Source organism: Oryza glaberrima, chromosome 4, assembly GCF_000147395.1.
Source record: "Oryza glaberrima chromosome 4, OglaRS2, whole genome shotgun sequence".
NCBI classification, from domain to species: Eukaryota; Viridiplantae; Streptophyta; class Magnoliopsida; order Poales; family Poaceae; genus Oryza; species Oryza glaberrima.
This window is the reverse complement of record NC_068329.1, coordinates 15,014,548-15,086,136: the sequence shown is the minus strand read 5'-3', so window position 1 is coordinate 15,086,136 and position 71,589 is coordinate 15,014,548. Positions and strand designations below refer to the sequence as shown.

The 71,589-nt window shown below is 44.9% G+C and overlaps 3 protein-coding genes and 4 pseudogenes across 3 annotated transcripts; 6 read left to right on the top strand and 1 right to left on the bottom strand.

The window, feature by feature from the left end:
• Positions 1-6,593: 6,593 nt before the first annotated feature.
• LOC127769993 (wall-associated receptor kinase 2-like) lies at positions 6,594-10,457 on the top strand. The gene is made up of 3 exons (XM_052295659.1): positions 6,594-7,634; positions 8,781-8,945; positions 9,054-10,457. Exons 1-3 carry the CDS (start codon positions 6,680-6,682, stop codon positions 10,229-10,231), a joined length of 2,298 nt encoding a protein of 765 aa, XP_052151619.1. The 5' UTR covers positions 6,594-6,679; the 3' UTR covers positions 10,232-10,457.
• Positions 10,458-15,947: 5,490 nt separating this feature from the next.
• On the top strand, positions 15,948-19,113 carry LOC127771714 (wall-associated receptor kinase 2-like; annotated as a pseudogene).
• An 8,323-nt stretch (positions 19,114-27,436) lies between these two features.
• Positions 27,437-30,333, top strand: LOC127769765 (wall-associated receptor kinase 2-like; annotated as a pseudogene).
• Positions 30,334-33,882: 3,549 nt separating this feature from the next.
• Positions 33,883-37,505, top strand: LOC127769762 (wall-associated receptor kinase 2-like). The gene is made up of 3 exons (XM_052295392.1): positions 33,883-34,864; positions 35,858-36,022; positions 36,151-37,505. The coding sequence occupies exons 1-3, from the start codon at positions 33,979-33,981 to the stop codon at positions 37,326-37,328; spliced, it is 2,229 nt and encodes a 742-aa protein (XP_052151352.1). The 5' UTR covers positions 33,883-33,978; the 3' UTR covers positions 37,329-37,505.
• A 3,108-nt stretch (positions 37,506-40,613) lies between these two features.
• Positions 40,614-43,252, top strand: LOC127769763 (wall-associated receptor kinase 2-like; annotated as a pseudogene).
• Positions 43,253-48,952: 5,700 nt separating this feature from the next.
• Positions 48,953-52,390, top strand: LOC127771635 (wall-associated receptor kinase 2-like; annotated as a pseudogene).
• Positions 52,391-58,630: 6,240 nt separating this feature from the next.
• LOC127771637 (reticulon-like protein B12) lies at positions 58,631-60,442 on the bottom strand. The gene is made up of 4 exons (XM_052297563.1): positions 60,205-60,442; positions 59,944-60,124; positions 59,201-59,412; positions 58,631-59,076 (listed from the first exon to the last, which is right to left on the bottom strand). The coding sequence occupies exons 1-4, from the start codon at positions 60,275-60,277 to the stop codon at positions 58,898-58,900; spliced, it is 645 nt and encodes a 214-aa protein (XP_052153523.1). The 5' UTR covers positions 60,278-60,442; the 3' UTR covers positions 58,631-58,897.
• Between the last annotated feature and the right edge of the window lie 11,147 nt (positions 60,443-71,589).

Genomic DNA, 71,589 nt, shown 5'->3' with positions numbered 1-71,589 from the left:
CAGCAGCTGGGCAACTACTCTGTTTCATCCTTGTGGATCTGATGCAGAGAGAAAGACGGCAACTGGCGTCGGCGTCAACTGGGCCAACTCCGGCACGGGCGAGGATCCGTGGGGGAGCTAGATCCGGTGCGCCCTTGGCCGGATCTGGATGCCTCCGGCTAAGGCGGAGGAGGAGGAGGCGAGGTTGGGCTGCGCAGCTTGGGGCGGCGAATCCGGCCGACGCGGCAACCAGGAGCGGCAGGCGACATGGGGGAAGTCGGAGGCAAGGTCAGGCTGCGCGGCTTGGGCGGCGGATCTAGCCGGCACGGCGAGCGGTGTGTACAAGCGTGGCCAGGGCGGCGGGCGGGAGGATGCAGACCATGGCCAGCGAGGCGGCCTAGCGCAGTGGGCAGCGCGGGGTTCGGGCATGCTGACACCGTCCGCTCATGCCCGCGATGGTGCCGGTGTTTGCTCCGCCTCGTGCCCCGGCCTTGCGGCGGCTGGAGCGGCATGCTTGCTAGACGGGCGCGAAGGAGGAGGGCGAGGCCGCGGGCTAGGACACATTATTGTCGGCGCGGGCTGACAGCTTGCGAGGCAGCGGCGCGTGGTCCACTCCGCGACGCATGAGGCTCTGGCCGTAGAAACGCATGGCCATGGCCGGCGGCGTGAGGCTGTGGCTGGAGGTGGTCTGCACGTTAGTGTGGGTCGTACTTGGTCACCCGGAGCAGCGGCACAGTGACTAGGCTTGGGTGCTGAAGGGATGGCGTGGTGGTCCAGCGACGGTCGTTGAGCACGACGGTTGTGTGGGCTTTGATTGGGAATCGCTGGCGAAAACCTAGCCAGGCCTTGGGCCAGCATGACGATGACTACGCCATTAAGCGTCTAATGTGACCATGGCTACTATGGATACAACCATTGCTCACATCATGGATGAACAAGAAGATATCGAGATCACGTCCTCCAAGTGCTAGAATCCGATTTGGCCACCTGCTACACTGCTGACTTCAAACGGTCGCCGAATCTGCATACGACCTCCGTATTCGGCCCGTGAGTACTTGATGGAAAGCTCTCGGAGCCCTCTTTCCAATGGATCCAGCCTAATCACGAAATTCCATGTCGTTTGGCCGCAATCACATAAACAAGGTGCTGCATCACCTGTCTTGGGCCTATGGGCTTGTAACTTCATTTGGGACCCTGGCCCAGGTGGGGCCCATGTGGGGTGCGCCCCAACCAGGTGGAGCACGACCCTAGGCACCCCTAGGTCATCCTCCCACCCCCATATATAGCTAGGTACCCCTTCAGGATTTCTTGGGTTATGTTTAGATAAAAGTTTAGCTTCGCTCCTTTGTCGGGTAATCCCGTGATCGGTTAGATCGCCGGTTTACTCGTTACGGAACCCCAACCTATCATTTGTATTCAATTCCTATCTGCAATTCAGATTACTTTTATCTTGTTCTTGCTTGTTTCTTCGATTTGCTTGTAGGAATAAGGTTGATCTGCACCGGCAATATCAACAACCCACGGAGAGGTGTATCGATCGCTAAGGCGCAACACAACAACGTCTCGTACGGTTGTAGTCGGGTCGTCAAGTTTCTCCCAAATCGTAGTTATCATCAACTCACCAAAAAATCGGGCCAACAACAGCCTTGAGTGTCTCGAGTGGAGCTCAGGGTTCATCAGGTGGTATCAGAGCTTTCGTTGCTCGGTGAGTTTTATCTACCCATTACCAGAAAATTGCCATACAAAAAAAATTGTATCCTGTACCTAGCCATATTGTGCCATTGCATTGTTCTTCTCAGTTTTTGCTTTGTTGAATTTTGTGTTGCATTGTCGAGTCGTGTTGTTGGTCTTAGCGTGTAGTCCATTTAGAGTTTCGAGTTCTGGTCACGTTTTTTACCACAGTCGTCACCGCCACCGTGTCTCTGTTGTCATCGGGACCTACAAAAACGGAATCAGCTCGCTGCCACGGTTCTATTTTTGTAGTTTTCAGAAGTTTCTGTCGGTCGGATTTGGAGTTGATGTGTTGCATCTAGGTTTCTGTCGTGTGATTCTGCCCTGTCCCGAGGTCGTGTTGTTGCCGTGTGTTCCTTTTGCTGTGCATGTGTGCGACGAAGAAGGAAGGAGGAGAGATCTGTCTAGATTAGATTGGATAGGTTTCTGTTTGGTGGCCAACGTAGAAAAGAGAAAAAGGAAGGGAGGGATTTGTCTCTGTTTTCCATGGGGCCTTTCCATATACCGGGAATCAATCTCCACCCGTGACCGAGAGATCTCCCAGCCACGGTTTCCTCTCGGCATTGGTGAGTCCGAGTCCCTCCCCTCTCCTCATGGTATAGACAGCTTGGTGAAAAATTTTCGTGTATCGGATTGGAGATCCGTTTGCAAAAACAGAACCTACCGGACGAGAGCATTCCATTTTTGTATAATTTTAATTTTGGTTTTGACTTTTACAGTGGATTCCCTGTAAATTTTTGTATTTACATTTGAGTCTCTATGACCTTATATTGAGGTCCTTGAGTTAGTTTTTGTTATATAAAAAGGAAAAAAAAAGGCAGAAATGTGCTTAAAAAAAGAGAAAACAAAAGCCGCACCAAAAAAAAAGAGAAAGGAAAAAAAAGAAAAGAAAGAAAAATAAAGAAGAAAAAGAAAAGAAAGAAAGGAAAGAGAAAATCAGTTGTATAATTGAGATTTCTTTTATATGTCAGAGCATGCTTGAGTTGATTCTAGTGCTATCTTATGATATCGTTTGTGTCTAGGCTCGCGTCTCTAGTACGTTCTAGCCTAGGACCAGCATGGTACTTGACTTTGAACAATTATTCAACTTTGCGTTGTCTGATTTGAGCATTTGCTATTCCTTTGCTACATATTTAAGCCTATCCAGAGCTCCACAGATTTGATTGCAGTCGTACAACAAGTGTTTGCCAAGGCATCGATATATCCAACCTCCATTGGGGTGCTTGGTTGAGTCGGTGTACATCACCATTCCGCTTGCTTTGGTAAGAACTTGTAAGAGCTTGGTTAAAAGCTTGAATGTGTGTGATATTTGAGCTGCCACTACCTAGTAGTTGATAGGAGCGTGCATATTCTTGTGTGTGTTTCTTGTTTGCTACTAACCATGGCAGGATTGCACAAAGGAATACGAGAACATCGACTTCTACACCTTCGACGAGATATGACGACTTCTCCACGTGATGCATATGAGGTACATGACTATAATTTTGCACAAGTTACATCTAAGTTACCATTCTATGATGGGAAGTATGATTCTGTTGCATATATTGATTGGGAGCTAGCAGTAGACAATGAATTTGATATATATGATTTTTCTGATGCTCAAAAGATTAAGGCTGCTAGTAATAAGTTTACCTCTTGTGCTCTCTTTTGGTGGAGTTACGTTAGTAATAAACCTGAAACTTGGGATGAATTCAAAACTATGATGAGAAAACGCTTTGTGACTTCATATTACAAATGTACTCTTCAGGAGAAATTAGAACATCTGAAACAAGGTGATAGAACTGTTAGGGAGTACATTCATGAATTTAAGGTCTGTATCATCAACAGTGGTCTCAATGAGTGTAATGAAAATACAATGCGTAGATTTTTTAAAGGGCTTAATTCTGAAATTCAGGTTTTGCTTGATAATGTGACATATAATCATATTGGGCACCTATTCATGCTTGCTCGTAGCATTGAGACTCAGATCATATCAAATGCGAGGAAGCATGAACAATGTGATTTATCTCCTATTTTTGAATCTCCTATATCCTTATGCAATGATGATGTGCAAATATTGGAGGAGCAATCTTTTGTCTCTCCTGTTACAAACGTTTTGTAGGGAGTTCAGTTCATTCAACGAAAGGAGGAGAATGGTGTACTTGAGAAGGAGGAGGATGAAGCACCTGCGATGTCTGAAGAAAGTTTGCAAGGTAAATTAAATGGTGCTGAGATAAATGAATGTGAGTATTCTCAAGCTGAGCTACACATGTCCACTTTTCATGCTATAGTAGAGCAACCATTAGTGGAACCAATTGCTGAGATGCCTTTGTCACAAGTTGATTTACTTGCTGTTCCTTGTGATAAAGAAGAGTTGTGTGATAATGCTTCACTTATATCCATGCCACAACTAGTGAATAAACATGCTATTTCTAGTGTTTATTTGTGTGCTGATTTTAAGCATGTTGTTCACATTGCAAATGAAGTAGAGGAATATGAATTTCTATCTTCTTTAAATACTTTGGGCTATGTTTGGTTTGATGATTTTGTGAGCTCGAAAATTTGAAGGAGAAATTATTTGCTAAATCTGATTTGCCATGTCCAACTAATACTATTTCTCATATCTTTGGTGAATATAATGATAGAGGAATATATTTGGTGCATAGAGTTTACATATGTTCGGATTTAGAACATTCTGTACATGTGGATAAAACAAGCAAACTAGAGAGAAATGTTACTGCTAACAAAATTATCTCGAGTTTGGCTTGTTTTGATTGGAAGAAACATGTTGTTTTAAATGGACTACGTGAAGAGCACCATATGGAAAAACCGGGAAAACGGTTTTCCGTGAAGAAGGGGAGGATGATGTGACCATGGTTACTACGGATACAACCATTGCTCACATCATGGATGAACAAGAAGATATCGAGATCACGTCCTCCAAGTGCTGGAATCCAATTCGGCCACCTGCTATACTGCTGACTTCAAACGGCCGCCGAATCTGCATACGACCTCCGTATTCGGCTCGTGAGTACTTGATGGAAAGCTCTCGGAGCCCTCTTTCCAATGGATCCAGCCTCATCACGAAATTCCATGTCGTTTGGCCGCAATCACATAAACAAGGTGCTGCGACACCTGTCTTGGGCCTATGGGCTTGTAACCTCATTTGGGACCCCGCCCCAGGTGGGGCCCATGTGGGGTGCACCCCAACCAGGTGGAGCACGACCCTAGGCACCCCTAGGTCGTCCTCCCACCCCAATATATAGCTAGGTACCCCTTCAGGGTTTCTTGGGTTTTGTTTAGATAAAAGTTTAGCTTCGCTACTTTGCCGGGTAATCCCGTGATCGGTTAGATTGCCGGTTTACTCGTTACGGAACCCCAACCTATTATTTGTATTCAATTCGTATCTGCAATTCAGATTGCTTTTGTCTTGTTCTTGCTTGTTTCTTCGATTTGCTTGCAGGAATAAGGTTGATCTGCACCGGCAAGATCAACAACCCACGGAGAGGTGTATCGATCGCTAAGGCGCAACACAACAATGTCTCGTACGGTTGTAGTCGGGTCGTCAACGTTTCTCCCAAATCGTAGTTATTATCAACTCACCGAAAGATCGGGCCAACAACAGCCTTGAGTGTCTCGAGTGGAGCTCAGGGTTCATCAGCGTCGTTCCCCTCCTTAGAGGCGTCGTTTTGGGCGTTGACCCTTCTACCACTAAGAACCTTTCGTGTGCGACAGCAGCCATTGGTGGATTCCTGCAATTCTTCCGAAACTCTATAGGCCTAGGGTGTTTGACGAGGCCTTCGCCGCCTTGGTCTCGTTTCTTGCTCTGCTACGGGTGTTCATCATCCTTATTTGGTTACTGTTGGGTAGAGTCGGAGCTGCTTCGCTGTAGGGGTGCGACGAAGCTCGGCAATGATGACCCACAACAATCTCCTTATAGGGTTGTTGATGCTAGCTGTGTGTAGGAAGTGGCTCCTTGGTAGTTTGGGCTGATGTCCTTCGTGGGTATCGATTTGGTTTGTTTATTCTGGCTTTGAGGTAGCATCGCAGTGAAGCCGAAGCTGATGTGTCGCTTGGGTGGCAAGCTCGGCAATGATAACATGTGCGGGTTGCTATGTCGCCTCGATGGCAAGCTTGGTCGATGCCTTATGTTGGGCTCCGTAGAGGTAACCTAGGTTAGGTTAGCTATTGGTGTGGTATTATAGTTATGGTTTTCGCTCAGTTTTCCCTAATTAACTTGTCAGTGTAAGGTTTGGTCTTGTTTTCTCCTTAAAATGGGACACCTTCTTCTTAATATAAAACTTTGGCAACGGCCTGACCATTGGAAAAAAAAACTTACGTCTCCGGGCCTCTTTGCATGTCATCTAAATTACATATTTAATTATAACTGTTATTCAAAATAATATGTTTTTATGATAGTAATGCCACTTTTACCTATCAAGACTTAATATTTATATTAGTATAAATCAGTTAGGATTTTTAGACCTGGTTATGCATATATTCCTCTAAAATATACTTCATCCGTTTCATATTATAAGACATTCTATCATTACTCACATTCATATATATATATATTAATGAATCTAGATATATGAATGTGGGCAATGCTAGAAAGTCTTATAACTTAAAACGGAGGTAGTATATGCCTATTTGAAAACAGTATGTGTACTCCGGAACAGTGTTCAGTTCTGAAAGAGAACAGTGTAAAACGACGTTGGAACCGACAGTCCTTAGCGAAGACTTGCTATGTCAAAGTCGTCGGGCGCGTACATTTATATATTACTCTTTATCTGCTTTAGTAGTTTTCGTGGTTTTAATTAGCACCCAAGTTTTTTTTTTTGAGAGAACAAGCACCCAAGTAGGTGTCGGACATGATAGTGCTACACCCTGCTCGTCTTTATATACGATTCCTCCATTCCTTGTGGAACTGAGGTTGCAAAAGTAGTGTGCTCCTGCTCCATCAGAAACACAGTTCATTATTAGCTCATCCATGTCTCACCACCGAGGAGCAGCTGTGGCTGCGATTTGCGCTGCATTTTATCAAAATATTTGGATATGGATGCTACTGCTCGGCGCGGCGCTGGCTGCCGACCCCCTCGCCGGTGCGGCAACGTCGTCGCAATGCCAGAACGCCACCAAGTGCGGTGGTGTAGACATCGTCTACCCGTTCGGCGTCAGTTCAAGCGGCTGCGCTTTGTCGCCTGATTTCGAAGTAGACTGCAACCACACCGGGAATGGCGTCCACAAGCCATTCATTTTTAAAAATGTTGAGCTCCTCAGCATCGATGTCCAGCTTGGTCAGGCCCGTGTGAGGAATCACATATCTTATGCCTGCTACAACATCTCGTCCGACGAAATGAACTTCTACAGGTGGTGGCTGAACTTTTCGGGCACGCCGTACAGGTTCTCCGACTCTGCTAACAAGTTCACAGTCATCGGGTGCCGGACACTAGCATACATCGCCGACGAGGATTACGTGGGAAGGTACATGAGCGGCTGCGTGTCCGTCTGCCGGCGAGGTGAGCTGATCGGAGTGACCGACGGTGTCTGCTCTGGAAAAGGCTGCTGCCAGACAGCCATCCCAAAGGGACTTGATTACTACCAGGTGCTGTTCGAGGAAAGTATGAACACGTCTGGGATCTATAATCGAACCCCTTGCAGCTATGCTGTGCTCATGGAAGCGTCCAACTTTTCCTTCTCAACCACCTACTTGACTTCACCGTTAGAGTTCAACAACACCTATGGCGGCCAGGCGCCGGTGGTGCTTGATTGGACTATCCAGACAGCCAACACTTGCAAGGAAGCTGAGGTAAATCTCGAGTCGTACGCTTGCAAAAGTGACAAAGTTAAGTGTATCGACTCCTTCGATAGAACAGGCTACATCTGTAGCTGCCAAGATGGGTACCAAGGCAATCCTTACCTTCAAGGTCCCAACGGCTGTCAAGGTAAATTTTCCTCTATTCTCCAATTATATAGCCAAAATTTTGAAATTGCGATTATTCTCGAGTATTCTAATTAACTAGTATGAAATAGCTGTAGCATGCAGTGAGGTGCGTACAAACAGCTTTCTTAATTAAGTATGCTTCATTAAACTTTTTGTTTATATATATATATATATATATATATATATAAAAGGGCGTTCGACCTTTAATTTGGTTATATAATTAAGCAGTTTCCCTCTACTCTACCGTACCATGAGAACTACCTCTAACCTCCCCCCGCCCCTCCACCCCAACAAAATCTTGATGGCACCAGCGTACCCAGGGTTTTCAATTTTGTAAAAGACTGGAATTTAGAGAGTCACCGCAATTTTTGCTATTTCTGAACCTTTTGAGCACGAAATTATTTAAATTTTAACTGAATTTAAATAAATTATAACCAAATTCATTAAACTTTAAAAAATCAAAAACATCAGGCGAGATAGTTGGGTAACTGGGTTCCAAAATTCCCGAAATTTCAAAGCAAAATTTCAATCCCTGATCCTACCCCTAACAGATACCCCAAAATCTAATCCGTCGCCGTCGCTTTTAAGGTCCATAGCAGTGGAAGACGTATATACATTTGTTGTCACCATTGCTGGTTTGGAACTACCATTTGGCTGTGTATTTTGCATGAGAGAGAAGCGTGGTGATGATTTTGGAATTCAAGTTTTGGCTGTATTTTGTTATTAGTCGACTGATGGGTTTTGGAATTTTCAGCTAACGGATGAATAGCAAGGCTGTTTTTTTTTTTCTAAAAATATTTCTAGTCTTTGTTTCATATTCTCATTTTTTCCATTTTAGATTTTATTTTTTTTCCCACTGTTTCCTGCCTCAAGATTGCCGGATTCATTTTTTATTTTACAAAATTATTAATCCCTTTTTTAAAAAATACCTATACAAATTCAACTTTGTTAGATAATTGCTTTTTTTTTTTTTTTTGCATGGGTACTTGGGCAAGGGGATCATGGTGAGTGACCGTGAGAAAAATGAGTACAAGGGCTAAAAGCTAATCAGCTTATTATTGATTAGCTTTTGTACTGTAAAAGGACCCTGTTTTTATAGATGCATGTAACGCTATATTTTTCTAAAAAACTTTTCATTTGATTGTAGATATTAATGAATGTCAACATGGAGAGAGTTACCCTTGCTATGGAGATTGCTACAATAAACCTGGCAGTTTCGATTGTCTGTGTCATGCTGGTAGTAGTGGAAATGCGACAATTCAAGGAGGATGCCGGAAAGACCTCTTATCACCGAAAACAAGGCTGGCAATTGGTACACATTTATTCCAACTCTATGTTACCTCATCTTGATCTGCTTGATCTCTGTTTAAGCATATCAGTTTCAAAACACTTTGCTTATCATGAATCTCTGTTTCCATAGGTGTTGTTGCCAGTGTATTGGCTGTCCTCTTTGGATTCCTAGGATGGGAAGTGATTCGACACAAACAAAAAATTAAACGACAGGCTCTATTAAGACAGACTGATGAGTTTTTTCAACAACATGGAGGCCAGATATTGCTAGAAATGATGAAAGCAGATGGAAATGATGGGTTCACCCTCTACAAGAGAGGGGAGATAGAGACTGCCACAAATAACTTCAGCAAGGCACATGTCATTGGGGAAGGAGGGCAGGGAACAGTTTATAAGGCTGTTATAGATGGAGTTGCCGTTGCAATAAAGAAGTGCAAGGAGATTGACGAGAGTAGGAAGATGGAGTTTGTGCAAGAGCTGGTCATACTTTGTCGTGTTAGCCATCCCAACATTGTCAAGTTGCTAGGCTGTTGCCTCCAATTTGAGGCACCGATGCTTGTGTACGAGTTTGTACAGAACAAAACACTACAAGAGCTGCTAGATCTTCAGAGGAGTAGGCGGTTCCATGTCACACTGGGAACCCGCCTAAGGATTGCTGCTGAATCTGCAGACGCACTTTCACATCTCCACTCTTTGCCACACCCAATACTCCATGGTGATGTGAAGACAGCCAACATCCTTCTCGCAAATGGCTTGGTTGCAAAGGTGTCTGATTTTGGATGTTCGACGATTGATGAGAGAACTCAGGCTGTACCCAAAGGCACACCAGGGTATATTGACCCGGACTATCTAGTTGAGTACCAACTCACAACCAGAAATGATGTGTATAGCTTCGGAGTCATTCTTCTTGAGCTTCTAACCGGTAGGAGGCCACTGTCAAAAGAAAGAAAAAGCTTAACACTGATGTTTCAGGAGGCTAGGTCCAATGGCACAATCATTGAGCTCCTTGACAGTGACATTGTTGATGAAATGAGCATGAGAGTGATCAAGCGGGCTGCAGATCTAGTGAGTCAATGCTTGGTTGTTCCGGGTACGACAAGGCCATCAATGACACTAGTGGCAGCGGAGCTCCGCCGATTAGCGGAAGCAGATGAAGTGAAGCGAAGCCCACAGCCACCATTGGTGCTCGAGGATCTGAGATTTATGGATATGGGCAGTACAACGAACACTTTGTATGGAGAGAGCAGGACGAGTGGGGCTTATAGCTTGGAGAAGAAAGCTGTGTTGAGTATAGAGTTTGCGAGATGATTGATGTATTACTTGTTATATTGATTCCCTTGTGTCGTTTTCTAGTGCGTGTTGGATTTAGTGTTCTTCCTCACTTTGGGGGTGGAGGATCTGGTTTAGTTCTTTTTTTTTTTTTGACTTGAGGATCTGGTTTAGTTGTGTGTGATAGTGAAACATTTGTTGTGTGGATGTGGAGTAACAGTACAAGAACCTGTAAAACATTATAGCATTAAGTGTATTCTATAACTAATGATTAGTAGAATTGTAATCTAACAAAACTATACAGTACTTCTTTTATTGTTGTTGCACATAAAAAGAAAACTGCAATACATCTCCGTTAGAAGAATTAGGGATTTATATCTTTTCATTTGTTAGTCTTAATACAATTGGGAAAACTTAAAATTAGCATCATTAAAGAAGTCTTTTTTGTATGTGCATATTTTCAGAAATGATTCTTGGTAACTACCCAATTCTAGCAGGAAAATAACACAATATACGAGCTTAATTAGAACTTATATTAGTATAGAAGAATATTGCCATCTAGAAAAATAAAGTTCATAAAAAAGGTTGCATCTAGACAAAGACAAATAGAACAATGTAGTGGCAGAGAATTAAATTTTGATTTCGAAGGAAGATTGCTGCTGCCCTGAAGGAAAATAAAAGTGCATCATGCATATTTTTGTTAAATAAGTCTGTTGTACTCATAAGGTTAAGCTGTTTAGTCCCGTAATTTTAGTCATAGTTTTTGATTGACAATTCCTGCATGAATATCAGATATCTCATTCACAATCAGAAGCAAAACTGAACGCATATATTTCATACAGCCTCAGAAATAAATTGAGGGTTCATATCCTTGCGCCGATCAATCCATCATTCGATGCAAAGCTGACGTATTTACCAATGAAATAGCTTGCTCTGTTCTTTTCAGCACGGAGGTTCATCCAGAAAGTAATTACCGGATTGTAATGCTCCATTAGTTATGCAGTGCATGGCGGATCGGCTGAGGAAGACACATCGGTATGGCTATATTACATAGGCTGTGTTTAGATCCAAACTTCACTCCTTTTCCATCACATCAACCTGTCATACACACATAACTTTTCAGTCACATCATCTCTAATTTCAACCAAAATCCAAACTTTGCGCTGAACTAAACACAGCCTTAGATAAATGATAGCTAACAAATAGTCAATTGTGTACTCTATTATGTTTGAATTGCTCTTTTACTGAAGTTCTGCCATTGCAAAGATATATAATTTCCTGAGAAACATGAACGAGCGATGAATTAATTGTATCCTGGGGAACATTGATTCCTTCAACATATCCATCCAACTATTGGACAAGGGGAAGGTAGCAGTTATTGGAAGGAAATGTTCACATCAGTTACCACCGTCTGTCCAATTGTCCATTTGACTGTACTTACTGGGTCGTCGTTTTACATCATTCGTCCGGATTTTTCTTTTATGTTGCCACAGCCGACGAAAACCATACCATTTGATTGGGTATTACGTCAAATCGTCAATGCAATTTTACGTTTCTGTACTTTTTTATTGTTGTTTTACATACCAAATTATGGAAGGCGCTTTTAACAAGAAATTTTAAGAACATAAGATGCAATAAAAATGTCGTACAATGGAATATATCAACAGTTGCTCCAAGTCGTGATTTATTCGGACGAAGTCGAGATACAACGGCGACTTGGTCAGGTCAATGGAGCATCTGTTGTTGGGAATGGCCAGTGTGCCAAACAGAGCACTGTCCATGCACGCAATGGATGATCGATACATCAACGTTTCGTACCCAAATTTTTTATCTTCAAGCTTATTTAAAAACAAACAAATATATTTTAAGTTTATAATAGTTAATATTTAATTAATCATATATTAATGGCTCACCTCGTTTCTCATGCTATTGAAAAATCTCACACTTCGCTGATTCGATCGCAGCCCAAATTCAACGAAGAGCATGTGCTGGAGGGATTTTTAGGTAATGGCATAATATATTTATTCGTTTTGCCTGAAGATTCACAGAGCCATAATCTTTTACTCCCTCCATTTCAAAATGTAAGACACAACCACCGTTAACCCAAAGACCAAGAAACAATTATTATTATTTTCTAGTTTGGATCACCGTAATAAATATAATGCATGCATCCAATAGAATTAGAGATCTTGAGGGTGGAGGATTTTAAAAATAATAATTTAATAGAGAAGATGTCCTAATTAATTGTATTCATGCATACATGCATGTCTTATATTATGGAAAAAAAGTAGCTGTGCCAACGGAGGAAGTATTAGGTTTTCCGTGCCAGGAAAAATCTTAGATAATATAATGCAGCAGTTGATGAAATACAAAATTTCAGCTCACATATATTTGTAATATACATGTAATTAAATTCCATACATGTTTTTTGAATTATCAATTACTAATTTTAGAATTGAATTAATAGTGTTAAACTAAGGGCCCAAATAAAACACCATATTAACTAATTTGAACTTGTAAAAAACTAAATTCTTGTGAGTCGCTGGTTGCTCGTATCGCATATTTTATTTAACACAAACTCTTAATACGATCTACGTACGTATTCACGTTGATATGATTCATCTAGTAAATGGTCGTATTTTTCTAGTTAATTTAAGGCTGTATAAATAAATTATATTTTTTAATAATGGAGTTTCATTAATCCGGCCTCTATATCCACGAGGGATATACACAGCTAAAAGAAAACAAGAGCACTTAGACTCACATCTCAACAAGGAGAACACACAACCCACAACCTACCTCAACAAGAACACACAACCAAAAAAGAAAAGAAAACCAAAACGACCTCGGCATACCCTTGCTTCTCTACTTCCTGACAAACTCTCCTGAAACAGCCAGATTTGATGAGTGGAATTTGTCTAGTCGCCACCGCACACCTAGTGCGGCGTCGCTGCGAACCTCCGTTGGTGTCATCTTCATCTGTTTTAGGTGAGCTGACACAATGCGCCGCCAGGTAGCCCACTTTCATCCATCGTCACTCGTCGATTAGTAGGAACAAGCCGACGGGATCGGCTTCCACTTTGCCGGATCCTAGGCCTCCACGCTCATAGTGTTGCAGTCGTCGTCGGAGGATGCTCTTCTGCCTTCCGGACTCTTAGCCTGCCGCTGCCCCTAGGGCTACTGCCCCCGATGGGGTCGACCTCCACCTGGTCCTCGCTGAGGGCCTTGCGCCGGTGCTCAGGTCACCGTTGTTCCGGGCCGCCGCCGCCCCTGGGGCTGCTGCCGTCACCAGTGTCGACCTCCGCCTACTACTCGCCGAGAGCCTTGCGCCGTTGCTCAGACCGCCGCAGTCCCGGGCTGCCGGTGCCCCTAGGGCTGCCGGCGCTGATGGGAGTCACCGCGGTCCCAAGCCGATGCAGCCCCTAGGGCCGTTCCGCCACCGGTGTCGACTTCCGTGGCTCCGCCTGCTCCTTGAGAGCCTTGCGCCGGAGCTCAGACCACCACCGTCCTGAGCTGCCGCTGCCCCTAGGGCCGTCGGCGCCGATGGGAGTCGCTGCCGTCCCGGGTCGACACAGCCCCTAAGGCCGCCTCCGCCATTCTTCCTGCCGCGGAGTGGCCGTTGACTCTTAGGCTGCCGCCGTCCTCTGCCGCCCCCACTGCTTGCCGAAGGAGCTCCGTCGCTGAGGCCTCGCTGATACTCGCCGCACTCCCGACCACCTTCTGCCGTCACCACCTCACACGGCCAGGCGCGTGCTCGGCAGTCTATGGCCGCCACCGCCGCGCCTCCACCTCTAACCTCCCCGCCGTCGCTGTCCTAGCCGTTGCGTGGACTGCATGCCAGCTCTGGCGGCGGCAGGGTCAGGTTTGGTGAGAGGGAGAGGAAGAGTCGGGAGAGAGAGGAAGAGGAAGAGTCGAAGAATCCTCAAAAATACTACCGTATAAATAAATTATATAGATGGATTTATATAGATAGATCATAGCTACATGATTTACTTATGGAAACTTCTTGTACTAATAAGCACTCCGTCCTTCAAAAATATATATAATTATATGTGTCTAGATAACTACTACATCCATTTCATATTAGAAGTCGATTTGATTTTTTTCTAAATAAAATTTATTTAGCTTATATCAAATATATAGAAAAATATAGTAATATTTTCAACATAAAACAAAGAAACAATTAAAATATATTCAATGTTAGATTTAATAAAACTACTTTGGTGCTATGAATGTGATTATATTTTTCTATAAACTTGGTAAATTTTTAAAAAAGTCTGACATAAAAAAAGTCAAAGCGGCTTATAATATGAAGCGAAGAAAATACATTTTAGTACGGAGAGAGTAATGTGCATGTAGTAGGCACTACTAGAGAAATAATCTTTGCTCAGTTGGCTGATTTCCACAATAGTCTCGGTTCTAGTAAAAACCGGGACTAAAAATTATTTTTATTCCCGGTTATAAAAATTTTGATCTTTAGTCCCGATTGGTAACACTAATCGGGACTAAAGATGATCTTTAGTCCCGGTTTATACCTTGTCAGAGCCATGTCAGGGCGCCGAGGATCTTTAGTCCCGGTTAGTAGTATCAACCGGGACTAAAGATTATCACTTTAGTCCCGGTTGTTAGTAACAACCGGGAGTAAATATCATTTAGATCTTTAGTCCCGGTTGATACTACAAACCAGGACTAAAAATTTGTCTTTAGTCCCGGTTGGAGTTACTAATCGGGAGTAAATATTTTTCTCCTATCTCTAATCGGTTAAGTCCCAGACTAGATATTTAGAGATAAGATCGCCCCTCTCCAACTCTCCCTCAGATAACGCTCCTCTCCAACTCCCTCCCTCAGATCCGATCCAGCCTCCTCCTGTCCTCCCCTCCCCTCTCCTCCTCCCCCTTCTCCCCTTCCTCCTCGCCTCTACTCCCCTCCGGCGGCGGGCAGGCGGCCGGCGGCGGCGGGGCCACGCCCGGTGATGGCTGGCGGAGCCGTGCCCCGCGGCGGCGGGCAGGCAGCCGGCGGCCATGGCGGGCGGAGGCAGCTGGCTTTTTTTTTTTAATATGTGATTATTGAGATGTATAATTTTGTGATTCATTGGACATTTGTATGGATCTGAGACGTATAATCTGTGATATATTTAATTTGTTTTGTATTTCTTAGGATTTGTGATGTATTTGATTTGTGTGTATAAGTAACTTTAAGATTTGTGATGTAGAGTTGGGATGTTACTTTGATTTAGAGATTTGGGGTTTAATTTGGGATGTGCATGCCACTCGATTCGATTCGGGAGAAAATAAAAAAGAAAAAAAAGAAAATGGGACCATCTGGACTGCCCGCCATCCTCTCTTTAGTCCCGGTTGGTAACAACAACCGAGAGTAAAGATCCCTCTCTTTAGTCCCGGTTGTTGTTATCAACCGGGACTAAAGATGGATCTTTAGTCTCGGTTATTTTAACCGGGACTAAAGATAGACATCTTTAGTCCCGGATTGCTACTTCCGGTTGGTAACCCGGAACTAAAGGGGGTTACCAACCGGGAGTAAAAAATGTTTCTCCACCAGTGAGGGAAGATAGTAATGCGAAGACTTCGTTGAGTTGGTCAAGTCGTCGTTAACCCGGGTCTTTTTCGTTTCTTTTAAAGTTCTGTGGCTAGTGGCCAAGTAAGGATCCATTCATCCATCAATGCTGGTTCCCCTCTTCTTCATATATACGAGCGTTCGTCGAACTAAGGCCAGTGTACAAGTATACACGATCAGAAAACGCACCGACAAATAAAGATCGCGCATCCATGGCTTCCTATAGTGAGCTAACAATATTACGGCTCACCATAGCGTTTGCTGCGACGGTGCTGCTCGCCGGCGGCGCAGAGGCGCAGTGCCAGCACAGCTGCGGCGGCATAGACATCCCTTACCCTTTTGGCATCGGATCAGGCGTCGACTGTGCCTTGTCTGGCTACGAGATCGACTGCAAAAACAACAAACCGTTCTACGGAGATGTGGAGGTCCTCAGCATCTCCCTCCAGCTTGGTCAGATGAGGGTAATGACTCCAATATCTTCTTCATGTTACAACACCACCACTAGGAAGATGGACTCCAACAGATGGGGGTTCAACTTGACTACCGTACCGTTCATGCTCTCCGACTCCAACAAGTTCACCGTCGTCGGGTGCCGGTCGCTAGCCTACATCTCCGACCCGATGAGCAACTACACGAGCGGCTGCGCGTCCTCCTGTCCTGGTGACACAGTGGTGAGCGCCACCAACGGCACCTGCTCCGGGATTGGCTGTTGCCAGACGACCATCCCCAGGGGGCTGGAATACTACGAGGTTTCGTTCGGGGAGAGCTTGAACACGTCGGAGATCTACAACATCACCCCGTGCAGCTACGCCGTGCTCATGGACTACTCCAACTTCACTTTCTCAGACCAGCTACCTGGCTTCTCCGCTGAAGTTCAACACCACCTATGGCGGAGAAGCGCCGGTGATGCTTGACTGGGCTATCTTCTGGGGCGCCCCAAACTGCGTGGAAGCGCAGAAAAATCTCATGTCGTACGCATGCAAAAGTGACCACAGTGTGTGCCTCAATTACTCCAGCGGGGAGCAATTAGCATACATGTGCAACTGCTCCAAAGGATACCAAGGCAATCCTTACCTTCAAGGCTCCAATGGCTGTCAAGGTAAAAATATGCCCATAGAAGTATTAAACAATGACTATATTTGACTTGGTTTTTGTTGACAATATGTATAATATTGAGTTAGCATATATTGCAGTAGAGTATATAAACACCTCTCTTAAGTTTTTTTTTCTTTATATATTCCAGCTTCAAAAAAGGACGTATCTGCACACTTAATGAACTCGCTTCCAACATACACCCTTCATTCTAAAATAAACTAATGCCTTGTGCAACGTATCTAAATTCTAGATATTACAGAGACGTAGGTCATACAAAAATAGCACTGTACACTACTTATTTACCCTTCTGCGTTTCTCCTCGGATCCAATGTGTTTTTTTATGTACTATAGTCTTTAAACTCTCAACCGTGTGTGCGCACCCTGCTGCTTCTCCTTCTTGTTCTTTTTTAAGTACCGGGCGCTGTTAATACCATACAAAATTAAAATGAACACCCTGATATTCAATTCGTTGCGGATGCATAGTTGCCAAGTATAATTCCCTATAGTTAGCACGTCTTTTAGAAACCAACTTTTTTTCCTTGTAGCTTTGTCGTTTAATTTGTATATATATCATCATGTTATATATTTTTCTATAGAAGATTTATATTTGATTATATTGTAGATATTAATGAATGTGAACATCCTGAGAGTTACTCGTGCTATGGAGAATGCCGCGATAAAGAAGGAGGATTTGATTGTTTCTGTCATGCTGGTACCCGAGGAAATGCCTCTATTCCTGGAGGGTGCCAAAAAATTTTCTTAACGCCAAAGGCACGAGTTGCAATTGGTACGTACTTATTCCAACACCGTGTTGCCTCATCTTACGATGTGCTTGATCAGGTCCTAGACACTCATAGATGTTATAATAGTACTTTGATAAACCTTTTCACTAATGAAAAAACATTATCTGTCAAGGTGTCGTTGCCTGCATATTATCTATCCTCTTCGGTTTCCTTGGATGGGAGGTGATCCGGCACAAAAGGAGCATAAAAAGACAAGCTTTATTAAGACAAAATGATGAGTTTTTTCAGTAGCACGGAGGACAGCTACTGCTAGAAATGATGAAAGTAGAGGGCAATGCTGGGTTCACCCTCTACGATCGACAAGAGATTGAGACTGCCACAAATAACTTTAACAAGGCACACATCATTGGGGAAGGAGGGCAGGGAACTGTTTACAGAGCAGTGTTAGGTGGAGTTGCAGTCGCAATTAAAATGTGCAAGGAGATTGATGAGAGCAGGAAGATGGAATTTGTGCAGGAATTGGTCATACTTTGCCGTGTCAACCATCCCAACATCGTCAAGTTGCTCGGTTGTTGCCTCCAGTTTGAGGCACCCATGCTTGTGTACGAGTTTGTGCAGAACAAAACACTACAAGAGTTGTTGGATCTCCAAAGGAGCAGGAGATTCCATGTCACACTAGGAACCCGCCTGAGGATTGCTGCAGAATCTACCGGGCCACTTGCGCATCTCCACTCACTGTCGCACCCTATACTCCATGGTGACGTGAAGCCAGCCAACATCCTACTCGCAGAGGGATTGGTCGCAAAGGTGTCTGACTTTGGCTGCTCAACTATTAATGAGAATACTCAGGCTGTGCCTAAAGGCACGCCAGGGTATATTGACCCGAACTACATACTTGAGTATCAGCTCACGGCCAAGAATGACGTATATAGCTTCGGCGTTATTCTTCTTGAGCTTCTAACTGGTAAGATGCCGCTGTCAAAAGAAAGGAAGAGCTTGACCTCGATGTTTCAGGAGGCTATGGTAAATGGTACACTCCTTGAGCTCCTTGACAATGACATAGTCGATGAAGCTAGCATGAGAGTAATCCATCGAGTTGCAGTGCTGGCAAGTCAGTGCTTGGTAGTTCCAGGTACAACGAGACCGGCAATGGCTCTAGTGGAGGAGGAGCTCCGGCGGCTTGCGCTAGCAGATGAAGTGCAGCGATACCCGCAGCCACCACTGGTGCTTGATGGGTTGAGCTTTGTGGATATGGGAAGCACAATGTCCATTTGGTACGATGAGAGCAAGACCAGCGGGGTTTACAGCCTTGAGAATAAGGCCGTCTTAAGCACAGAATTCGCTAGATAATCAGTAGATCATATGCTATCTTGATTGTCTTCCTTGTGTCATTTGTAGGTTTTTGTATATTGAATGTTGTTGTGAGGAATAAGAACATGTAAACACAATATAGCATTTAGTGTATTGCAGAACTAACGATCAATTGGCAGAAATGTAATGAAACAACTAGTAGTTGTAATTGCCGCTTCAACTCTTTGACTCCTTGGCTCCTCCTTTACCTAGCTCTCACTAGGCAAGCCGCCGAAGTTCCATGTGGGTACAAGGACGGCGGCAACGGGGTTCTTCTTTCTCCCATTGCCGTGACTCAGCATTGCCGTGACTCAGGATGGTGGCAGTGGAGGTGGCCACCATCGATTGAATCTGGAGTTCCGGTGAGGTGCCTAGCTCGGTGTGATGGTGACATCGACGACGACAGTGTGGTTGTGAGGACCAATAAGTTATACGCACTCATACAAACATCCACGTATATTCTCAAACCAGTTTCATCGAATAAATTATTTACAAAACCAATTATTCATCACAAGATATTAATAACGAAAATGATTAAAAAAAAGTCCCGCACGGCAAGTTCTGATGCGTGAAGGTGACACACCGACAGTGCGCACCGGGCCAAAGCGATGTTGCGACGAATTGCGCCAAAGCAGGAATAGTAGCTGCAAATCGAGACTGCAAGCTGCACCGCAGAGAGCGTGATCTCCTGATAGGCTGTGGTGAAATTGAATCAACCACGACCTTGTCATCAGTTTGGTAGCTTGGGAGGTTGGTCCAAGCAGTGGACATCAAATGTGGGCTTGGCCTCCGCGGTTGTTGAAAGGCTTGCGGTCATATATCTCTCATACGTCACTCTCAAACTTCGACTATAACATCAGGGTGGTCACATACATGTGTTACTCCGCATTCGACAGGTTTTTCATTTGGGTTGTTTGAAAACTCTAGAACAAAAAGTTTGTTTGCTATGTTCAGCAACCAATTCTGCACGATACTTCCTGCTGACTCAGCGTGCGGAGGCGGCGCGACGACGGCGACGACGAGCACGATGGTGACCATGATCAGCAGCGGGGGCGGGGAGCGGCGGCTGCGCGACCACGGCGAACGGGAATTTTTTTATTTTATTTTTTCTGTTTTTTTCATTCAGGTGGTATAACTTGACCGCACGGGATAATCAATTATCTCGTGCGGTTGACTTAACACGATTATCCCGTGCGGTTGGGTAGCCCGCACGCGAAAATATTGATTTTCACAAATCCCTTGGTGCAGACGGGCGCTACCTCCGTACAGGAAAATGGATTTTGACCGTATGAAAAAATGAATTCTATACTAGTGTGATACTCAAGCACAAAATTGGCTTTTCACCCATCTACTAACGGTATATATGTTAAATAAGCACTAATGGAAAAGATGAATAAAGGATAAAATTTGATGATGGATGACATAAGAGGAAAAGCCAATTTTATCAGCGCAAATAAGAGACCTGATTATTGGGAAGATAAACAATAATCGCTTATTACTCATTTTTAGAGGACATGTTCCGCACGCACTACTATAATGGTCCAGTTTTAGAGGAGATGTTACCGCATGCACTACTATAATGTCCCAAATAGATACATTTGGGAACTCTTCGTAGATGTCGATTTCACAACCGATACATGTTTGGATGTACCTATGCGCATTGGCATAGATGCCGGTTTCAGAACTGGAATGTATGGCGTGTACGGTTTAAAAAAAAACTAGCCAGCTCAGCTCAATTCGAGCTGATGTTTGAAAGCCACCAAAATTGAATAAAAAATCCCCCAAAAAAAAAGATTCAATGGAATCAATAGCTTCACATCACAGATCACAGAATCAAGTATTCATCAACAAGTTCACATCGCATAATCAAACATTCAATAATAATAATGGACTAGTCTAAAAAACCAAATTAAATACACCAATCATAGTATGGGATGTGCCGTCACTTGCCGAGGAGCAGTCGCTTGGCGCTCTGAGCTGGGGCCTGCCAATTCTCGATTCCTCCGTGAGCTGGTGGAGGCCGGATATGACCGCCCTTGAGCCCGCTGCCGAGGAGATCTACTGGCCGTCGCCGGGGTTAGGGTCGCTCGGGACTGGCCGTCGCCGCTATCCGTGGACACAGCCCAAGGCCGCCTCCTCTTCGCCGTAGGAGAGTGCCGGAGAAAGAGAGGCACCAGAAAAGGAAAGTACTCCTTCCATCCCTAAATATTTGATGCCGTTGACTTTTTTAAACTTATTTGACCGCTCGTCTTATTCAAAAACTTTTGTGAATATTATTCGAAAACTTGTGTAGTAGTATATTTAACAATGAATCAAATGATAGGAAAAGATTTAATAATTACTTAAATTTTTGAATAAGACGAACGGTCAAACATGTTTAAAAAAGTCAACGGCGTCAAATATTTAGGAATGGAGGGAGTAAGATGGAGAGGCGAGAGGCGCACGAGAGAGAGTTAGGATAAGGATTTTTGCTCGGTTCGGCTCCTCAGATATTTTTTTTATAGGTGTTGTCTTTTTTAAAGAACCGTACCAATTTTTCTCTAACCGGCACCTATAGTTGCTCAAACATATCGATTTTATTTTTTTTTCATCTTCATAAGGTGAGAAACATTAATAGTTAATAGGTATCGGTTTTAAATGAACTGATACATATGAACTGATACTGGTTTGTAGTAGTGGTGATCAGGGGATGTCGTTGTCTGCTATCCTTATCCTAACTGCCTGAAAGCAGTACGAGTGCACGACAGTTTGGTACCAAAATCAACCAAACCAAAATTTAGCATTACCAAAAGTTGGCACATTTTGATGTTACCAAATTTTACCAAATAATGGTATGGTTTAAAATGACATGGATCGGAACATATACCCCAAATCTTTGGTAGTGATAAATTTTAGCATGTTTTGACACTACTAATTCTTTAGTAGGCATGGTAAATATTTAAATTGCTACCAACATAAAGCCAAATATGCGATGATATAGAGAAGAAAGTTATAGATTAGTGTTAAATTATTCATGGGCATTACGAATGATTTGGCTAAAATCCAAATATACAATCACTATTCAACATACAAATAAATTGGTAACGCCACATTTTGGCATCAATACATGTAGCCAAGGCCCGGACAGCATGGGCCAGTGGTCCGGCTCTGCCAAACGAACGAGTGATTGCCCCAGTAAATTATTAGACAAACCAATGATTATATGGCAAATCTGTAAGGAATGTATGAGTGCTTACTGCCCAACTAAGTTATCTCTTGAAATGGTTTTTTCTCATCAATCACAATTCGACAGTGTTAATTTTTCTTGCATTATGTTTTAAGAAAAAGACTTTTCTTGCATTAATGATAGATGGCTCAAAGTTGTATGAACATGTGTGTTATCATTAGAATTAATTACCTAGCTATAAAAAATTTCTAGATCCGTCACTTATGTAGCGTTTGGTAAATGGGAAAAGGAAATAATTTTCAACCCATCTTTAAATCCTAACCATTTATTCTCTCTATTTCATTTAATCCTAACCATTCATTCATTTTCCAATCCCAATCCCACCCGCATTTTTCATTATCCAAACAGCGAACATACAGTGGTACAAGGACAGCACATAATGCCACGGGAGGTGAAGCACAACAGCAGAACACTCTAGCCATACCTGGGCATGACCTTGCTAAAGTCACCTACACCCTATACAACAGAAGGCTACAACACATCCTATGTTAATATAGAGTTACAACCCACTAAAATCTAAAACTTAACGGGTGAAATGTCACGTCATCATCTAACGATTATTATATTTAAACATCATGCTAGCGATTATGTATTATCTATAATTTTATAATTTATTAAATTTCAGACATTTAAAATGCTAGCTTATTAAATCATCATCTCACATAATTCACGTAATATTTCAATATAGTTCTCTATTATTTTTTATAATATTCTATATTGTTGTTTAGTTCATATTACTTAGTTAATATTATTTCTCTCCTCTGTTTAAGCCATATCACACAAATTGTTATTAGTTCTTAGATGATTAATTTACGGTACAAATTATCTTTCTCGTTTTTTTCACCTCAATTATTTTTAGTGGTTAGATGATTAATCTATGATCAAATTATCTCCCCATTTTCTTCTCACATAATTTAAATTTGATAAATTTAAATTAGTACAAGAAGAAAAGCGGCCGAGCTACGGAAACAAGCCAGCCATTTTTCCAGAAAGTGAATTCGTACCAAATCGAATTAAGAATATGCTGGTGGCTGCGAAACATTCTGAAAAATACGCGCGCATGCAGTGCTGCCAGACTTTTGAATGCTATTGCAGCGGATCTCCGTTTGATGTGTCAGTGGCTTAAATAATATTACGTAGAATGAATATAGTCACTCCAATTTGCCGTCCACATAAAAAGACTGTAAAGTATTGAGCCAAGCCCCAAGCATAAAGAAAACCAAAATTTGCCCAAATTTTTGTCCGTTTGGACACACCTTACAAAATTACGAAAACTATTAATGGCATCTCAACAGGAAATGCATCTAAAGACAATTGAGCCCCCTGATGTTTGCATTTGACACGACCTTGGCGTTGTTATGGCAAACCTGTTACCTGTCCACTGCGAGGGTGCACCACACCCTTCAGGCCTTCACCGGCAATTCCACAACAGCTTTCCAAGTTCCAGCAATGCCGCCGATCGAGGATAGACATGGCGAGAGGCTAGAGTGTATAGTCCCGCTGCCTAGGCTTGACACGAGGTAGATGACGATGGAGGTGAAGATCGTGCACTACTATAGAATAGATTTTCATGGACGCCGTCCCTTTTTTTCCTTGCGGTCCATAGGTGGAACCGTACAGGAACCGCACAGACAAATAGGGGGACCGGCACCGGGTCGTCGTGCTGCGGGCGTCTTAATCTGACCGCACGGGATGATCCTTATTATCCCGTGCGGTCAACTTAAGAGGACCACACGGAAAAATCAATTTTCGCGTGCGGGTTTTTTAAGTAGAATGCATAGAAAAATACTTCCGTCCTTTTCCTCCAACCCATTTCAAATTTTTTATATCCTCTCTCTTCCTTTTTTTCCTTTATATTCTCCCTCAACCACTCTCCTCTCTCTCTCTACCTTTACTCCTCCCAGCTTCCCCTCCCCTCCTCCGTCAACAGCGGGCGTCGGCGATGGCCCCTTCTGCGCACGCAGCAAGGCGGATGAGTCGTCAGCCGTTCGTCGTGCACGTCGGAGGCGAAGGCATCGTCAGCCGTTCATCGTGCATCGTCAAAGCAGAGGTGGCGAACGGGCAGCGGCGAGCGGGCAGAACCTTCTCCTGGTCGTCGTCCTTGTCATGCACGTCATCGCTCGGCTCCCTCGACGACGACACTGTCGTCCCGTGCGTCGTCAAGGCAGGGACGGCGAGTGGGCGGCGGTGAGCGGGCGACCCCCGTCTGGATCCGGTGGCGGCAGTCGTCCCCCACCCGGATCTGGTGGTGGTGGCAGCCGGCGTGACTGTGGCGGCGGCGGGTGGGCTCGACGGTGGCCGGGTGCGTGCGATCCAGCGGGTGGCGGCGATTTTCGCATTTTTTTTTGTTTTTTTGGGTTCCGTGCAGGCGGTATAATTTGACCGCACGGGATAATCGATTATCCCGTGCGGTTGGGCCACCCGCACACGAAAATATTCATTTTTCGAGACACCTAGGTCTAACGGGGGAAAACCTTCACACGGAAAAATCAATTTGACCACGCGGAAAAATAGTTTTTTAGTAGTGGCGAGCCCGATGGCTACTTGCTAGCGCTAGTAGAGCGAAAAGGATCACGAGTACTCTCTCTATTCTATAAAAAGCCAACCAAGTATCAGATGTGTGACACATCCTAGTGCTTCAAATCTGGATATACCTCTATCCAAATTCATTGTATTAGAATATGTCACATTTAGTTTTAGGTTTGTTTTTTTAGGAAGGAGTGAGTAAACACGTATGCATGAGCAGCGGGACTGACTGCCTAATTCCTGTTGTGTAATTCAAGATGAGAGTAGATCGAGAAAGGATTGCACAGAGTTTGTCCTTAACCACACGAATTGGTAATTACTATTTTAACCTTGCAGCAAATGATCATCAAGTTGATACGTACCTGGCCCGCGTTCGTTTTAAGTACCTTTTCATCGCTACCTTTTATCCTGTACGTTAGATTAAAAGTGATCAGAGATCCAGAATAGTGCCAACCACCGTAGAAAAAACAGTTAATGCTGAAGTATATATCTTGCAAGCCAACAACCGGCATTGCTGAACATGTTGCGGAGTTCCACACAGAGATTAGAGCGATTGTTAACCGAAAAATGTTATGCATACGATTGTGATGTAAGTTTCTCGTACGATTGCTGACGGCTGGTGAACGTTACTTATTGCATCGCTAGGAAACGGCCGGACAATGTGACTGGCTTCCGTTGAAAACGTTACGTCATACGAGCTTCGTACGTGAAATATCGTACGTACAGTAGCTCTCATTGTTAACCTATTAGAAAAAATATCCGTGCGTTGCAACGGGAAGAAAAGATGAGAAATTGAGGAGAATTTGAGAGATTTACATTATGTAATTAACTTAAATATACATTTCCTGAAATACTTGATTGATTTTTTTAAGTAGGTAGGCGTTTAAATTAATTTAAAAGTAAAGTAAGTGTGGAAATAAAATGATATGGCTGAATTTAATTTTTATGAAGTTCTCCATGATTAATTATACTCTCTGAAATTTTCTTAAAATTTTCAGATCTCAATTGCTATTTAAACAAAAATCTAAATAAAAACTCTCCATTCTCTCTGGGCCAACTTCATCCCGTTTCCTTCCTCAGCCCGCAGCCTAGCTGGCCCACTTTTCTCCCTTCTCCTCCCCTTTGCCTCAGCCCGCAAGTACGCATCCGGCCTAGCAAGGCACTACAAGTCTAATCAGCCTCCCCCGTTCTTTCTTTCACTGTCTTCTTTCACTATCATGTGGGCCAGTGCTACAAGGTCGTCTCCTACCTCCGTCCGTATTGCTTCATCTGCCCGACTAATCCTGAATTTGCCTTCTCCGTGAAATCCGACCACATCCATGGAGATAATCCAAAATTGATTGAGGGGTTTTGATCGTTATCTTCTCCTCTTTCCGTTTTCCCAAGAATCAAAGCAAAACCACATCGTATATGTGGAAAGGGAAACCCTAGCTTTGTAGCCTGAGTCTGTTTCTCTTCAAAACCGCCCCCGCACGCGCTGAGAGGGAAGAAATCGGACAATACAGACGAAAAAAGTGTGACTAGAGGAAAAATACGAATCTTTTAATTAGGTATAGATGTGGTTGACGGAAACAACATTTTAGCGTCACACGAGCAATCTTATTCTCTTAGGGTAGAGAGTAGAGACGGCAACTATCACAACTGCGAGAGCTGAAGCGCATGCATGCAAGATCACCTAAGCACAGTGGACTCCCAGTCAAAATAAATGATTTTGCACCGATAATATGTCGAAGGGAGAATCTAGTACTCCCTCCGTTTCTAAATATTTGACACCGTTGACTTTTTAGCATATGTTTGACTATTCGCCTTATTCAAAAACTGTTGTGAAATATGTAAAACTATATGTATACATATAAGTATATTTAACAATGAATTAAATTATAAGAAAATAATTTATAATTACTTAATTTTTTTTAATAAGACGAACGGTCAAACATATTTTAAAAAGTTAACATCATCAAATGTTTATATTTTAAAAAGTTAACATCATCAAATATTTAGAAACGGAGGGAGTATAATATAATATAATTGTGAAGTAGTAGTATTTAGTTAATTAGTTCGCTACGTACGTACTTGCATAAAAAGTTGGCATTACAAAAGCCACTATTTGTGTGGTAACCGGGCAAGCGACGTGGACATGGAATCTGATCTGATGGGCAGCCATGTGCGATGACATCGAAAGAAATATTCACTTCCAGCCTCATGGTCGTGGAGAGGTCTCACGTCGTAGTCACGATCGAAGATGAGATGCAACGGTGACTTTGACCGGTAAAGTCTTTGGATCATCGTCTTTGTTGGAAATGGTCAGTGTGCATTCAGGCATCGACGATCTGTGATCCATGTGTTAGCTTTTGCCAGTTAAAAGTGCATCTATATTACCTGTTCAAAATTTATATGGATAACTTAATTACAAGGAGTATGTGCTGGTGGATTTTTAGATAATTTTATCGTCGTTGTAAAATCTTAGCAGCTCTACCTAAAATTAGTTTTCTTCAAACACTCCTGCATAAACTAGTAGATAATTAACCAATTTGGAACATGTGCCAGAAAGCAAGCTAGCTAAGCTAGGGCAAGGAAAGTGGTCCAGACTAAAATTTACTCTAAAATTAACACTAAAGATACAGTAAGCGAAGACTTGTTCAAGTCGTTGGGTCTTTTTCTTATATTTAAAAGAAAGTTTGTCTAGTGTCCATGTTGGATTCATCTCAAATTCTCAACGCTGGCTCTGCTCATCTTCATATACAAGCACAAGTCCATAATCACCTATCAAGAAACAGAGGTTTAAGACACAAACAGATAGCTAGGACTAGCTAGTTCATCCATCCACCATGACTAGCCACAGAGGACTAACAACAACAACGCTGTGCCTCGCCATAGCGATTGCTGCAGAGCTCCTCGCTGAGAGAGCAGAGGGGCAATGCCAGAACACCAAGTGTGGCGACGTTGAGATCCCTTACCCATTCAGCACCAGCTTGGACAAGTGCGTCGCGTCCGCCTTCGAATTCGACTGCAACGACACCGGCAAAGGCGTCTACAAGCCCTTCTACGGAAATGTCGAGGTGCTCAGCGTCTCCCTCCAGCTTGGCCAGGTCCGGGTGATGAATCACATCTCCTCTTCCTGCTATAACATATCTTCTAAAGATATGGACTCCGACACGTGGGAGCTCAACATGACTGGCACGCCATTCATGCTCTCCGACTACAACAAGTTCACGATCCTCGGTTGCCGGACACTAGCCTACATCGCCGACCAGACTTTCGTGGGGAAGTACATGAGCGGTTGCGTTTCCGTCTGTCGGCGAGGTGATGTGTCAAAGGCGACAAATGGCACCTGTTCCGGGATAGGCTGCTGCCAGACGGCCATTCCAAAGGGCTTGGATTACTACCAGGTGTTTTTCGACATCAAAAACATGAACACATCGGGCATCTACAACCGTACCCCCTGTAGCTACGCAGTGCTAATGGACTCCTCAAACTTCACCTTCTCGACCACCTACTTGACTTCATCGGAATTTAACAACACCTATGGCGGCCGGGCGCCTATGGTGCTTGATTGGGCCATCCGGAGCGCCAACACCTGTGAGAAGGCACGGAAGAAGATGGACTCTTACGCGTGCAGAAGTACCAACAGCGAGTGCTTCAACTCAGCCAACGGACCTGGCTACATCTGCAACTGCTCAAAAGGGTACGAAGGCAATCCTTACCTCGGAGGACCCAATGGCTGTCGAGGTGAATTTTCCTATAATCCCATCAATACTGCATCTAGAATTCTAAAATTGTGACAGTTCATATGAAATAGCTTTAAGCGTGCAGCTTTCATGATTTTGTTTTCTTACTTCATCCGGCTGCATTTTTATGAAATAAGTTTTGTTGGTCCATTTATAAAATATAAATAAAATAAGGTTTCCCACCCTTTTCCCTGATTTCCAATACATAGTCTGTTTATGATTCTGACTTTTTCCCATTCCCATTTCATATTTGAAATTCTCCCACGTTTCCATTTTTCCAGATTACCAAATTCTTTTCCCCGCATTTTACAAATTCGTCATTTTTATTTTGTAGACATTGATGAATGTCAAGATCCCAATACTCATCATTATTGCTATGGAGAATGCCGTAATAATCCTGGCGGTTTTGATTGTAACTGTCCACCGGGCAGCAAAGGAAATGCTACCATTCCAGATGGATGCCGAAAAGACTTCAGCTTGCCGCTAAAAGCACGACTGGCAATTGGTAGGCACATGTTTTACTATATATCTCTTTTTTTTAAGATGTTTTACTGCTGCATATCTGGTCGACATCCATGTTAAAACTTTGCTTTTAAAACACATGCTCAAATATTCCCATTAATGTCAGATATTTGTTTATCCAGGAGCGGTTATCTGCGTATTAGTTGGCCTCTTTAGTTTCCTTGGATGGGAAGTGATACGCCACAAAAGGAGCATAAAAAAACAAGCACTGTTAAGACAGACTGACGAATTTTTTCTACAGCACGGTGGCTAGCTACTTCTGGAAATGATGAAAGTAGAGGGTAATGTTGGATTCACCCTCTATGAGAGAGGGGAGATTGAGACTGCCACAAGTAACTTCAACAAGGGACACATCATCGGTGAAGGTGGCCAGGGAACTGTTTATAGGGCGGCCTTGAACGGAGTTGATGTTGCAATAAAAAAGTGCAAGGAGATCGACGAGAGCAGGAAGATGGAATTTGTGCAGGAGTTGGTCATACTTTGCCGTGTCAGGCATCCCAACATTGTCAAGCTACTTGGATGTTGCCTACAGTTTGAGGCGCCCATGCTTGTGTACGAATTCGTGCAGAACAAAACACTACAAGAGTTACTAGATCTCCATAGGAGCAAGAGGTTCCATGTAACTCTCGGAACCCGCATGAGGATCGCTGCAGAATCTGCCGAGGCACTTGCGCATCTTCACTCGTTGCCGCACCCTATAATCCACGGCGATGTGAAGCCAGCCAATATCCTACTTGTTGAGGGATTGATCGCAAAGGTGTCTGACTTTGGCTGCTCGACAATCGATGAGAATACTCAAGCTGTACCCAAAGGAACACCAGGGTATATTGATCCTGACTACCTACTAGAGTACCAACTCACATCTAAGAATGATGTATATAGTTTCGGAGTTATTCTTCTTGAGCTTCTAACAAGTAAGAAGCCGCTGTCAAAAGATAGGAAGAGCCTCACCTTGATATTTCAGGAGGCAATGGCAGAGGGCACACTCTTTGAGCTCCTTGATAGTGACATGGTTGATGAAGCTAGTATGAGAGTGATGCATCAGGCAGCTGTTCTAGCAAGTCAATGCTTGGCTGTTCCCGGTATGACAAGGCCGACAATGGTGCTGGTGGCAGCGGAGATCCGGCGCCTAGCACTAGCTGATGAAGTGCAACAATGCCCACAACCGCCGCTTGTACTTGAGGATTATAGCCTTGAGAAGAAAGCTGTGTTGAGCATAGAATTTGCAAGATGATCTATAGATAGTTTGTTGTATTGATTCCCGTGCGTGGTTTGCAGGTGTGTGTTAGATTGAGTTTTCATCCTAGTGATGAAATGAATCTGTAAAATAGCATAGTAGCATTTAGGTGCGGTTTAGAATTAAAGATAAACATAGTTGTAATAAAATAACTAGTGATGATATTTATACAGTTCCAAAGTGAGCACAGCTTAATTGGTTTGGTTACACTACTACACAAATGTTTTCTAGGACAAGCATCCCAATAGGTTGCAGGCATACCATAAATGCCAATGCCCGTGTCTGCAAAAATCGACCCCCCATTTTCACATACGCTTCTTAAGAGGACCGCATGCAAAAATGAGCCTATTTTCACATGTGGTTCTCTTAAGTAATCCGCATGCGAAAATAGACCCACTCTTTTTCTTTTATTCTCCCCTCCTTACTCTCTCCCACTAAGTCCTCTTCCCACTCTCTTCTCCTCCACTCCTCTCTCGGCCCTACTAGCCTCCTCCTCTTCTCCCCCACTCCATCCCAACGGCGGTGGATGGCTCGTGCGATAGGCGCGAGCTCCAGCCACGGCGGTGGGGGAGGGCATAGGAGGTGAGCAACGGCGGCGGCGGCAATTCCCCACATGGAGAACAGTGGAGGAGGCACCCGTCGGCGGCCCTCCCGCCACGTGGATCTGGGGACGACAATCCTCCCCTGCGCGGATCCGGAGGCGGCCACCCTCCCCCGCGACGACGATGACCTCGATAGCGACGATGACGAGACGGCCTAGGTGGAGGCAGCGGTCTAGGGTTTCGAGTGGTGGTGGCGACTAGATGGTGGCAGATCTAGGGTTTCAGGGTAGCGTCTGGATTTTTTTTTGTTTTTTCACAGACGGGTGACTTAAGCGCCCGCATCCACATGGAAAAATGACGATGTTTGCATATACCAGGGTGCAGATGGGTCAGGGCCCGCACGCGAAAATTTGTTTAGGCCGTCTGGAAAAATTGTTTATGTACTAGCGTTATTTATGATGGGATATGCCTTTCCGTTTCTGTTCATTTTTGTGGCTAATTATTATTTTTAATGTCAGTCGATGTACTTATTGACATGGATATTTTTTTCTTAAAAAAAGTTATATAGTTGAAAGAGAATTATTTATCTCCATGTTCATCACTCATCACTCTTGTATATATCATGTTGAGCCAGACAAGTTGCCGCACCAGCCGTGGATGCAATCCGATCGAGGCTAGACAAGTTTCGACGAGCTAACATATGCTTCTGGGCTGTGTTTAGATCCAAAGTTTGGATCCAAACTTCAGTCCTTTTCTATCACATCAACCTATCATACACACACAATTTTTCAGTCACATCATCTCCAATTTCAATCAAAATTTAAACTTTGCGCTGAACTAAACACAGCTGTTGTTTAGGTGTGATTGGCTTTCTACCCTTTCTGCTTAAAATAACCAGAGGTAGGTAGCTTGATGGGGTGGCCTTCAAAGCTCGTTGTTCCACTTCCACCCACGTTGTGATTTGCTTTGCCGAGAAATAATTGATGGCTTCGAGAGGTGCCTGCCGCGTACTCTGTCTGCGTCTCGAGAAAAGCCTCTAGCGGGCGACGACTTGACTTGACGCGGGAATGACCGTCCACGCGCGCCGGGCCAGGTTGACGCGCAATAGTGCCCACCAACACTGTGACGCCGAAACCGCCAATTAGCAGTTGGTTGCGCGTCCGTCCTCCGCGTGGACAGGAAACTCGTCGCTGGTTAGCCCGTTCGACTCGCGACAAGATGGACTCAGCTCGGATCGACTCGTATCATTTTTTTGACGAACCGAGCTGACATTTTAACTTAATAGATATAACAAGCCAGCTCGAGGTAGCTCGCGAGCTACTAGCCTTAACGAGCTAGACTAACGCTACCTTAGCAGGTCACAGGTCTACAGTCACATAGCATGTAAGGCTATATTTTTGGAAGACCCAGCCTAATAGAGCATCAATCAGGTCAAAACCCTAGTCACCCCATCCGATCGTGCCTCTGTCTCCACTCTCTTTATCTCTCTGCCGCCCTAGCGTAGCGCCATATCTGTATCTTAGGTACAAAAGTTGTAATATGCAATGAAATAGAATTAATGCAGGGTGTGATTGACTGGATTTGTGTAAAGCACTCCTATTTTCAGCCGTGGTATGAAGCAATGTAGCGGAGCTTGAGCCGGTTTGGCTCTGCACGAATTTTATGTGATTTGCTGTTTTTTTCCCTTCTTTCTTAATGTACACTATTTGAGTTTTTTTTTTTCTGCAAGCTATTTTTCTCTTGTTCGGTCAGTATTTGATGCATCGGCTCACGAGCTAAATGATCAAGCTCGAGCTTTGCAACGAGTCGAGCCGAGCTGGGTATTTATCTCGTGAAATTGAAATGTCGTACATTGGAATATTTGAAAAGTTGTTCCAATTAAGTCGCTGAAATTTTGGCAACGGCGACTTGGTCAGGTCATTGGAGCATCTTGTTAGGAATGACCAGTGTGCCAAACAGAGCAATGTCCATGTACGCAATGGATGATCAATACATCAACGTTTCGTACCAAAATTTTTTGTCTTCAAGTTTCTTTAAAAACAAATAAATATATTTTAAGTTTGTAAAAGTATATTTAATTAATCATACATTAATGGCTCACTTCGTTTCTCATGCTACTGAAAAATCTCACACTTCGCAGATTCGAACACAGCCTAAATTCAACGAAAAGCATGTGCTGGAGGGAATTTTAGGTAATGGCATAATATCCCATTCGTTTCGCCTGAAGATTCACAGAGCCATAATCTTTTATTAGGTTTTCCGTGCCAAGCAAAATCTTAGATAATATAATGCAGCAGTTGATGAAATACAAAATCTCAGCTCACAAATATTTGTAATATACATGTAGTTTAATTATCAATTTCTAATTTTAGAATTGAATTAATAGTGTTAACTAAGGGCCCAAATAAAACACCATATTAATTAATTTGAATTTGTAAAACACTAAATTCTTGTGAGTCGCTGGTTGCTCGTATGGCATGTTTTATTTAACACAAACTCTTAATACGATCTACGTACGTATTCACGTTGATATGATTCATCTAATAAATGGTCGTATTTTCCTAGTAAATTTGAGGCTATTAGGAAGTGCCCAACTAGTATAAATAAATTATGTAGATGGATTTATATAGATAGATCATAGCTACATGATTTACATATGGAAAGCTTCTTGTACTGATTACTACTCCCTCCTTCAAAAATATATATAATTATATGTGTCTAGATAACTACTACATCCATTTCAGATTAGAAGTTGATTTGATTTTTTTTAGTCAAATTTCTTTAGCTTTCATCAAATATAGAGAAAAATATAGTAATATTTTAACATAAAACAAAGAAACTATTAAAATATATTCAATATTATATAAATGTTTCTATATTTTTCTATAAATATGGTAAATTTTTAAAAAGTCTGACATAAAAAAAATTAAAGCGGCTTATAATATGAAAGGAAGAAAATATATTTTAGGAACGAGGGAGCTAGTAACGTTTTTTTTTTTCATCTGCCAGAAATGCATGTAGTAGGGAAGATAGTAATGCGAAGACTTCGTTGAGTTGGTCAAGTCGTCGTCAACGTTGGATCATTTTCGTTTATTTTATTGTTCTGTGGCTAGTGGCCAAGTAATGATCCATTCATCCATCAATGCTGGTTCCCCTCTTCTTCATATGTACGAGCATTCGTCGAACTAAGGCTAGTGCACAAGTACACGATCAGAAAACACACCTACAAATTAAGTTCGCGCATCCATGGCTTCCTATAGCGAGCTAACAATATTACGGCTGGCCATAGCCTTTTCCGCGGCGGTGCTGCTCGCCGGCGTCGCAGAGGCGGAATGCCAGCACAGCTGCGGCGGCATAGACATCCCTTACCCTTTTGGCGTCCGATTAGGCGACGACTGTGCCTTGTCGCTTGGCTACGAGATCGACTGCAACAACAGCAGACCGTTCTTAGGAGATATGGAGGTCCTCAGCATCTCACTCCAGCTTGGTCAGATCAGGGTGATGACTCCCATATCTTCTTCATGTTACAACACCACCTCTAGGAAGATGGACTCCACTATGTGGAGGTTCAACCTGTCTGCCTCGTCGTTCATGCTGTCTGACTCCAACAAGTTCACCGTCGTCGGGTGCCGGTCATTGGCCTTCATCTCCGACCCGATGAGCAACTACACGAGCGGCTGTGCGTCCTCCTGCCCTGGTGCCACGGTGGTGAGTGCCACCAATGGTACCTGCTCCGGGATAGGCTGTTGCCAGACGACCATCCCCAGGGGGCTGGAATACTACGAGGTGTCGTTTGAGGAGAGCTTGAACACGTCGGAGATCTACAACCACACTCCGTGCAGCTATGCCGTTCTCATGGACTACTCCAACTTTACTTTCTCGACTAGCTACCTGGTTTCTCCGCTAGAGTTCAACACCACCTATGGCGGCCAAGCGCCGGTGATGTTTGACTGGGCTATCTGGGATGCCCAAGACTGCGTGGAAGCGCAGAAAAATCTCACGTCGTACGCATGCAAAAGTGACCATAGCGTCTGTCTTAATTACTCCAGTGGAACGGAATTAGCATACATGTGCAACTGCTCCAAAGGATACCAAGGCAATCCCTACCTTCAAGGCTCCAAAGGCTGTCAAGGTAAAATATGCCAATGAATATATTCTCGACAAAGCTAGCTAGAAGTTTTAAACAATTACTATATTTCATTTGGTATTTCTTAACAATAAGTATAATATTGCGTTAGCATGTACTATTGCAGTAGAGTATATAAACAGCTCTCTTACGTTTTTTTTCTCTATTCCAGCTTCAAATAATGACGTATCTGCACAATTAATGAACTCGCTTCCAACATACACCCTCCTTCTAAAATAAAACTAATTCCTTGTGCTACGTACGTATCTAGATTCTAGACATTACAGAGACGTACACTGCTTATTTACCCTTCTGCAGTTCTTCTCGGATCCAATGTGTTTTTGTATGTACTTTAGTCTTTAGCCTCTCAACTGTGTGTGCGCGCCCTGCTGCTTCTAGTTGTTCTTTTTTTAAGTACCAGGGGCTGTTAATACCATACAAAATTAATTAAAATGAACACCCTGACAGACTGATAGTCAAGTTGTCGTGGGATGCATAGTTGCCAAGTATAATTTCCTATAGTTAGCACGTCTTTTAGGACCCCTTTGAATCACAGGAATAAAAAAACATAGAACTAGGAAAAACATAGGATTCTGACAGGAATACAAGTGTAAAACAGAGGATTGCAAAACAGGAAAAACATAGGAATAACTATTTGATTGGGCCGCAAGAAAAACACAGGAATTTGAGGAGAGATAAAGACTCAAAGGATTCTTTCCATGAGGTTCTACCTCATGTTAAATTTCCTCCAAAACTTGCATGGAAAAAGACAATCCATAGGAATTTCATAGGATTCTATAGGATCCATTCCTTTGATTCAAAGGGCTATATAGGAAAAAAAATCCTATAGGAATGAAATCCTATAAAATTCCTATGAATTTCCTTTGAATCAAAGAGGCCCTTAGATACCAACTTTTTTTCCTTGGCTTTTGTCATTTAATTTGTATATATATCATCATGTTATATGTTTTTCAATAAAAGATTTATATTTGATTGCAGATATTAATGAATGTTTACATCCTGAGAGTTACTCCTGCTACGGAGAATGCCACAATAAAGAAGGAGGATTTGATTGTTTCTGTCATGCTGGTACCCGAGGAAATGCCTCTATTCCAGGAGGGTGCCAAAAAAACTTCTTAACGCCAAAGGCACGACTTGCAATTGGTACGTACTTATTCCAGCACCGTGTTGCTTCATCTTACGATGTGCTTGATCAGGCCCTAGACACACAGAGATGTTAGAATAGTATTTTAATAAACCTTTTCACTAACGAGAGAACATTATCTCTGAAGGTGCTGTTGCCTGCATATTATCTATCCTCTTTGGTTTTCTTGGATGGGAGGTTATCCGGCACAAAAGGAGCATTAAAAGACAAGCTTTATTAAGACAGAATGATGAGTTTTTCCAACAGCACGGAGGACAACTACTGCTAGAAATGATGAAAGTAGAGGGCAATGCTGGGTTCACCCTCTACGATAGACAAGAGATTGAGACTGCCACAAATAACTTCAACAAAGCGCACATCGTTGGGGAAGGAGGGCAAGGAACTGTTTACAGGGCAATGTTAGGTGGAACTGCCGTTGCAATTAAAATGTGCAAGGAGATTGACGAGAGCAGGAAGATGGAATTTGTGCAGGAACTGGTCATACTTTGCCGTGTCAACCATCCCAACATCGTCAAGTTGCTCGGTTGTTGCCTCCAGTTTGAGGCACCCATGCTTGTGTACGAGTTTGTGCAGAACAAAACACTGCAAGAGTTGTTGGATCTCCAAAGGAGCAGGAGGTTCCATGTCACACTAGGAACCCGCCTAAGGATTGCTGCGGAATCTGCCGAGGCACTTGCGCATCTGCACTCACTGCCGCACCCTATACTCCATGGTGACGTGAAGCCGGCCAACATCCTACTCGCTGAGGGATTAGTCGCAAAGGTGTCTGACTTTGGCTGCTCAACAATTGATGAGAGTACTCAGACTGTGCCCAAAGGCACGCCAGGGTATATTGACCCAGACTACATACTCGAGTATCAGCTGATAGCCAAGAATGACGTATATAGCTTTGGCGTTATTCTTCTTGAGCTACTAACTGGTAAGAAGCCACTGTCAAAAGAAAGGAAGAGCTTGACCTCGATGTTTCAGGAGGCTATGGTAAATGGCACATTCCGTGAGCTCCTTGACAGTGACATAGTCGATGAAGCTAGCATGAGAGTAATTCATCGAGTTGCAGTGCTGGCAAGTCGGTGCTTGGTTGTTCCAGGTACAACGAGACCGGCAATGGCTCTTGTGGCGGAGGAGCTCCGACGGCTTGCACTAGCAGATGAAGTGCAGCGATACCCGCAACCGCCACTGGTGCTTGAGGGGTTGAGCTTTGTGGATACAGGAAGCACAATTTCCATTTGGTACGATGAGAGCAAGACCAGCGGGGTTTATAGCCTTGAGAATAAGGCCGTGTTAAGCACAGAATTCGCTAGATAATCAGAATTTGCCATCTTGATTGTATTCCTTGTGCCATTTGTAGGTTTTTGTATATTGATTGTTGTTGTGGTGAGGAATAAGAATATAAGAACATGTAGACACAATATAGCATTTAGTGTACTGTAGAACTAATGATCAATTGGCAGAAATGTAATGAAACAACTAGTAGTTGCAATTGCCGCACCAACTCTTTGACTCCTCAGCTCCTCTTACCTCGCTTTCACCCGAGCATGCCGCCGAAGTTTTGTGCGGGCACAAGGATGGCGGCGACAGGGTTCTTCTTTCTCCCAACGCCGACCGTCGGTTGAATCTGGAGTTCCAATGAGGTGCCTCAATGTGGTGGTGACGTCGACAATAGTATGGTTGTGAGGACCCATAAGTTATACACACTTACATCTAGATCCACGCATATTCTCAAACCAATTTCATCGAATAAGTCATTTACAAAACCAATTATTCATCACAAGATATTAATGACGACAACGATTAAAAAGAGTCCCGCACGGCAAGTTCTGGTGTGTGAAGGTGACACACTGACAGTGCATAGCAGACCAAAGCGATGTTGCAGCAGATCGCACCAAAGCAGGAATACTCCTCTGTCCCAAAATAATCCAATTCTAGGGATGTATCTAGACAACGCGTATGTCCAGATACATTTTTAGGATTGATCTTTGTTTGGGATGGAGAGAGTAGTAGCTGCAGATCGAGACTGCATTCTGCGCTGCAGCGAGCGTACGTGATCTCCTGATAGGCTGGTGAAACTTAATCAACCACGACCTGGTCAGTGCGATAGCTTGGGAGGTTGGTCGAAGCAGTGGATTAAAATGTGGGCTGCATCCGCAGTTGTTGAAAGGCTTGCGGTCATATTTCTCTTGTATGTCACTCTCAACAGGAAATGCATCTAAGACAATTGAGCCCCCTGATGTTTGCATTTGACACGACCTTGGCGTTGCAGGGCAAACCTGTTACCTGTCCACTGCCACGGTGCACCACACCCTTCACCGGTAATTCCACAACAGCAAGCGCTATCCAAGTTCCAGCAATGCCGCCGAGGTCAGACATGGCGAGGGGCTAGAGTGTATAGCACAGTACTAGAAAAAACATTTTTCCCGATATGGGGTCTTTTTTTTATAGGCGGATATGACCCTTGGAGCCAAATGACCAACTACAAAAATATAAATCGGGGTGAAGTTTCCTCTTGCGAAAATGATTTTCGCAGGTGGACCACTTAAGCGGCGCCTGCGAAAATCTATTTTCGTAGGCGAATCTTATATGGTCCACCTGTAAAAATCGTATCTACCCAAAAAAAAATATATATCTTAAGTCTTATCTTCTCCGCCTCCCACCCCTCTCTACCACTCATTTCCCTCTCAACTGTTTATCTCTCTCCCTCAACACTTCTCCTCTCTACACTGGCCCATTCCCCTCCCCTCCCCTCCCCTCCCTCCCCGCCGGAGGGGGAGCGACGGCGGCTCCCGGCACGGTGGCGGCGGCGCGGACGGCGACTGCGGCGGCACGGACGTGGAGGTGGCGGCACGGACGGCGACCACGGCGGCGCGGCTCCCCTCCCCTCCCCTCCCCTCCCAGATCTGGCTGGAGGGAGACCGGGGGAGGGCGGCGGCAGCGAGGCACGGTGCTGGCGGGTTGTGTTTTTTTTTCTTCTAGAGGATTTTCGCAATCGTCCTTTCTTCTAACTAGAAAAACTACTTTTGGCCATCTACGAAAATGTTTTTTCTAAGTAGTAATGGCGGCAACTACCACAACCGCGAGAGCCTAGGACGTTGCCAGCTGGCTCGCCGCCCGTGAGCTAGGCCTGCTCCGGGAGTCCGGGGCCTAGTTCCTCGATTACACATGAGCTGAAGCGCATGAAAGATCATCTAAGCACAGTGGACTCCCAGTCAAAATAAATGATTGTGAAGTAGTACTCCCTCCTTTTGTAAATGTTTAACGCTGTTGACTTTTTTAAATATATTTAACCGTTAATTTTATTAAAAGACTTTTGTGAAATATGTAAAACTATATGTATACATTAAAGTATATTTAACAATGAATCAAATGATAGAAAAAGAATTAATAATTACTTAATTTTTTTTAATAAGACTAACGGTCAAACATGTTTAAAAAAGTCAACAGCGTCAAACATTTTAGGATGGTGGGAGTAGTATTTAATTCGCTACATATACGTACTTAATTACGTAAAAAGTTTGGCACTACAAAAGTCACTATTTGTGTGGTAACCGAGCAAGCGACGTGGACATGGAATCTAATCTGATGGACAGCCATGTGCGATGACATCAAAGAAATATTCACTTCCAGCCTCGTGGAGACACAAATTTTCACAATTTAACTCTTTACGAAAACTATTTTCACAAATGAACCGTCGCCAAAACTTATTTCAAAAATAATCTTTTTTTCAGCGCCAAATCATATGGCGCTGAATCTGGACACCTAAGCGCCAAATAGCGTGACGCTGAATATACGTTGGCACGCTGACTTAGTCTCCCATCCGTGGTGGTACGGTATTCGGCGCCAGTTCACGTGGCGCTGAGGTGTCTAAATTCAGGGTCAGGTGATTTGGCACTGAAAAAAGGGTCATTTTTGAAATAAATTTTGGCGACGGTTTATTTGTAAAAATAGTTTTTGCAAGAGTCAAATTGTGAAAATTTCAGTCGTGGAGAGGTCTCAGGGCATAGTCACAATTTGACCGGCAAAGTCTTTGGATCATCATCTTTGTTGGAAATGGTCAGTGTGCCGAAGAGCTAGTGTATTCAGGCATCGATGATTATTGTGTTATCGATGTGTTAGCTTTTGCCAGTTAAAAGTGCATCTATATTACCTGTTGTAAATTTATATGGATAACTTAATTACAAGGAGTATGTGCTGGTGGATTTTTAGATAATTTTATCGTCGTTGTAAAATCTTAGCAGCTCTACCTAAAATTAGTTTTCTTCAAACACTCCTGCATAAACTAGTAGATAATTAACCAATTTGGAACATGTGCCAGAAAGCAAGCTAGCTAAGCTAGGGCAAGGAAAGTGGTCCAGACTAAAATTTACTCTAAAATTAACACTAAAGATACAGTAAGCGAAGACTTGTTCAAGTCGTTGGGTCTTTTTCTTATATTTAAAAGAAAGTTTGTCTAGTGTCCATGTTGGATTCATCTCAAATTCTCAACGCTGGCTCTGCTCATCTTCATATACAAGCACAAGTCCATAATCACCTATCAAGAATCAGAGGTTTAAGACACAAACAGATAGCTAGGACTAGCTAGTTCATCCATCCACCATGACTAGGCACAGAGGACTAACAACAACAACGCTGTGCCTCGCCGTAGCGATTGCTGCAGAGCTCCTCGCTGGGAGAGCAGAGGGGCAATGCCGGAACACCAAGTGTGGCGACGTTGAGATCCCTTACCCATTCAGCACCAGCTTGGACAAGTGCGCCGCGTCCGCCTTCGAATTCGACTGCAACGACACCGGCAACGGCGTCTACAAGCCCTTCTACGGAAATGTGGAGGTGCTCAGCGTCTAGCTTGGCCAGGTCCGGGTGATGAATCACATCTCCTCGTCCTGCTACAACTTTTCTTCTAAAGAGATGGACTCCGACACGTGGCAGCTCAACATGACTGGCACGCCGTTCATGCTCTCCGACTCCAACAAGTTCACGGTCGTCGGCTGCCGGACACAAGCCTACATCGCCGACCATGATTACGTGGGGAAGTACATGAGCGGGTGCGTGTCCGTGTGCCGGCGAGGTGATGTGTGGAAGGCGACAAACGGCACCTGCTCCGGGATAGGCTGCTGCCAGACGGCCATCCCAAAGGGCCTAGATTACTACCAGGCGTTCTTCGATGACAGCAGCATGAACACGTCGGGGATCTACAACCGCACACCCTGCAGCTACGCAGTGCTAATGGACTCCTCCAACTTCACCTTCTCGACCACCTACTTGACTACATCGGAATTTAACAACACCTATGATGGTCGGGCGCCTATGGTGCTTGATTGGGCCATTCGGAGCGCCAACAGTTGTGAGGAGGCGCGGAAGAAGATGGACTCTTACGCGTGCAAAAATACCAACAGCGAGTGCTTCAACTCAACCAACGGACCAGGCTACATCTGCAACTGCTCCAAAGGGTACGAAGGCAATCCTTACCTCGGAGGACCCAACGGCTGTCAAGGTGAATTTTCCTATAATCCCATCAATACTACATCTAGAATTCTAAAATTGTGACAGTTCATATGAAATAGCTTTAAGCGTGCAGCTTTCATGATTTTGTTTTCTTACTTCATCCGGCTACATTTTTAAGAAATAAGTTTAGTTAGTCCATTTATAAAATTTCCATTACATAGTCTGTTTATGATTCTGACTTTTTCCCATTCCCATTTCATATTTGAAATTCTCCCACGTTTCCATTTTTCCAGATTACCAAATTCTTTTCCCCACATCTTACAAATTCGTCATTTTTATTTTGTAGATATTGATGAATGTCAAGATTCCAAGACTCATCATTGCTATGGAGAATGCCGTAATAAACCTGGCGATTTTGATTGTAACTGTCCAGCGGGCAGCAAAGGAAATGCTAACATTCCAGATGGATGCCGAAAAGACTTCAGCTTGCCGCTAAAAGCACGACTGGCAATTGGTAGGCACATGTTTTACAATCTCTTTTTTTTAAGACTATGTTTTACTGCTGCATATCTGGTCGACATCCATGTTAAAACCTACACATGCTCAAATATTTCCACTAATGTCAGATATTTGTTTATCCAGGAGCGGTTATCTGCGTATTAGTTGGCCTCTTTAGTTTCCTTGGATGGGAAGTGATACGCCACAAAAGGAGCATAAAAAAACAAGCACTATTAAGACAGACTCATGAATTTTTTCTATAGCACGGTGGCCAGCTACTTCTGGAAATGATGAAAGTAGAGGGTAATGTTGGATTCACCCTCTATGAAAGAGGGGAGATTGAGACTGCCACAAGTAACTTCAACAAGGAACTCATCATCGGTGAAGGTGGCCAGGGAACTGTTTATAGGGCGGCCTTGAACGGAGTTAATGTTGCAATAAAAAAGTGCAAGGAGATCGACGAGAGCAGAAAGATGGAATTTGTGCAGGAGTTAGTCATACTTTGCCGTGTCAGGCATCCCAACATTGTCAAGCTACTTGGATGTTGCCTCCAGTTTGAGGCGCCCATGCTTCTGTACGAGTTCGTGCAGAACAAAACACTACAAGAGTTACTAGATCTCCATAGGAGCAAGAGGTTCCATGTAACTCTTGGAACCCGCATGAGGATCGCTGCAGAATTTGCCGAGGCACTTGCGCATCTTCACTCGTTGCCACACCCTATAATCCACGGCGATGTGAAGCCATCCAATATCCTACTTGCTGAGGGATTGATCGCAAAGGTGTCTGACTTTGGCTGTTCGACAATCGATGAGAATACTCAAGCTGTACCCAAAGGAACACCAGGGTATATTGATCCTGACTACCTACTAGAGTACCAACTCACATCTAAGAATGATGTATATAGTTTCGGAGTTATTCTTCTTGAGCTTCTAACTAGTAAGAAGCCACTGTCAAAAGATAGGAAGAGCCTCACCTTGATGTTTCAGGAGGCAATGGCAGAGGGCACACTCTTTGAGCTCCTTGATAGTGACATGGTTGATGAAGCTAGTATGAGAGTGATGCATCAGGCAGCTATTCTAGCAAGTCAATGCTTGGTTGTTCCAGGTATGACAAGGCTGACAATGGTGCTGGTGGCAGCGGAGCTCCGGCGCCTAGCACTAGCTAATGAAGTGCAACAATGCCCACAACCGCCGCTTGTACTTGAGGATTTGAGCTTTGTGGAGATGGGAAGCACAACCAGTGAAGTTTATAGCCTTGAGAAGAAAGCTGTGTTGAGCATAGAATTTGCAAGATGATCTATAGATAGTTTGTTGTATTGATTCCCGCGCGTGGTTTGTAGGTGTGTGTTAGATTGAGTTTTCTTCCTAGTGATGAACTAAATCTGTAAAATAGCATAGTAGCATTTAGGTGCGCTTTAGAATTAAAGATAAACATAGTTGTAATAAAATAACTAGTGATGGTATTTATACAGTTCCAAAGTGAGCACAACTTAATTGGTTTGGTTACACTACTACACAAATGTTTTCTAGGACGAGCATCCCAACAGGTTGCAGGCATACCATAAATGCCCGCATCTGCAAAAATCAACCCCCCATTTTCGCATATACTTCTTAAGAGGAACGCATGCAAAAATAAGCCTATTTTCACATGTGGTTCTCTTAAGTAATCCGCATGCGAAAATAGACCCACTCGTTTTCTTTTATTCTCCCCTCCATGCTCTCTCCTACTAAGTCCTCCTCTTCCCACTCTCTTCTCCTCCACTCCTCTCTCGGCCCTCCTGGCCTCCTCCTTTTCTCCCCCACTCCATCCCAACGGCGGTGGATGGCTCGTGCGACAGGCGCGAGCTCTAGCAACGGCGGTGGGGGAGGGCATAGGAGGTGTGCAACGGAGGCGGCGGCAGTTCCCCACGTGGAGAACAATGGAGGAGGCACCCGTCGGCGGCCCTCCCGCCACGTGGATCTGGGGACGGCAGTCCCCCCCTGCGTGGATCCGGAGGCGGCTGCCCTCCCCCGCGACGACGATGACCTCGATAGCGACAATGATGAGACGGCCTAGGTGGAGGCAGCGGTCTAGGGTTTCGAGTGGCGGTGGTGACTAGATGGTGGAAAATCTAGGGTTTCAGGATAGGGTTTGGTTTTTTTTTTTTGTTTTTTCACACACGAGTGACTTAAGCGCCCGCACCCACACGGAAAAATGACGATTTTTGCACATACCTGGGTGCAGATGGGTCAGGGCCCGCACGCGAAAATTTGTTTAGGCCGTCTGGAAAAATTGTTTATGTACTAGTGTTATTTATGATGGGACATGCCTTTCCGTGTCTGCTCATTTTTTAGCTAATTATTATTTTTAATGCCAGTCGATGTACTTATTGACATTGATTTTTTTAAAAAATAAGTTATATAGTTGAAAGAGAATTATTTATCTCCATGTTCATCCCTCATCAGTCTTATATATCATGTGGAGCCAAACAAGTTGCCGCACCAGTCGTGGATGCAATCTGATCGAGGCTATACAAGTTTCGACGAGCTAACATATGCTTCTTGTTTAGGTTTGATTGGCTTTCTTCCCTTTCTGCTTAAAATAACCCGAGGTAGGTAGCTTGATGGGGTGGCCTTCACAGCTCGTTGTTCCACCCACGTTCTGATTTGCTTTGCCGAGAAATAATTGATGGCTTCGAGAGGTGCCTGCCGCGTACTCTGTCTGCGTCTCAAGAAAAGCCTCTAGCGGGCGACGACTTGACTTGACACGGGAATGACCGTCCACGCGCGCCGGGCCAGGTTGACGCGCAATAGTGCCCACCAACACTGTGACGCCGAAACCGCTTTTTTTTTTATTTTGAGAACCAGGAATTTATTAAACTTAGAAGCATAGTACATGCTTGAGAGTACAATTAAGGGACTCGAAATGATTGAAAAGAATTCTAGCACAACAGTCCCTTGTTGGATAGGCAATACGGGAAATGTTTTGACAATTGAAGATTAGTGCCCACCGACACTGTGACGCCGAAACCGCTAATTAGCAGTTGGCTGCGCGTCCTTCTTCGGCGTGGACAGGAAACTCGTTGCTCGTTAGCTCGTTCGACTCGCGACAAGATGGACTCAGCTTGGATCGACTCGTTTTATTTTTCTGACGAACCGAGCTGACATTTTAACTTGTTAGATATAATGAGCCAACTCAAGCTAGCTTGCGAGCTACTAGCCTTAACAAGCTAGACTAACCCTATCTTAGCAGGTCACAGGCCCACAGTCACATAGCACGTAGGGCTATATTTTTGGAAGACCGAGCCCAATAGAGCATCAATCAGATCAAAACCCTAGTCACCCCATCCGATCGTACCTCTGTCTCCACTCTCTTCATCCCTCTGCCGCCCTAGCGTAGCGTCGTAGCTGCATTGCAGAGCGCGACCACTGCGCGTCCCCACATCTCCAACGCTTTGCCGCCACGCGCCCGCGTGCTCGCGCCCGCGCGTCTCCTTCTTGGGCGCGTCTCCTTCTTGGGAACAAAAGTTGTAATATGTAATGAAATGAAATTAATGCAAGGTGTCATAGACTGGATTTGTGTAAAGCACTCCTATTTTCTAGCGTGGTATGAAGCAATGTAGCGGAGCTTGAGCCGGTTTGGCTCTGCACGAATTTTATGTGATTTGCTGCTTTTTTTTTCCTTCTTTCTTAATGTACACTATTTGAGTTTTTTATTTGCAAGCTATTTTCCTCTTGTTGGGTCAGTATTTGATGCATTGGCTCACGATCTAAATGATCAAGCTCGAGCTTTGCAACGAGTCGAGCTGAGCTGGGTATTTAGCTCGTGATAATAACCGACTTAACGAGTCGAGCTAAGCCAACTCGTTAATTATCTTAACGATTTAGACCGAGTTGAGCTGGCTCGCTATCCACCCTACGCGCGGCACAGCCATGTGGTGCGCGAGGAGACCCTGGCGGCGGGAGGGCGCGTGCTAAGGTGACATGTGACGGTTTTTTCTCGCTTTTCTTTTTTTTCTAGGTTTTTCTTTTTTTCCTTTTTTTGTTTTCTAATATTTATATATATAGCACATATACAAACTTTGTATAAGTAGCGTTCTTTTGGTTTTTTTAATACGTACGTGTACAAATTTTATATATGCACATAATAATGCATATATTTTTTTTACACATTGAAATTTTACCGTACACCGAGTTGCTTGAAGGCTTTTGAAGCCCAATCGTACATTCGTACCGCTCGAGCGGAGGACCGAGGACACGTCGGCGGTCCAGAGGCCCAGAGCACAGTGTTGCAGCCCACATGCCGATTGTATTGGCCGGCTGAGAAAAATTCCAACTCGGGCACTACAAAATAGACTTTTTTCTTTCTCCTGTCCCAATTGAATCCACTTCGAGCTGGCCCAGTGGACGGGAGTGCCTGGAGTGGTCCAAGCAGTGGAATACTGGAATGGGGCGCCCCTAATGCGCGATCACTCGCGCGGTCACGCGGGCACGCGACCACCAGATCCACTACTACTACTCGTACACTACTACTACTACAACTCATACACTACGGGCCTGTTTGGTACAGCTCCAACTCCTAAATATAACTTCAGGAGTTGAGTCTGGAGTGGAGTTGTGGAGCTGCCTAAACCCAGCTCCACAACTCTAGTACATTTTGTGAGAGAGCTTCACCTAACTCCACTCCCAGTTTTGGTGGAGCTGAAACTGTTTGGCTGAGCTCCAGCTCTAGGAGGGGTGGAGCTGGAGCTGGAGCTGTGCCAAACAGGCGCTACTACTGCTACTACTATATATATATATATATATATATATATATATATATATATACTTTGTATACATACATATAAACTTTGTATTATTGTATACATATGTATAAATTTTGTATTAATAATATAAAGTTTCTATATATGTATACAAAGTATATATATACGTGTATATATAATTTTTATGTGTACAAAAAATCGATGTATACAAAATATACACATATACAAACTTTATATACACGTGTACCAACTTTGCATACGCGTATATAAACTTTACATACGTATATATAAACTTATACAAACTTTGCATATATGTATACAAACCTTGTATATGTACATATTAAAAACCGAGAGAAGAAAATACGGATACAAAGTTTGTATATGTATGAATACAAACTTGGTATACACACGAATACAAACTTTGTAATATGTACATCTTAAAAAAAGGGAACCAAAAACGGAAGAGAAACAAAAAAAAACAAAAAAAAGGGAAGAGAAACGAAAAAAACAAAAAAAAACGGAAGAGAAACGAAAAAAACCAAAAAAAGGGAAAAATCGCTCCTCAGTCGCGGCGCGCCGTCCGCCGACCTCTCCGTGTGCGACACGTGTCCAGTCGCGCGGGGGAGGGCGCGCGCGACTAGCCGCCCCTTAGCTTTTTCCGACTGGAATGGGCTGGCCTCTTGTTGGAATGCTTGCTTGCAACGTTCAGCAACCCACTCTATAGCTCACTTGCCTGTCCTTTCTAGTGTAGTTATCAAGATTGGATCGGATATCGACCGAAGATATAGGGTGGAAACAACGTATGTATAGTAGTAACCTGAAAACTACCGTTGAATTAAAAATTGAACGTATGAGATTCATCCACGTCATAACGACTAAAAAATTTTACTCATAGATTTACTCATGAGTAAAAATTTTACTCCTGTTGACGTGGATGAATCTTAGACGTTTATTATTCGATCCAACGATAGTTTTTAATTTTCTCGAATATCGAACTGGTCAAAGGCCTCGATTCATGAAAATCGATTTTTACTTCATGAAAATATATATCGCTCTGCAGTATTGCGATCGATCAAGCGACAAATTAATTAGAAACCAGTTGGCGCTAGAGTACTGGAGATCGAAGGATTATGATCAATTCAATGTCTTTTCCTAAGCAATAAGAGGAGGAAGCGAATCAAGGACTCTCCCAAGTGATTTCCGTGTGCCATTTCACTTGGCCACCCGTCCATTCATCACACAGCTCAGCTCCCAACTCCTGTCACAGCTCCACGACTAGTTCCGGCGACAGCCAGCTGGCCGTGCCGATCGACCAGGCGTCTCGCCAGGCCACATGTTTTTTCCCGGTGTGTTTACCCATATATTCAAAGTAGCAGTAGTAGTAAAAAATTGGGTTCCCCATCTAAAGCACTGACAATTAAAAAAAGGGGTATTCAAGTTTTTACAAGGGGATGAAAATCTGCTTGTATTAATTATTGGCACAAAGTTTTTACATATGATAGAAAATTACCGTTAAAAATACGTTGCGTATACGTACGCTCTAATTTTCTAGGCAAGAAAAAGATGCGTAATAGTCCATGTACCCCTAAACTCTTGATATAAGTCTATCTAGCATCTTAAACTTTGAAATCAGACATCTAACCTCCTAAACTTTGTTACTCTCTATGATTGTTTTGGATGGTAGTTTTTGGTATTTTGGAAGCTAAATGAGTGGCTTTGAATAACTGATATAGCATGTTTACACATCATCGATCGTCAATAATCGGTCATCAATATATATTATATAGTGATGTCACCTTACTATTATATTTACATCCGTCTACATTAAGTGAGAACAAAAAATAAGGTTCTAAAGTCAAAACTAAAGATTTAGGTGGAGATGTTAACATATATGTCCAATTCATATATCACGTAATAAAACTCATCCAACGTATACGGAAATCAGATAAAAAGCAACCTATAAAACTAGGTCAGGGTGCTAGACGGATTTTCAACCAAAATTTAGGGGGCTATTTGGACTTCCTACTATGAAAATTTAGTAGAACACTATGAAGGCTCCTGCAGATACTAAAATCCACTGAAAGCTACTTTGAAGGCTTATACCCCCTAGCAAGACTTGAAAATTCAAGTCATGCATGCAAGTTTGTTTCACACATACACCATCATCGAGCCGTTTGGTCATTTCCAATCCTGTGCATATATATTCAGCACTAGCCAGATGGTCAGCAATTAGACGCCGGATCATCTTACAAGATCATTGACGAATTACTGAGTCATGCAGTTCCAGAAATTAGCAGCAATATTGTTACTGCTCGCGGCCGTTGGAGCGCTGCCGCCGCCGCCGGGCAGCAGCAACTGCTCGACGGCGTGCGGCGGCGTCGATATCCCCTACCCGTTCGGCATCGGCCCTGCAGGCTGCGCGTTGCCCGGCTTCGAGCTCACCTGCCGCGACACCAGCAATGGCGGCAAGAAGCCATTCCTGGGGCACGGCGGACACTTCGAGCTGGCCGGCGTGTCCCTGCCGGATGGTCAGGCCCGCGTGTGGAACAACATCTCCTCCTACTGCAACGACACCTCCCAAACCATCATGGATGTGGTGAGCTTCGCTGATCCGTACAGGCTCTCTCAGGCCGGCAACACGTTCACCGTCGTCGGGTGTCACGCGGTGGCCATCGTCGGGGTCGGAGATTCCGCCGATAACATCGTGCGTTTCCTGAGCGGGTGCGTGGCGACCAACTGCGGGCGACGCGGCGGTCGCCTCGCCGACGGCGCCTGCTCCGGGGCAGGCTGCTGCCAGACAACGATAACGAAGGGGTTTAACGCCTACCAGGTGGAGTTCCAGAACTACTCGACAGTGTTCAACAGCTCGAAGGATATCTACAACGTCAGCCGCTGCAGCTACGCGGCGCTGATGGAGTCGTCGAGCTTTAGCTTCAGGAGGAGCTACGCGACGTCGTCGGAATTCTTCGACGCCAACGGCGGGAAGGTGCCCATGGTGGTCGAATGGGCCGTCCGGAACACGAGCAACTGCGTGGAGGCGCGGAAAAATCGTGAATCGTACGCCTGCGTTAGCATGAACAGTGCGTGTGTCAACTCGTCCAGCGGACTAGGCTACATCTGCAACTGCGCCAAGGGATTCGAGGGCAACCCTTACCTCCCGAACGGCTGCCTAGGTGAATATGTTTCTTCTAGATTCTAGTCCCATCCCATCGTTTTAGCGTGGTTCTAATTCGTCATATTTCCTATAGTTTCATATATGCTTATTGCACTTACCGTATAGGCTAGTTCTTTCTTCTCTCATAAAGCCGTACATATTGAATTTGATTATTATCACAAGATTTATATAGAACGCGATGACATCGTTGAGTCCGTGGTATAGTTTGAACACTGAGATCAACACGAAAATCCTTGATATTTTAGAATGAATTTTGTTTATATTTTAGGACAGATAGGTTATTTGGGAAGTGCTATACCCAGAAACCATCGTGCAGCGGCGGAGCCAGCGTGGGGGCGGGAAGGGGGGGGGGGCTCGAGCCCCCACTACCTCCAAACCTAGCTCCGCCACTGCCATCATGCAAGTAGCGCTTTTTCACATGATTGTAATTAAATATGTTCCTGCAAAGTACTAATACATCGTCAAAAAGTTGTAAATACTTGCCAAGATTACAAAGACGTCATTACTAGTAAATACATCTCCATAATGTTGTAAATGCATCCTCGTGTAACTTTAGTCGGCGAGGAAGCGATAGCACCCAAGAGCTTACTCTATATCTACCTATCATTCTGTATTGTTTATTTAATATATATTTGTGTCTTCTTTTCTTCAGAGTTCAATTCATATGCCAAAAAAATGCTAAATTGCTAACTTTTTTCATTATAAATTTCTTTTATTCATGCAATAATTTCCCTATATGTAATTATTTGTGTAGATATTGATGAATGCAAAGAACCGAAGAAATACCCTTGTTATGGAAACTGCAAAAATATACCAGGGCATTTCAACTGTACATGCCCTAAGGGTACCCGAGGAAATGCCTTTGTAGAAGGAGCATGCCAAAAATCATCTTAACATCCGGAGTACGAATAGCAATTGGTACGCACCTATACCAACTCTATCTCATCACGTGCATATACTTTCAATATAGTTGAGGCTTCCAACATCTTGAATTCCATTGCAATATAACTAGTTTTTGTTTGACTTCTGATGTGTTTCATGTAGAAATGTAAACAAAACTCTTGATCTACTTGATTTGGTTATGGCTTACATAAACGTAAAACTATACTGATGTTAACATACTTGCTTAGACCATAAATTGATTACAACTTCCAATTTGTCCGTTCAGGAGTTGTTGCGGGTGCATTGGTTGCCCTCTTTGGTTTCCTTGGATGGGGGGTGATCAGGTACAAACAGAGAATAAAAAAACAAGCTCTATTAAGACAGGCTGATGAGTTTTTTCAACAACACGGAGGTCAACTCCTTCTAGAAATGATGAAGGTAGAGGGCAATGCGGGGTTCACCCTCTATGAGAGAGAGCGGATCAAGACTGCAACAAATAACTTCAACAAGGCACACATTATTGGGGAAGGAGGACAGGGAACTATTTACAGAGCAGTGATAGATGGCACTACCGTGGCAATAAAGAGGTGCAAGGAGATTAATGAGAGCAAAAAAATGGACTTTGTGCAGGAGTTGGTCATCCTTTGTCGCGTCAACCATACCAACATCGTTAGGCTGTTGGGTTGTTGCCTTCAGTTTGAGGCACCTATGCTTGTCTACGAGTTTGTGCAAAACAAAACACTACAAGAGCTGTTGGATCTCCAGAGAAGCAAGAGGTTTCATGTCACACTAGGAACACGTCTAAGGATCGCAGCAGAATCCGCAGATGCATTTGCACATCTCCACTCGCTGCCACATCCAATACTCCACGGCGATGTGAAGCCAGCCAACATTCTTCTCGCAAAGGGATTGGTTGCGAAGGTGTCCGACTTTGGTTGTTCAACAATCAATGAGAAAACCCAGGTTGTGCCAAAAGGTACACCAGGCTATATTGATCCGGACTATCTACTCGAGTACCAGCTCACAGCCAGCAACGATGTATATAGCTTTGGAGTCATTCTTCTCGAGCTTCTCACTAGTAGGAGGCCATTTTCAAAAGAAAGGAAGAGCTTAACATCAATGTTTCAGGAAGCTATGGCAAATGGCACACTTGTCGAGCTCCTTGATAGCGACATAGTTGATGAAGCTAGCATGCAAGTGATCCAACAAGCTGCGGTTCTAGCTAATCAATGCTTGGTTGTTCCGGGTACAACCAGGCCCACAATGATGCTAGTGGCCACAGAGCTCCGACGGCTAGCATTAGCAGATGAAGTGCAGCAGTACCCACAACCGCCATTGGTGCTTGAGGACCTAAGCTTTACGGGGATAGGGAGAACATCGATGTCTACATGGTATGGTGGGAGCAAAACAAGTGGGGTTTATGGCCTCTCGAAGAAAGCTGTGCCGAGCATAGAGTTTGCGAGATGATTGATAGACATCATTTCTTATGTTGTCGTTTGTAGGTGTGTGAGAGATTGAGTTTTCATCCAGAGCGGAGGAGCTGGTCAGTTGTGTGTGACCATGCCTATGCATTGTGAGGAATAAGAGTACAAGAACGTACATGTAAACCCGTGAAGCATAATTGTATTGTGAGAATGATTAGCGAATCCTAAGAAAATAACTAGTTGTGGGAGTTGTATGGGTGAAACAATTATATATCAGTTGGAACCATACTACTTCAATAATCTACTTAATTATTTTTAAAGAAAATTCTCAATTTGCTCTCCAAAGTGATTGATTCCCTCATTTGCTCACGTAAAATTGGTTCTCCCTGATCTAATGCTCCTCATTCCCAGCTTTTATCCTTCATTTGACATTTCAGTTAGTTTTATATATCAACCTAGTAAAATGATAGTTTTCTAAACCTAGTGGCATGATAGTTTTGCCCTTAACTTTTCCTGTGCGTGGTTAGCAATTTTCGTAAACCTACATGTTATTTTAGCAAAGAAGTGTTATGCAAAATTATTTAAATTTAGTATATTGCATGAAATTAATTGCCATGGTTGCTTGTTAATTTGTAAGCTGTACCACACTTTTAATTTTAGAACTTCCACTACCGGGGGAAGGCTCTTCCGGTTTGTAACCCTTTTTACTCCCAAGTTTCAAGCTGGGATACCCAATCCGGGACTAAAGATGCCCGGTTAAAATAACCGGGAGTAAAAATGAATCTTTACCAACCGGGACTAAAGATGTAGCCAGGCAGCAGGTTTCTTTTTTCCTTTTTTTTATTGTTTTTAACATCAAATAATGATTTCACTCCATCCACAAATCAACCCCAAATCAATCAACACAGATCACAGCACAAAAGATATCACCAAATAAATCCTCAAATCAGTAATCACCAAATACATCACAAATTCTAAAAAAATTACACAACAAGTTCTACAAAAAATCATCACAAATACATCACATATTCACATCACACAAATACATCTCGGATCCAATCACAAATTCTTAAAAAAAAGAAAAAAATCAAATACATCCTCGATCTGTGCCGGTCGGCTCCCCTCCGACAGAGGCGCAACCGCCGCCTGCCACGCCGGCCGCCTCCGCGCCTGCGCCTCCAGGCCGGCCGCCGCCCATCCGCGCAGCCAGCCGCCGCCAGCTGCCGCCCCTCCACGAGGCCTCTCCTCGAGAAGTAGAGGCCGCTCCTCGAGAAGTAGAAGTTGTAGAGAAGGGAAGGATAAGGATAACACACAGAGGGAGGTGAGGAGAAGGAGAGGATAAGGATAAAAGATAGAAGAAGATGAGGAGTTGGGAGGATAAGTCATAGGGATTATATCCTGTATGCGGAATTTTAGTCCCAGTTGGTAATACCATCCAGGACTAAAGATCGAAATAATCTTTACGCCCGGTTGGTATGACCAACCGGTACTAAAGTGGTGATCTTTAGTCCCAGTTTGTGCCACCAACCGGGACTAAAAATACTCGGTCCCCTGACAAGCTCCTGGCAGAGAATGAACCGGGATTAAAAATCATCTTTAGTCCCAGTTGGTATTAATTACCAACCGCACACCAACCGGGACTAAACATCAAGATTTTTTTAACCGGGACTTAAAAATGACTTTTGTCCCGGTTTTTATAGAACCGGGACTATTGTAGTTTTTGGCCGACCCTGCAAAGATCAGTTTTCTAGTAAAATTAAAAATCAATTTTCTAGTTCATTAATTTTACAGTTGATTTATTTAATTTTTTTTTATCTTTCAGTCTTTGCTTCCAAACCGTATGAACATAAGTATAAATTAGAAGTCTCCCCCTTTACTACGGAGAACTAAACAGTTGGTAAGTACTCCACCCGCTCCATATTATAAGTCGTTTGACTTTTTACCTAGTCAAACTTCTTTAAATTTGACCAAATTTATATAAAAATATACTAACATTTTCAATACACAAGAGCAAAATTACCATTTCACCTATCGACTTGATGTATGTTAGCGAAGGACTAATGAGAAGAGCAAACAAATGATAAAATTCGATAATGAATGGTATAAGAGGGAGGGCCGATTTCACGTGGAAATATGAATGTATCAATTAATGGATAAATAAATATTTTTCTCTTATTTTTGAGGCTAGAAAAGAGGTCATCACCTGTTAACACACTACTCTTTGTCGATTTGAATGGGCTTTCTCACCTTTACGACTAACAAGTGGAGGTGGTTGCATGATACTCTCATAGCTCCTTTTTCTGATATAAACAATGAAAATGGTCAGAAGCAATATTCTTTCCAAGGGAATAATCCTCGGGCGGTCGGTAACTTTTTATATTTTAACTGTCCAGTGGTGATATTGTAACATAACACAAAAAGATAGTAGAAAATTAATGTTTATGTATGACTAGACAGAACTTTATATCTTCTATATCAGTAAAAGGGTCCCTATGCTAGATTGGTGTAGAATCTCTTCTCCTGCAGGTTTCATCCCTTTCTTCCATCGACGTGATTGGCTATTGGCTTTCGATGTGTTTGGCTTGGACAGACTTGGAGGTGCCGCCTCTGTTTGGATCTCGAGAAAAAAGTCCCTGGTGAAGACTTGGCTCGTGAAGGTTGTCAGGGTTGGCCGCGGATCGCGCCGATGCTGGAATAGTCGCTGCAGATCGAGTTGAAGCAGACCGAGCGCACGGTGCGACGACAGCGACGACGCGACGCGATCCGAAGACATCACCGCCCGCGGTAACTGCCTCGAAGAACTGGCCAATCGCGGCCCACTCGCAATTCGGAAAGCGGCCCTGTGGGCTATGCATATAGGAAAAGGTTCAATTTGACCCCATCAAAATATAGCTCGAATCTAATTTATCTCTCAATTGTAAAACTGAACATATCGACCCCTCTAACACTCAATACCGTCCAAAATAACCTCCTCAACTGTTTTGATTGTGGTTTTTTGCTAACGTGACAACCATGTGGCGGCCTAGTCATCATAGATATTAACAATAGAGTGAGGCCCACATGTCATTCCTTTCCAATCTCCTTCCTTCTCTTCCCTTCTCCCCCTTCCTTTGTTTTCAGGCTTCATGACAGCTAGTGGCTATAGGGTGGAGGAGGACCTCAAGGGAGCTGGGTGGCGGCGAGTTACTCCCCACCTTGCAGCGAGCTCGAGCTCCATGTCCATCTCCATCGAGGAGGATAAGGAGTGAGGAGCCAAGGAGGAGGTGCTTGGGGCGACCGTGCGCGAGTGGGAGAAGAGCTCCGTCATCGGGGAGAAAGGCGCTCAAGGAGGTGTTGACACGTCGTCCCTAAGCTGGCCCCCATCACCCCTATCTCCTCATGGCGCCAACTAGGCCGAGGCCATCATAGATCCCGCCTACGACTGTCACCTAGACTACATGTTCACCCTACACGTGGACTCGGTGGACAACCTCCCCGCCGCGCTTGATGGCTCCCTGATCTCTGTCCACTTCCACCGTCAAAGAAGACTCGGTCGGACGGGCACCATCTCAATCGAAGAGGAAGGGAGTGCTCGCCGCTTCCCCTCGCCATCTCGCCTCCTCCATCGCTATGGGGAGGAGGGACGAGACTCTTTCCTTCGGGGAGGGTGAGGAAAAAAGGAGGGAGAGAAAGGGAGGAGAAGAAAGAGAAGGGTCACGACAGGTGGACCCCACATGAACTAACCTAGTTAGATTATGTCAACGTGACATATCAACGAAAATCATTAAAGGAGTCAATTAGATCGGTTGTAATAGTTTAGGGGTTCATATCTAGTATTACGGCAGAGGGTACGAATCAAACGCTTTTTTTAGGGATTTAAAGTGGACTCCCTTCCATACGAATTCGCTATCCATCTGTCAACAGATTTTCGTTTAAAGATTTGTCGATTTTTGGGCCATATGATTTGCGTGGAGATTTGTGCTAACTAATATGATGGATAAAAGAGACAAGTCCGTGCGTAGCGGGGGATCGATTCCAAGAGCAATTAAGCCAAGTTGGTTCAAGACAAAATAAAGTTTATATTGAAGTTACAGTGTTAGAAAACTAAAATTACAATGTAATTATACTATAATTACATATGTAAATATGGTGCAATTATAGTGTAACAATAATATAATTAAAATTACAGTGCAATTATACTATAATTACATATGTAACTATGGTGTAATTATAGTGTAACAACAATGTAATTAAAATTACAGTGTAACTATACCATAATTACATATGTAACTATGGTGTAATTATAGTATAACAATAATGTAATTAAAATTACAGTGTAACTATACCATAATTATATTTGTAACTATGGTGTAATTATAGTGTAACAACAATGTAACTTTAGTAGATGGATTGGTAATATCTTTGTATGCACTAAAAAATATCTAGTAGATATCACACTATACATGAGCAGATGTGCTCTCAAGGATTAATAATTAATATGGATAAATAACCAACTAATTTTGATTAAGAAACGGGAGTGTGAATTAACGTCGGAAGCCCATCCATACTATCGATTAGTAGATGCGGGACCTCAGCAGTGCTGTACACGTGTCATCCATCTATCGTTTATGGGTTTGATCCAAAGGTACAAAATTTGACAAATTTATGATGAAAAATCTGTCCACAGATGTGTAGACTCTCCCCACTCCGATACTTCTTTTTCTTTTTCTTTTTTTTCGAACTTCAACTCTAACACAGGTTAGGCCCATTTGGAATGGAATGACAGAATTTTCTCCGATACCTATCAGTAAGGCGGTCACACACATCCTATGACTTGGTATTTCACAAGTTTCTAAAGAAGAAGTTTGCTTCCCGCGTTCTATCAGTCAACCCACCCTGTACCACCTCATTTAGGGGTTTCCCAAACCGCCGGAGCCGGGGTTACCACGCCCCGGCGGTAAGCACGGTTACCGCGCGGTAACCGTGAAAAACCGTACAAAACCGTGCAAAATTTATCAAAAATTTAAATTATTTTTTAAATTTATTTGAATTTAAGGAGGTTACCGTGGTATTTATATTACCGTACCCCCGCGGTTACCGGCGGTAAGGGAAACCCTGCTTGATTTACCCGTCCTATAAGTACATGTCAATCAATTAAGAGTTCTCTTTGTTCACTACTAGTAAAAAACAATTTTCCTTGTAAAAGGAGCTCCTTTGATTGCAGGAAGAACGTTTCCGCGTGTGTCTGTAAAAATCGGCATCCCATTTTCGCGTGCAGACCTTTAATAGGCCTGCACACAAAAATCAACTTTCGCTGGCGTGCCTCTTAACGGTCCGCACGTAAAAATAAGCCTATTTTCGCATGAGGACCCCCTTAAGAGGCTCTCTTAAAGGCCTGCCTACAAGTCTATCATTCCCTTCTTTCCACTCCTCGACACTTTAAAATTTTTCATCCTTATCCTCTCACTCTCTCACCTCTCCCTCACTCTCTTACTCTATCTCCTCTCTCATTCTCCTCTTGCGGTCTAGTGTGTGCGGCGAGTGCGGCCGGCGGTGGGCACAGACGGCGGTGGGCGCGGACGGCGGCATCCAGCGGCTTGGCGGTGGGCGCGGCTGGTGGCACCGATCGGCTCGGTGGCGGGCAGATTCGCCTCGGCAAGCTTCCCGACGGGTGACGGGCGGTGGGCGGCGTGGTTGATGGCGAAGGCGGCGGCTCCCTCGCGAAGCTCCGGCGGCGACGACAAGGAGGAGGTGGCCGGGAGCGGCGCTGATGGCCCCACGCATACGTGCCCTGGCCGGATCCACGCTGCCCTCGCCGCCGACAACGAGGAGGCGATGGCAGCCGGGAGAGGTGCCTCCGGCTTCGCGCGCACCCGCGCTGCCGCCACCGGATTTTACGGTTTCCATTTTTTGAATTTTTATTTTATTTTTTGGAATTTTATTTTTCCGTGCGGGCGACATAACCCGACCGCACGCGAAAATCCGATTATCCCTTGCGATTGGGCCGTCCACATGCGAAATATTTATTTTCAGACATCTAGCTACAGATGGGCAAGACCTCCACATTGGAAAACCCTTTTTGACTGCACGGAAAAATCCTTTTCGTATTAGTGGTTGGAGCTAATTCTTAAACATGATCTTATGGTTAAGCATGATCACCTAATTTTTTATACGGAATTAATGGAAGAGTAATGACCGGTGCCTGATGAATCCATAGGACCGCTTAAACTCGTGTGTGGCGTTGTAGATGGTGCAGTAGTGGTATACCATACATGGTACTAGACATGGTGTAGTACTAAACTCCCAGACTTCTTGAGTAGTTATAGCCAAACGAGGTTCTCAGAAATCTGAATGCTATTGCAGTGGATCTCCATCTGATGTGTTCTTACACAATATTGTCACTCCATTTCGCAGTCGACATAAAAAAAAAGAGAGAAAAAAACCCTGAAAACGAGTGATCGAAGGCCAAAAGAAACCAAAATCTGCACACTGTTTTGTCCCTTTGGACATAATTTACAAACGCAACCATTACAGGCATCTCAACAAGAACTGCATCTCTGACCATCAAGGCCCCAACTATCTGCATATGATTGAAATCAAACAAACAAAACCAGCACTCCATGGGGGAAAAAATCAATCAACCTATCCCTCTCTCTATACAGGAAACAACAAATCAATCATCATCCAGTTAAAAACCCAATTCCACCATCTTGTACAAGCAAACACAATATTGATCAGGTCATGGCTCTTTCAGAACCTCAATAACCAAATCCCTAGCCCTGTGGAAGCACTTGGCAGAGAATCTCTCGTACACCATCTCGTACATCTGCAGGTTCAAATACGCAAACCTCATGTATCTGTCAATGCATTCCTCATACTTCTGGTACAATGCAGGGATGGTCAGAACAGCAACAATACCTGTCAGCATGAGGCAAAGAAACAGGGCGTGCTTACGATCAATCATTCCAATGCCAAACCATTGTACAAGTGCAACTAAATGTTGGAAAATTATACCAGTAATAAAATGATGGGAGCTGCTTACTTGTGTAACATAAAGTGGTGAAATCAGTCAGGCTGCCAATGATAGAAATGATCCACAGGCTAAGGAAGACTTGATAAAATAGCACTGAGTCTTTCCCGAGTGCGATATCATGGAAGACAGAGAAGACCGTGTTCATGCCAGAATGCAGCAGGGCTGCCACTTCATTCACAACCTGCTGCGAAACGCGCATCTCTGGAATTGGTGGCTCTGGCCTGCAAACTCATTTGTTTGCGCAACACAACCAGTATCCTTTAAAATGTTGCCAAAATTCCACAGCGATAGCCGATAAATGATTAACTCATCTGATTGAAGTAAAACATACTAAGCTGTTTGCAAGACAAAGCTTATTATTATCTACCCTTTAGCTCTCGTTATGTTATCTTCTTGGCATTTCAGTTAAATAGTTTACGGCGCCTACCTAATCTGACATCAGTATCACCTGGCTGGTTGTTAGATTGTCAATTATCATAATTTGGTCAATGAGAAAACATCTACCTACTCTTCTTACTGAAGTATTAATGATTAAATTGATGGAAGAATGTCAAAGACAATATCGAAAGCTGTGATGATGATAAGAATTAGTGCCTCAAAATTGTTTCTTCCATTGCTTAACTAACAGAATTCCGTATCCCCAAAAGGGAAAGTACAACACAAAATAAAAATTCCAATCCTGTGTCAAATCAGACTCGTGAGTCGTGATATGCAATAAAATGGCTAGGATTGAGGTGAGATCCCCATCTCACCTGTTGAGGAGGCGGGCGGCCTTGGCCCAGAGGAAGAGGACGGTGAGGAGGAGGAGGAGGACGTTGGAGGCGAGGGAGAGGAAGGTGTAGCCGCCGGAGCCGAAGAGGAGCCAGCCGGAGACGGTCGCCGCCAGCAGGCAGGCGCTCACGTCGCCCCGCCGCCACATCACCACGTCCCCAACTGCAACCATCGAATCGATTTAATCCTCGATCAAACAAAAGCTGGAAGCATCCTACATACCATCGGATCGAGACGCCTACCCAATTGCCTGATCAGCGGTGCGCCGCCGCCGCCGCCGCCGCCGGAGCAGCAAGAATCGTCACGACGATCCATGGACGGCGAATCGAATCAATCCGAACAAGCAGCGAATCAGCAACCAGCTGGCTAGACCGCGGATCGAAGGAGGAAGGGGCAAGTCAATGCCTTTTCCTACAAAGGAGAAGAATCGGGGATTTCGGAAACTTTCCCCAAATGATTTCTCTGTGTGCTGGACTCCACTCAACCACCGATGAACAGCTCAACTTCCTCCCAGCTCGCCGCTGGCGCAGCTCAGCCTGACAGGTGGGCCCTTCGCCGTTGTACAGCGTGGAAAGTTGCCACGTCGGACGCTAGTGGCCACGTCAGCCTCGCGTGCATGACAACGGTAAGGCCATTCATAGTGTATATACGTGGCATTCGGCCTCGACGCGCCAGCTCGGAGATTCCCCTCCACGCGAGCGTCGGTTAGGACCGATCTAATTTTGGGCACTTGTCTATCTATCTATCTATTTATACTTATACTAATTGGACAGTTTTTACGAACTCTTACGTTAACTAGAAAAATTTAACCTTTGATTAAACGGGATACGCAATCATCACCGTTAGTCATAAAATAAAATCACGCATCACACATTAAAGTGATCTAATCTCCATCCAATTTTAAATTTTAAAGCCCATCAAGTACCCATCTAAACATTACATAACCGTACGTATATCATCCTGGCTTTTTATCCATAAATCTCATCTTGCTAATTTAATAGATCTATTAACGAGAGAGCACTTGAGATCGTGAGATAACGAGAACACGTTGAGATTGGGTCGATCAGCACCAAAGGACCCACGTTCAATCTGGAGACGATATAATTGTGTGCGTCTGATCAGCGGCGGTTCACGCCACGCTCAATCCTAAACCTCTAGGGTATAGCACAGGTGCTATTTTTTGCTATTTTTCTTTCTATAGATATATTGGTTTCTACTTCTATCGTTCATCAATTGAAACGATTTTGATCATGACTCAGCTATGCCATCACATAACCTAGAAAGTTTTGAGCATTAAAATGCAATTCGACAATCTGGGGCAAGAAGATCTATCCATTGTCGCTGCATCCGTAATCCCTGAAGGTATCAGTGAACTCACACTTTTATATGATTATTTAAGACATTAACTATTTCTAAATTCGATCGTAATATAAAAAGATATGTTTAATTAATATAATAACTTTTAAAGAACATATGTTTTTCATGTGCACTGTACATAGTCTGTAACACGTATGTCAAATAAGAAATCTGATGTCATTGGATTTTCCTCCCTATATGCCAAATAAGAAATCTGATGTGCATCCTTCTCTAATTATATTTATTTCGATCAATGAATAGATGATTTTGGTAAAAAAAATACAGACTAATTCAGATGGTTTTCCTGTTATTAAAATTGAAAAACACTCAGCGTTTAACATCGTTTGTCGCTTTTAAAGCCCATTTAATCTGTGCTATGTCTACTGTATGTTGGCCACATTTACATCACATCTAATTTCTGTGATAAGTAAAACATGGCAAAAGAAATGCTAAATTATGACATCAACATGAAAACTGCCTATTAATTCCATAATCCATTATAAAAATTAGCAATCATGAAACCCGTGATTATATACTAAATCAAACAAATAAGGTACACTCTAGAACGAGTACACATCGATGTTGAGTAATTTTTAACTCCGAAATTATTAAAGAGAGAATCCCTTATATGCCACTACAATTTGACCAGTTCCCTTATATGCCACTCAAAATTGGCTTCTCCCTTATATGTCACTAGTTCAAGATTTTCTAACCTTTTATGCCACTCCCACCGCTATAGTGTTAGTTGACTGTTAGTCAAAGGTTAGTTATTTTCGTAAATGACCAATATGCCCTCTCAACTAAAAGTGTGTAAACTTTAAAAAATCATAACTAGTTTATTTTAAATCTTTTTTGAGTGAACAAAATTTTGTTAGAAGCAGTGAAAAATGCTCTTTATATTAAAAATATGGTTGTAAAACTGCATGTTTCATGCTTACATTGAAAATTTATTTGTCATGGTAATGGCTAAAATTGCATGTGATGCAGAAAAAATCAATTTTCATATTGTTGGCGGATGGCATGAGGCCCTTCGACCAAATCTGCCGAAACCCGTGGCAAAGACTATGGAGCAAGAACGGCGAGAGGCGAAGAGTACCTTGCCAGGCCAGAGGCGTCCCAGGCGAAGGGTGCAAGGCGAAGAGCATCTGCCGAAGGAAGACGGCTTCGCCATGGCAGGTTCGCCTCCGTGAGGGCCGAAGAAGCCTTTCCGGCCCGTCAAGCCTGGGGGCTATAAGGCCGGCAATCGCCCGACGGCCCATCAGGGGCCCATGAGCCTCCATAACTTTATGTACCCCTGTAAATGTCCCTTTCGTAAGGGTAATCATGTAAATTCCCCTGTATAACGTAAACCCTAATAGTAAGAACCTGTAATGGGGCTATAAATAGTCCCCTAGGGCCATGTAATAGGGGGATCACAAGAGAGAGATTCAAAATTTAATATACTTCGTTTCTTTCCAACCACTGTTGAGTATCCACGTCTTTCGACGTATGCGGTTGTCGTTACGACAACAGCTGGCGCCGACCGTGGGGACCTCCGAGCGAAACCACTGAGAGCGAATGCCACCGAAGAAGGTCGTGAAGGAGAAGGTTACCAGGCGAAAGGAAAGCGACGCCGGAGCGGACATGGCCGCCGAGGAGGGAGCATAGCCTTCGGTGCCCGTGGCCGAAGATGGAGGAGTACCATCTGCCTCCACATCCGCGCCATCACAACCGCCTTCGGCCCCTGCCACCTCTGTGCAAGTGCCGAACGCGGCCGATGTGGCGAAGGCGGCTGCGGCGGCAAGGGCACTCCAGACCAGGGAGGAGATCCTTTCGACAAGCCAACTGTTGGTGCCTCAAGCCGCTCCATCGCAGCCGGCAGCAGCCCCAACTGTGCTTGCCGCTGTGCAGGCCCAGTTCAGCCCTGACCTCGAAGCACAAACCGAAGCCGACATGGAAGCCATGCGACAGAACATGACATGGCTCCAAGACATGCTTCGCCAGATGCAAGAACAGCAACAAGCATACGAGGCGGCAAGGCGGACCAAGGTCACGCCGGCCCCAATCCTTCAGTATTCGGCGGGTTATGTCCCACCTCAAGTCCATCCGCAAGTGACGGCCCAGTCCTTTCCGCCACAAGTCGCACAAGCGCCAATGTACTTCGCCGGGCAGCCATCGACTGCAGCAGCGCATCTGGCCCCTCACGTGCAACTGCAAGCTCAACAATTCGCTGCCCAAGCACAACATCAACCACCTGGCCAAGCGCCACAAATACTGGTGGAAGGGGTTTCGACTCTGCAGGCGCAACTCCAAGCTTTCCTTCAGCAACTCAATCAACCCCACTACATTTCAAGTACAACCCCATCGGCTCACCCGGAGGGGAATACAAGTCAAGGATCACCTAATTGGTTGCCATCGAATCAGCCAGGCCTGGGGGCTTCTCCGTGGAATCAAGGACCGCAGTTCGACTTCATCAACGCTGCTCAGGCGCCAATTGTTCGGCAGCAAGCTCCAACTCCAGGCTTCAGAGCAAACCAAGCACCAATCCAAACTGCCATGACATGGTCATAGCCAACTTTCGACCCATCCATGGCGGCTCAGCAAGTATCTCCAATTGGAGCCAGGCAGTCGAATGCCATGGCCCAACCTCACGCACAAGCTGCAATGTCGCCCTTCGCCACACCGTACCCACAGCAAGGTGCGGTAAACAGGGCGGGAGGTGAAAAGGGGCTACCACTGAGTGGGGGAATCAAGACTCATCCAATCCCACCCCAGTTCAAATTCCCACCCGTCCCGCGCTATTCAGGTGAAACTGACCCGAAGGAGTTCCTCTCCATCTATGAGTCAGCAATCGAAGCGGCTCATGGCGACGAAAATACCAAGGCAAAGGTAATACATCTCGCTTTAGACGGCATCGCCCGTTCTTGGTATTTCAATTTACCAGCCAATAGCATTTATTCATGGGAGCAATTGCGCGATGTCTTTGTCCTTAACTTTCGAGGCACCTATGAGGAGCCGAAGACGCAGCAACATCTACTCGGCATTCGCCAAAGGCCGGGGGAGTCGATAAGGGAGTACATGCGTCGCTTCTCGCAAGCCCGGTGCCAAGTTCAAGACATAACCGAGGTGTCGGTCATAAACGCCGCTTCGGCTGGTCTGCTCGAGGGCGAACTCACAAGAAAAATTGCCAACAAAGAGCCACAGACGCTTGAGCACCTACTTCGCATCATTGACGTGTTCACAAGGGGCGAGGAGGATTCCAAGCGTTGGCAAGCTATACAAGTTGAATACGATAAAGCCTCCGTCGCCGCTGCTCAAGCTCAAGCACAAGTCCAAGTTGCCGAACCACCCCCCCTCGCCGTTCGCTAGTCTCAGCCCGCGATCTAAGGACAGCCGCCAAGGCAAGGCCAAGCCCCCATGACTTGGAGGAAGTTCAGAACCGACCGTGCGAGCAAGGCTGTGATGGCTGTTGAAGAAGTGCAAGCCCTCCGCAAGGAGTTCGACGCCCAGCAAGCGAGCAATCATCAGCAGCCAGCCTGCAAGAAGGTCCGAAAGGACCTCTACTGCGCCTTCCACGGACGCTCTTCGCACACCACGGAGCAATGCCGAAACATTAGGCAACGTGGCAACGCGCAAGATCCAAGGCCGCAGCAGGGAGCAACTGTCGAAGCACCTCGTGAAGCAGTCCAAGAGCAAACACCCCCAGCCGAACAACGCCAAGATGTATAGCGAAGGGTAATCCAAGTGATTACAAGGGCTGACCCGCCAAGCCAGCTGTCCAAACGGCAGAAGAAGATGCAGATCCGAATGGTCCACAGCATCATTTCGGCGGGTGAAGGGGCGCCGCAGTATCTGAACCAGCTAATTTCTTTTGGGCCGGAAGACGCAAAAGGAGTTATGTTCCCGCATCAAGATCCCCTGGTAATCTCAGCTGAGATAGCTGGCTTCGAAGTCCGACGAATCCTGGTTGACGGAGGGAGTTCGGCCGATGTAATCTTCGCCGAGGCATGTGCCAAGATGGGGTTGACCACCTAAGCCCTTACCCCAGCGCCAGCATCACTCCGCGGTTTCGGCGGAGAAGCAGTTCAAGTTCTCGGCCAAACACTCTTGCTGATAGCTTTTGGCTCGGGGGAGAACAGACGCGAAGAGCAAGTACTGTTCGACGTCGTCGACATTCCATACAACTACAACGCCATCTTCGGCCGAGCAACCCTGAACAAGTTCGAAGCCATTTCCCACCACAATTATCTCAAGTTCAAGATGCCCGGCCTAGCAGGAGTGATAGTGGTCAAGGGGCTTCAGCCTTCGGCCGCTTCAAAAGGCGATCTAGCAATAATCAACAGAGTAGTGCACAATGTTGAGGTCGAACCGCATAACCGGCTGAAGCATGCCCCAAAACCCACCCCTCATGGCAAGATCATAAAGGTGCAGATTGATGATGCCGAGCCCACAAAGCTCGTATCGCTGGGGGGCGACATGGGCGAAGGGGAAGTTGAGAGCATCCTAGAGGTGCTCAAGAAGAACATTGATATCTTCGCCTGGAGCCCCGGCGAGGTGGGAGGTGTTTCGCCAGATCTCATCATGCATCACCTGGCAGTCAAGCCGGAGGCCAAGCCAAGAAAACAGAAGTTGCGCACCGATCGCCAAGAAGCGGCGAAAGCCGAAGTCCAAAAACTGCTCAGGGCAGGGGTTATTCAAGAGATAGACCATCCGGAGTGGCTGGCGAATCCAGTGTTGGTGCGGAAGTCAAACGGCAAATGGTGCATATGTGTCGATTTCACGGATTTAAACAAAGCGTGTCAGAAAGAAGATTTCCCTTTGCCGCGGATTGACCAGCTCGTGGATTCAACAGCTGAATGCGAGCTCATGAGTTTCCTCGATGCATATTCCGGCTACCACCAGATCCACATGAACCCGCTCAATATCCCCAAAACATCCTTCATCACTCCATTCGGCACATTTTGTCACCTCAGGATGCCTTTCGGCTTGAGGAATGCAGGAGCAACCTTCGCCAGGCTGGTGTACAAGGTCCTTGGCAAGAGTTGGGGCGGAATGTGGAAGCTTATGTCGACGACATCGTCGTAAAAAGCCGCAAGGCTTTCGACCATGCGATCGACCTACAAGAGACATTCGACAACTTGTGCGCATCTGGCTTAAAACTGAATCCGGAGAAGTGCGTTTTCGGCGTTCGCGCAGGCAAGTTGTTGGGTTTCCTCGTTTCCGAAAGAGGCATCGAGGCGAATCCTGAGAAAATCGATGCCATCCAGCAAATGAGGCCTTCGTCAAGCGTACATGAAGTACAAAAGCTTGCGGGCCGAATTGCGGCACTCAGTCGATTCCTCTCGAAGGCAGCCGAAAGAGACCCTCCGGGGCGCGGGAAAGTTTAATTGGACACCAGAGTGCCAAGTAGCGTTCGACGAGCTAAAGCAATACCTGCAAAGCCCGCCAGCTCTGACAAGCCCACCCCCAGGAAGCGAACTGCTATTATACTTAGCAGTTTCGCCGGTGGCAGTCAGTGCTGCCCTCGTCCAAGAAACAGAGTTCGGACAGAAACCGGTCTACTTCGTCTTCGAAGCTCTGCAAGGAGCGAAGACAAGATACATTGAAATGGAAAAGCTCACTTACGCCCTGGTGATGGCTTCGCGCAAGCTTAAGCACTACTTCCAGGCCCACAAAGTCATAGTGCCATCACAGTACCCTTTGAGCGAAATACTCCGAGGCAAGGAAGTCTCTGGCCGGCTCAACAAGTGGGCGGCAGAGCTATCCCCGTTCGACTTGTAGTTTGTTGCACGCACTGCTATCAAGTCTCAAGTGTTAGCTGACTTCGTAGCTGAATGGACACCGGTACTCGCCCCCGACCCCGAGCCCGCCGAACAATTCTGGGTGATGTGCTCCGACGGTTCGTGGTCGCACAGGGGGGCAGGCATTGCGGCAATTCTCTTTTCGCCGAATGGTGTGCCGATTCGGTACGCTGCAAGGCTGCAGTTCGACACAACTAACAACGCAGCAGAATACGAAGCCGTTCTTCTGGGCCTAAGAAAGGCGAAAGCACTAGGAGTCCGGCGCTTGCTAATTCGAACCGACTCCAAGTTGGTAGCAGGCCATATTGACAAATCCTTCGAGGCAAAAGAAGAAGGGATGAAGAGGTATCCGGAGGCCGTTCGGTCCATGGAAAAATGCTTCATCGGCATAACGGTCGAACACTTACCTAGAGGCCAGAATGAGGAAGCAGACACCTTGGCGAAATCCGCTGCTTGTGGTGGCCCAAATTCGCTTGGCATCTTTTTCGAAATCCTGCATGCTCCAAGTGTGCCCATGGGGAGCTTGGAAGTCATGGCAATCGACCAAGTGAAGCTGGGCGAAGACCCATATGATTGGCGAACCCCATTTTTGAAACACCTTGAAACTGGCTGGCTTCCGGAAGACGAAGCAGAAGCAAAGCGTTTGCAACTCAGAGCCACAAAGTATAGGATGGTCTCGGGCCAGCTTTATCGCTCCGGGGTGCTTCAACCCTTACTTCGGTGCATCTCTTTTGCCGAAGGCGAGGAAATGGCAAAGGAGATACACCAAGGGCTATGTGGCGCGCACCAGGCTGCAAGAACAATGGCCTCCAAAGTGTTTAGACAAGGAGTTTATTGGCCCACTGTGTTGAAAGTCTGTGTTGAGCAAATCAAGAAGTGCAAAAGTTGCCAGCGTCATGGCCGAAGCCAAACCGCGCCCTAGTATGATCTGCAGCCCATTGCGCCTATGGCCCTTCGCCAGATGGGGACTGGACATCATCGGGCCATTCCCGGTGGCGCGAAACGGGTACAAGTTCGCAATTGTAGCTGTGGAATATTTCTCTCGATGGATTGAAGCCGAACCCCTCGGGGCAATCACTTCGGCAGCAGTGCAGAAGTTTGTATGGAAAAACATTGTTTGCCGTTTCGGAGTGCCAAAAGAGTTCGTCACTGACAACGGCAAGCAGTTTGACTCTGATAAGTTCAGAGAAATGTGCGGAGGGCTTAATCTGGAAATCAGGTTCGCGTCGGTCGCGCACCCGCAGTCAAATGGTGCGGCCGAAAGTGCAAATGGCAAGATCCTAGAAGCACTAAAGAAAAGGCTCGAGGGGGCAGCGAAAGGCAAATGGCCAGAGGAAGTGCTATCGGTTCTCTGGGCCCTTCGGACGACCCCCGCAAGACCAACCAAGTTTAGCCCGTTCATGCTTCTCTATGGCGATGAGGCAATGAACCTAGCAGAGCTAGGGGCTAACTCATCAAGGGTGATGTTCTCTGGGGGCGAAGAGGGGCGCGAAGTATCGCTCGAGCTCTTGGAGGGGGTAAGAGTCGAAGCACTCGAGCACATGCACAAGTACGCCACAAGCACTTCGGCAACTTACAACAAAAAAGTTCGACCGATGGAGCTGATGCCTGGTCATCTTGTCCTAAGGAAGAAAGCGAACCCGATTGCGGTTGGCAAGCTTGAATCAAAGTGGGAAGGACCATACCTCATAAAACACAAGTCCAGGACAGGATCTTTTCGATTGGCGACACTAGAAGGTGACGAGTTCGACCATTCCTGGAACGCCGCCTCCCTCAAGCGCTTCTATGTCTAGAATGGGTGGCACCCAAATCGCCAACTTGTAAAAATGTACATATCAGCCCTTTGGCACTATGTAAGCCTTTCGGCAAGAAAAAAAAACTGGATGTAGGGCTATTATCCACCACGGAGGCCCGAACCAGTATAAAATCTCTGTGTCCTCCGCTTTCTTTTTATTTTTGTGTGATTGATAATTTGTGGAAAAACCCAAAGGCAAACGCCGAATCAGCGAAAAAGGCCAGGGGGGCGAAACGAATCGGCCGAAGCATCGCTCGCCGAACGTTGAAACCACAACAGCTTATCTCGAAAAATAACTAGGCGAACAACGTTACGTTCGATCAACATAAAAACAAAAGCGTTTCTTTCAACACAGAACGCTACGGATCGAAAACGAACGACAAAAAGCTGAAAAGTCAGTACACCTATTTCGCTAATATACGCAAAGGGATCGACATGTTCCGACCTAACAAAAGCACAAAATGTGACGATGCGAAAAATAGCGAAAAGGAAATAAAACACATCTTTATTAACTTCAAGAAAGTAATCGAAGAATAGAAGGTTTACAACACGATACAACTCACCTTACAAGTAAATTACATCTTCGCCCCCGTAATCACTATCTCTCCCTAAGGAATGGTCAGGCGAACTAGGTTCGTCATCACTACTAATGTCATATACAACCTTAAGAGGAGTAGGGGCGAAACACAGACTAAACTGTAACGACGCTGAAAGATCGTTTCCTGACGTTTTGTCTTCTGATGGTTTCGCCAAAAGTGAGCCATATCCTCCAAACGTCTTGAATGAACAAGATCGTAATCTTCTAAGGTTTGCCCAGGGTGCGCCCGCAACCAATCGGCAACTTTGAAAACCTTGTAACTGCGACCGTTTATCTCCATTTCGCGATAAACAGGCCGAAATGGACATCGCATCTTCGGCAGACCCTTCAATGCCACAAATTTCTCGTTTTGGTTTCGCCAGCCCCCAGAAGAGGGCCGAATGCACGATTTTCGGCGAACCCCCTGGTAGACAGTGCAGAAAAGGCAAAACACAACTTACATAGTAAGAATAGGCGAAAGAAGGGGAAGGTACGGCATAATGCGAAATGAGCAAAATAATAATATGCCAAAGACTTCGATCATCAAAAAGTGGTTAAGATCGCGTCATACATTCCAAGTATACAAAAGGTCTTTTTAAGGTTTAGAGGCAGCCTGCCGAATATACATCATTTGCCTCTCCAGGCAAACGTAAAAAGAGGAAGGAAAACTACAAAAATCTAAGGAAAGGGTGGAGGGCCTCACACCTCTGGGTGATCCTAGGCATCGCCTCCAACCTCTTCGCCCGCGGCATCCTCTTCTTCGCACCGGTCTGCCGCCTCCGCCCTCGCTAGTTGCTCCAAAAGGCGTGCCTTGGCAGTGGACCGGCCATCCTTCTGCCAGAACTGTTTTCGCCACGCGCGAAGAGCGGGCGAAATGTTCTGCGCACTAATCTCCCAGTCCCCCTTCGCATAGGTAGGGAACTCGGCGACGTGCTCGCAGCCGAACTGTTGCAAAAGGCCTAAGGTGAAGGCTGCCGATACGCGCGCACAGCAATCGCCGTACGCGGTGGCGCAGTCCGAAACCGATCCGCCAGCCTGCTGGGTCCACTCGGAAAAGTCAAAAGCCGAGGCATCTTCGGCAGGGACCCCTCGCACCTTCGCGCCCATGTCAGTAAGGACGAGGTGGAGCGTTTGGCAAGCCGTTCTCACGGATTCGGCGCTCTTCGCCGTCTCCCACGAAAACCGCTGCAACTTCTCCGCGGCGCTAGATTCGGCCCTGCTAGCCTTCAAGCGAAGAGCCTCCATCTTCGGCTCGGTAAGGTTATAGTAATCAATCAGCACCGCCGAATGGGCTCTCTCCTTCTCCAGTTCGGCCTTGAGGCGATCAACCTCGGCCCTGGCCTCTTTCCCCTTATCCAGCTCACACTAAAGGCGCTTGACTTCAGCTTTTGCCTCTTTGAGGGTGTTGGCCAGGGCCTCCACCTCCAAGTTCTTGCGGCTTATTTCGTCGTCCTTGGCCTGAAGACGGCTCTTAAAACCGTCAAAACGGGCCCGCACGGTTCGCTCTGTCGAACAGTGAGCCGCAAGAATCTGGATGAAAGATAGGAGCGGGCGGAAAAAAAATGAAAGGTTAATTGCGAGACGTAAAAAGGGAGGGGGGCGAAGAGGAAAATGAAGAAGGAAGAAAAAGCATACCCGAACCGCTAGGTTTTTAATAGCGAAACACCCCTCATCGAACTCATTCAGTTCGGTGAACAGGTTCGGGGTGCCGGCGGGCAGGACAAGATTGCTTACTCCCTCCACAAAGGGAATAAGGTCCGCCCGGGTCTCGAAGTCACCAGGGGCAAAGTGGGGCGCAGCAAGGGAATACTCTGAGGCAGATGCTTCGGCGGCCGCACACTTCCCCTTCGCCTTGACCAGTGGCGAAATAGCTGGTTCACGCAGAGGGCTCCCAAAAACCCTCGCCGCAGCCGTCACGATCCGTTCGGCGGAGGCTGAAGCCCCGGCAGCGGCGCTACCGCCTGCCCTAGCAACGCCGAATGGAGGAAGGGGAGCGGTCGAAAGGTCCAGACTATGGCCAGCGGGTGAAGTCGGAGTCTCGTCAGAAGACTCGTCGTCGCTGAAAACGCGAGCGATGTCGACGAGTCCTTTCTTTTTAGAGATCTTCTTGACCAGACCT

Coding starts and splice junctions, on each gene's coding strand:
- LOC127769993 (XM_052295659.1), top strand. CDS start 6,680: ATGTCTCACCACCGAGGAGCAGCTGTGGCTGCGATTTGCGCTGCATTT. Junction 7,635..8,780: donor AGGTCCCAACGGCTGTCAAG/GTAAATTTTCCT, acceptor ATTTGATTGTAG/ATATTAATGAATGTCAACAT. Junction 8,946..9,053: donor GAAAACAAGGCTGGCAATTG/GTACACATTTAT, acceptor CTGTTTCCATAG/GTGTTGTTGCCAGTGTATTG.
- LOC127769762 (XM_052295392.1), top strand. CDS start 33,979: ATGGCTTCCTATAGCGAGCTAACAATATTACGGCTGGCCATAGCCTTT. Junction 34,865..35,857: donor AGGCTCCAAAGGCTGTCAAG/GTAAAATATGCC, acceptor ATTTGATTGCAG/ATATTAATGAATGTTTACAT. Junction 36,023..36,150: donor AAAGGCACGACTTGCAATTG/GTACGTACTTAT, acceptor TTATCTCTGAAG/GTGCTGTTGCCTGCATATTA.
- LOC127771637 (XM_052297563.1), bottom strand. CDS start 60,277: ATGGATCGTCGTGACGATTCTTGCTGCTCCGGCGGCGGCGGCGGCGGC. Junction 60,125..60,204: donor ACCGCTGATCAGGCAATTGG/GTAGGCGTCTCG, acceptor CGATGGTTGCAG/TTGGGGACGTGGTGATGTGG. Junction 59,077..59,200: donor CACCACTTTATGTTACACAA/GTAAGCAGCTCC, acceptor TCATGCTGACAG/GTATTGTTGCTGTTCTGACC.